Below are 53,233 nucleotides of genomic sequence, written 5' to 3' on the forward strand. Positions count from 1 at the left end.
TTCCCCAGGGCCCCTTACTTTTTTCAATCTTTACTAATGATATGCCACTGGCTTTGTGTGTCTATGTATGCGGATGACTCAACACTATACATGTCATCTACTACAGCGACTGAAATGACTGCAACACTCAACAAAAAGCTGCAGTTTCAGAGTGGTTGGCAAGGAATATGTTTGTCCTAAATATTTCTAAAACTAAACCCTTAACCTCAACTAAATATTCTAATAAATCATGTGGAAACTGAGCAAGTTGAGGTGACTAAACTGCTTTGAGTAACCCTGGATTGTAAACTGTCATGGTCTAAACATATTGATACAACAGTAGCTAAGATAGGGAGAAGTCTGTCCATAATAAAGTGTCACTTTACCTTCTTAACAGCACTATCAACAACTCTCCTGGCTGAAAGTGGAGGAGAGATTGACTTCATCACTACTTGTATTTATGAGCGGTATTGACAAGTTGAATGCACACCCATGCATACCCCACAAGAAAAGGCACAAGAGGTGTCTTCACAGTCCCCAAGTCCAGAGGTGCACAGTATTACATAGAGCCATGACTACATGGATCTCTATTCCACATTAAGTAACTGATGCAAGCAGTAAAACTAAATATTTTTTTTAAATATAAGAATACACCTTATGGAATAGTGGGGACTGTGATGCAACACAAACATAGGCACAGACACGTGCATACACACACACAATGTTGTACTGTAGATATGTGGTAGTGGTGGAGTAGGGGCCTGAGGGCACACAGTGTGTTGTGAAATCTGTGAATGTATTGTAATGTTTTAAAAAATGGTATAAACTGCCTTAATTTTGCTGGACCCCAGGAAGAGTAGCTGCTGCCTAATAAATACAAATACGAATGAAGTACACTCCTATGCTCACCTATGAACATAGAGTACTGTATATAGTCAGCATAACATATAGAGTACACGGAGGGACTCCAAACCATAAGAGCTATTGCAGTCTAACGTTCACATCCATGATAACAGGGCTAAACAGACATTAAGAAAAGAGATCCTTATCCAGGGTGAAGTCAGTTTTCACCAGAAACCCTCTGAACTCCGACAAACCTCTCATCAACAAACCACAATTGGACGGTACTGCACATTTCAACTGGTGCTGTGTGCTGTGTGTCTGTGTGCCTGCGTGCGTGCGTGCGTTTCGCTGCAAGCCACCTTTTCTATATAGCACAGGCACCAGAGAAAAACAACTGCTTTTCCCTGTAGGAGAAAGAACAGCAGTGGATTTATATTTCTTCCTCCTCCTCTTCTCTCTTCATCCCTTCAGCGCTAACATATTACTTTTATTGGGCTGGAAAGTCCTCACCGTGAAAAAGCTTTGTCACAAATGTTGGAAGCCTGTCTGCAGTAAGGCAGCCACACACATCGCCGAGGGGAGTCTACTCTCACTGTCAAGCCTCTTTTCCTCCTGCTAATATTAAAGAAGTGATGACTAAACTGTAAGTCCCAAATAGGACCCTATGCCCTATATAGTGCACTACCTTTGACCAGGGCCTCTAGGGCTTTGATAAAAAGTAGTGCACTATGTAGGGAATAGGAGACGCACTTGAGATGCACCCTAAATGGTGCTAGTAAAAAAACCCTCTGCATTGCATTAACTACAGTATTGCTGTTGTTTAAATAAAGTTTTGTAATTTGGCTGACATTTATTTTGTGTAAGGACAATTTTATGGGCTTATTCAAGTCTGAATTTAAAAGCTGCCAAGTACAAGGAAAAGCATTAGTACACAACATCAATCATCAAGTCATTCCGACATGGTCAAAACGAAACGGTGCACGAGGCAACTGATCAGACATGTTTTCATTAAAATAACATGACTCCATATTAAAACGAATTTCCTTTCCTCTAACAAGCTTTTTACAGCATTACAAATATGTAAATTAGGCCATAAAAACACACACTCGCACACAGAAATGTAACTTTGCACATCACTGAGGACCTGAAATGGTCCCATCACATCGACACCATGGAGAAACAACAGCGCCTCTTCGACCTCAGGCGGATTAAGAAATTCGGAGTGGCCCCTAAGACCCTCACACACTTCTACAGATGTACCATTAAGAGCATTCTGTTGGGCTGCATCACCTCCTGGCATGGCAACTGCACCATCCTCAACCTCATGGCTCTTTAGAGGGTGGTGTGGTCAGCACAACGCACCATCGGGGGCCTGCTGCCTGTCCTCCAGGACATTTACTGCACTCAGTGTCGAAGGAAGGCCAAGAAGATCATTAAGGACCTCAGCCACCCCGGCCATGGACAGTTCACTCTGCTGAAAACGTACACCCTAATACATAGCAAAATGTTTGATTGTTCATAGCTAGCTAGTTATCTTACATCTACAATGTTTCCACAAGTTTGAGGCAAAGTTTTTGTAGGCTGCCAGCTCCGCTATCCTGGGTAAGCAAAGCTTGCAATGCGTTGCCTCTCCTGTGCTTGAGAGAGAACTGGTCAAAGTCTCCTTTGTTTTCACACACACCGCATACATGTGATATTGACACTAGAAGGCTGCTGGTCTCTGATCCCATGTAGTCCTACTATCTCCTGCCGTTGTGCCCTTGATTAAGGCACTTAACCCCACACAAAGTAAAATAACTGCACTGTTAGGCTACTGTAAAAAACACGTGGTCAACATTCAAAAAAATATGAATGTTTCAGGGGAGATCTATGCATGTGTAACGGACATCTTACGTAGGCACAGCGGGTTGAGTGCTCATAGTGACTTTTATTGAACACAAACAAAACAAAATCGAACGAACAGGATTGCAGGCTACACACACACGGCTATGCAAACAACAACTTCCCACAAAGGGACAGGTGAAACACGGCTACCTAAGTGTGACTCTCAATCAGCAACAATGATGTACAGCTGTTCCTGTTTGAGAGCCATACCAGGCCAACACAAAGAAATACACAACATAGAAAACCATAGAAATACAAAACAAGAACATTACCCAAAAACCCCGGAACACATAAATCAAAAACCCCTCTTACATAAATACACATCCCATTTAACCCCGAACCACATAAAACAAATACCCCCTGCCACGTCCTGACCAAACTACAATAACCAATAACCCCTTATACTGGTCAGGACGTGACAACATGGCATGGAAGCTATTTGCCAATTACTGTAGGCTATTCTTAGAATTGTTTTACGTTATTTTGCAAATAAAGTCTACAGTAGTCTCAACAGCACTCTATAGGATAGCACCATGGTGTAGCCAGAGGACAGTTAGTTTCCATCCTCCTCTGGGTACATTGACTTCAATACAAAACCTAGGAGGCCTGTGGTTCTCATCTCCTTCCATAGACTTACACAGTAATTATGACAACTTCCAGAGGATGTCCTCCAACCTATCAGAGCTTTTGCAGCAGGAAGGTAGGTAGCCTAGCGGTTAAGAGCATTGGACAAACGGAACGAAACAGGGATAAACATACCTGAATTTGTCCAATAGAAACTATTGTATGTAACTGTTGGACTAATGATTACACCCTAGATGCAGGCAAGAGTGTGCAAGGCAGTATTGAATGTGTCAATGTCTGTCACCTTGATTATTCAAATTTCTCTCGACCTGTACATCTACGTTGTGAACTTCCATTCAGGCTAGGTTGTAGCAACCTCATGATGGGTTTAGGGGAAATTTGAGTATCACGTAGTAGCCTAAACCTATTGATGTTACGTTTAGCTGGGTGAATGACAGTCATCCAATATGCTGTCATATAAGTAAGGCCATGCTCATAAAAAAATGATTATCCCTCCATCATCATAAATGGCACTGACCGCCACTGGTGTGGGGCCATGGCATAGATGCTTTAACACTTCGGATCCACAATGTGATGTGATTGGTCAATAATCTAACACATCTAGGGTGTGTTGTATGGTTTTCAGCTTTTAACACATTAATTGCAGGAATTGACACAAAATGTGTTGAACATTTTACACAAATGATGTTGTGTTAACACAGTGATTGTGCTTAAAGTAACATGTTTCTTCCCTAACGAGACACACGGATGTGTTAAACAAATGACATAATAACATAGTAGTGTATACTGTGTGCAGTATGCAGTGTGGAACATAATTGTCTTGTTTGGGTAGAAACCTGGAGGCAAATGGAGGTGCTGTGTTTCATGAACTGTGATTGAACTTGTTCTAAATGAGTAGAAATGTTAGACAAATATGGTGTCTGAAACCATCAGAAACGTAGCTCTTCCCCTCCCTCCCTCCCTCCCTCCACACCACAACCCTTCATCCCCTGCCAGTCCTGTCCTGACATTTTCCGTGGCGGCCTGGCTGGGCCCTGGACAGGGGCTCTGTGAGAAGTCTATGACTCTGTCCCAAATGGAACCATAAGCCCCTTTAATATAGTGCACTACTTTTGGGCCCTGGTCAAAAGTTGTGCACTACATAGGGAATAGGGTGCCATTTGGGATGTGTTGATTTACTGTATGCTTAGCATTTCTCCTACTCTCCAGAGTTCCAACATTGGACAGCGCAAAGGTTATCAATGGGTGCCTAATGTGTGTGTGTGTTTTACATATCTTTCCCCTCTGACATTACATGCCTACTATAACAACCACACAGCTACAGTACTATGGTGTCAGTGACATAACAGTTTCCTGTGTAATTACTTATTAAGAAACAGTCAGAGATAGAGAGAGTAAGAGAAAGAGAGAGAACAGACATACAGAGACACAGAGAGAGAGTAAAAGAGAGAGAGAGACAAAGACAGAGAAAGAGAGATAGACAGAACAGACAGAGAGAGAGAGACAGAGAGATACAGAGAGAGAAAGAGACAGAGAGAGACAGAGAAAGAGAGAGAGAGATAGAGACAGGTAGACAGAGAGAGAGAGACAGAGATAGGTGGAAGTGAAGAGACAGTTGAGGTTGGAGTCGTTAGTGGTTACTAGAATATTACTGTAACACAGATGCCAGTCAGGTAGGTTATTTACCATACAGTACAGTACAGAGCTCCTCCCAGCTCCCACACAATGTGGTGGTGTAGTACTATAGCTAGGGCACAGTCCCAAAAGGTACCCTATTCCCTATGTAGCACACTACTTTTGACCAGAGTCATATTGCCTCTGGTAAAATGTAGTGCCTCATTAAGGGAATAGTGTGCCCTTTGGGACGCACTCTAAATGATTAGAGTGGCACAAGCCATCATCTCCACACCCTGTAGAGAGAAAGACATGAATAGCCTACTATAACCCTCCTTCTCTTCCCCTTTCCCACACACAGAGGCTGCTGACAAAGACAACAATTTTGTGCTTCAATGTTTAATTTGATAAGTGGCTTCACCTGAGTGACGGGACGCTTTTGTGAGGCACAGGAAAAATTCCCCTCAATCCGCCCAGGTCAATTATGTGTGCATCCCAAATGGCATTCTATAAAGTACTGCACTTTGTAGGGAACAGGTTGCCATTTAGGGTGCAGACTATGTTACAGAGGGAACTTCTGTAGGCCTGTGAGGGGTGGAGGTGGGAGGGACCCTGTTATTGTTCTGTGCTCAATTATGAGACAAAGGTGTGTCTCATCAGGGGAGATGAGTGTAGAGCAGCCCCGGGCTTCTCACAGTGGTGCATCACGTGAAATAGATGTGTGTTATAAACACAGAGTTAGTTGAACTTTGAAACTTTGAACTTTAGCCTCTGGATAAAGTGAGCGAGTTAGGGATGAGAGAGAGCGAGAGAGAAAGCGAGTATGAGGATTTAAAACTGTGTGAAACCCTACTGAACACACCATACACTTGTAGGAGTTTGTAATGAAATGTTATAATTTTCATATAGACATGAGATGACGTTACAAATAATTTAACACTTCAGTCTTCCAGCATACGCCCAAATGACACTGGATGTCAATAAGACTGTGTATCAATTACCCAAGCCCTGAACATAGTTTTTCTATTTTGTTTGGTAACACCTGAATGCCCTGAATTGATCTTGACAAAAGTGAGGAGAAAGAACCTGCGTCATCAGGTGGGGTGAAGACTTCCGAGCCTCATCCCAATGATCAGGAAAATTCCTGAGGACTCTGGCCGAGTGGGAGTGCGATTCATGGAGAAATTGGATCCATTCCTTTTGGCCGATCCCTTTGTGGTATCAGGCTAGGTAAAGAAGCAGTTGTGTTCTGTCAATTCGGTCAAAGTATCTAGAGGTGGACTTGTGTACGCTTTTTGTGTGTCTGCCGCTTAAAGAAGTGATAACTGGGACGGAGTTGAGTGTTAAGGTGGATCAACTAAAGTTGGGGAACCCCGGGGTCTGTGATGCACGCTGTTTGGTGCGACGCAGACCTGGTGATGAGCGCGAGACTGAGGAGACCTTGTCTGTTCTTTTGAGTTTTAATGTGGAGTGTATGCCGGAAAAGGATGAGGGAGCCTGAGAGGATCCCTGTGAGTAGCAGGCCAGTACAGTGATCTGAACAGCTTCTTGGTGTTTATTGCTATGGTTATTAATTGTACCGCACAGATGGAAAGGAAATCCCTGAAGATTGAATTGGTAGTAGCAGCAGCAGAGACGTTTTTAGGTATCAGAGATTTTAGTGCAGAAGAACTACAAGGGGTTTTGAGAGGAGGGGTTCCAGCCTCCCAGGCCGACGGCCTGGAGTAGGTTCTGTTGGGGTCAAAGTAGTGGGAAGGAGTGTTAGGGTGTGTTGTGTATATATAGGGTTAGATGTCAGTGCAATTTCCTTTTTTCCTCATTTCTCTTTTCCTTTTTTGTGAACAAATGTACTATGCAATTTCCAAACTTTGAAAGGCAACAATACACAGCATAGAAAGAAAAAGAGTTTAGACAGTGTCTTTGTTTCAAATGGCACCCTACTCCCTATATACTGCAGTGCAATGTTTCCCAACCCTGGTCCTCGAGTACCCCAACAGTACACATTTTTATTGTTACTCTGGACAATTACACCTGATTCAACTTGTAAACTAATCATCAAGCCCTCAATGGGTTGAATGAAGAATGTTTGTCCAGGGCTACAATGAAAATGTGTACTGTTGGGGGTACTCAAGGACCAGGGTTGGGAAACACTACTGTAGTGCACTTCTTTTGACCTGAGCCCTATTGACTTAATGCTGGATTAAAAACAGCCATACGCTAGGCAAATAGTGGACAGAACAGACATTGGGTTATTTTGACCCAGCCAGTTGGTTCACTTAGTTTTCTTTGAAGACTGGAGGCGTGGCTTAGTAGGGGCGTGGCTTACATATAGTTATTTTTGGCCACCTGTGAGACTAGATGTCATTCCGGTTAATCTGTTCTGTTGTATTTTGATGAAATGTTCATGTTGAGCAAAGACAATTTTGTGGATTTAAGAAGTGCCTACTCATATTACTTTGTGCTTGTAATGTTAGGGTAGCGGGATCAATTCCTGGGACCACCTATACATAAAATGTATGCATGACTAAGTCGCTTAGGATAAAAGCATCTGCTAAATGGCATATATTATTATGATTTACAAAATAATTTGGTTTTTAACTTCATATTAAATGATTTAATGTGCAAAATTATTGAGTGAAACTCTGCAGCGTACAAACTTAATAAGTTGAACAAGAATGACATTTACTGTCACGGGTGGGCAAAAAGCACTATCTGAAAGCTATGCCCACAATAGGCCATGCCTCCCCAAAATAACCTATAGATTATATTAAAATAGACCCAGCTGCTGCGTCAACCCAGCAAAAAAGTGAATTAATACCCAACTGAAGGCTAAATGAACCTGTGTTTCGGGAATTGGGTTCATTTCAGGAGGTGTGGCTTATTGGGGGTGTGGCTTTCAGATCATTATTTTTGGCAATTTGTGAGAGTAAATGTAATTCCTGTTAGGTTAGTAGACCGAGATGTTGTTTTTTGCAAATTACATATTCTAATATAACTCTACAAAAGTGTTAATGCTCAGCAAACAATACAACAGAACAGATGAACCAAAACAATATTTACACTGAAGGGTGGCCAAAAATAACTGTCTGAAAGCCATGCCCCCACTAAGCCACGCCTCCAGTCTTCTGATCTGACCTGGTGGGTATTAGCTCAATAACACAGGATCAATAACCCAACAAACCAACTGAGTGACCCAACTGTCTGGGTCAAAATAACCCAGCGTTTGGTTGTTTTTAACCCAGCATTTTTTAGAGTGTGATTCTTCTGTGAAATAACGGTATGTTATCTGTTATGTGTAAAATGGATTGATTGGGCTATATATAACACAAATATATATATTATTTGAAATTGGGGGAGTCCGTTATTATCTAAGATCAGATCACGTGTATAAGGACATTTTCACTGTGAATGACCTTATAATGTTACATACAATTTATTGCACAGTAATAACATGCAGTGGTGAATTATATTGTCTAAATTATATTGTCTAAGCGTGTTATCGGTGAGAGTTTAAGAGTGAATCATAACTCACTTTTAGGCCCAGCTCTGGTGCTACCTGCCTCTCTCTGCTTCTCTCCCTCTATTGCCTTCTCCTGTGTGTGTGTGTGTGTGTGTCCGTCCTTTGGGTTAGTCAAATATATGTTGATTAATTGCCACTGAACCCTCTCTGCTATAACTCAGTCAGCTGCCCAACGCTCGAGTGAGATTGGTCTGGGTACCCACCACAGAACACATAAAGACAACACATAAAGACCCAGTCTTCATCCCAATTGGCACCCTATTCCCTATATAGTGCACTACTTTTGAAGAAGAGCTCTACGGGCCCTGATCAAAAGTATTGCACTATGTAGGGAGTAGTGTGACATTTGCGAAGCATACACACAGATGCAGTAATGTTGATCTGGCCCTGCCCGACGCCTCGTACAGCACTACCACCCATACATTTGTCCCAAAGTAAACGACATAATTGGATTTTTTCCCCCCACATGACTTTTAAGAAATATGTATCAACTAAAGGGTAATAATGGAGGTGGTTATTGACAAAGTATTCATAGGGGAAGAGAAAAGAGAGCCACACCCTTTTCCTAAGCCTATTTTGAATAAATAAGTCCATTTAGGTTTTTCCACCGAGACAAACCACTGAATGTGTGGTATGTACATATTCAGGAGGGATGTGCATCTCCCGGTCCATGAACGATTGGATACGCATCTACATACATGGGCTCTGATACGATACAGAAACAATACGTTTTAGTCTGAAATGATTGGATGCGATTCAATATGATATGATTACACATTTGTTGCATGAACACATTTTTTTATTAATGTCCGCTGCTGATGGGATGACTTTTCTAAGATGAGTGGCCCTTTGTTAGAGCGTGTGTGTGTGTGTGTGTGTCAATGTCAGTGGTGTGTCTTGACACCTGAGCTGAGCCATAGGCCAGCTTGAGCATCTTCCACTCCACTATCATAGGGGTTGGGGGTTGGGGCAAGTTCTGATTTTTGTTCCACCACTTTTTATCTGAAATCATCTTAAACATTTTGAACTAGTACTATGTCAATATTTATCTTTAGGAATTAGCATGGCATTTAGCCAATTAATATAATGGAGCTTTGGATTTTACCCTGTCTCAAAGTGAACGGTTTAGAGAGAGCTTCTCCCGCTCTGCCCACTGAATTGCAGTGCAAATATGATTGCTGTCCTTTATGAAATGACCCTATTCATGTACAAATGACAAAATACACTGACTGATTAAAGCAAAACTACCAAAACAGTTTCTTATGGTGAACCTGAACAATCTAAATAAAGCTGAATGATTGAAAACCCCAATCAGCAGTTGGATGTTGTGAAGGGAGTTGCACTCTGGTAGACACTATTAAAAGCCCATTTAAAGCAGTACTGAGGGTGTGACACAATTGCGGAGCCTCCCGAGACATGTGGAGGCCAAATCTTGTTCTGTATTGTTGCAGTGCACTTCCCTAATTTTGTAACAATGCGCAGGGCTCCGTATAGCTCCGCATTGACATGATTGGTTGACGGTAGGTGCCGTCAACCAATCATTAACAACTCCCTTCACAACAGCTCTGTTCTGCTCAGCGAAGGGCAAGACGTATGAATGCTCTTACCTCTGCGGAGGCCACGTCACAGTAAATGCTGTACGGCCACTGCAGACGTCAGATTGAGCCTTTTATGCTTGACATTTATTAACAATGCGGAGGGCTCCGTATAGCTCCGCATTGAAATGATTGGTTGTATAAAGACAGCCATGAGGAAACAGTGCAGCGGTGTAAAAGTGGGGGAGTGTAGTGTAGTGTAGTGTAGTGTAGTATACTATACTATACTGTAGAGAATGCCTGTAGGGCAGCAGTACGCTGTCTTTCACTGGACTCTGACTGCTGTACTGTTAAGAACTCACTGATGAATCACAAATGTCCAGGCATCTCTCCAAGCCTCCCTGGCCACTGACTAAATGAGCAGGAACCAGGAACTCACACATTACCACAGCAGGACATGTGTGTGTACATGTATTACCACAGTGGGGCTGTCTTGCGGCCTTGCTTCCAGGCAGGAAGGGATAGGGGAGGAAGATGCTTTCCCACCTGCTCAGGTGTGTGTGTGGGGGATGCACAAAAAGGAAGGATGGAAGGTTGGATGGAAGGATGGATCAAGGCTCCCAGAAATCATACACAAGGGAGCTCCAATACAGTGCCAACTTCAATTAGCCTCCCTTACGCACCACAGGAAAACAGGAAAACAGCAACTGTGGAAAACAAAAGCTATCGGTTTTATGATGGAAATGTTATTTTTACTGCGGATAACACGTTTTTGGCGTTGTGTAAAGAGCTTCGTGATGAAGCTGCTATGTGGCTTTAGTCTTAGTAGAGCATGTAAGGGAATACTTTAGGAACTTTTTATGATCAAGCTTTAGAAAACCGTTGATAAACTATTAATACATTTGTTATTCATGAAAGTTATTTTAAGTTATATGTGTTATCACATGTAGTGGTAGTGCCATTTCATAGATAGAAGCTGGTTCTGGGCACCGTTTCACTCCCTCTCTGTATGTGCCCTCACTGGAATGTGTGTGGGTGTGTGTGCAGGGAGGAGAGGCTGCTGCTTGTTTTCCCAATCTCAGTCACTATGTGTGTGTGTGTGTGTGTGTTTGTGACTCCCTTATTCCCCTAGCCTCCCATCCTGTCAAGACGTGAACCCAGTCTTCTAGCCGACGCATATGCTAAATATTATCCTTCTCCCTTTACACAGCAAAAACAGCAGCGTCCCAGCTCTCTTGGAATGACAAGACAAGCAATTTTCTCATTTTACAAATTGGTTGGGTGCTGTGATCGGCTACTGTGGTAAATTAATGTTCCTCTCTCTCTGGGCTAATAAGGTCTGAACTAATGTCCCCGAGGAATGCCCTGGCTCTGCAGTCTTCATCTTGCGTCCCAAATGGCACCCTATCCCTATTTAGTGTCATGGGCCCTGGTTAAAGGTAGTGCACTGTGTAGGGAAAAGTGTGCCATTTGGGAAACAGGCTGAACTCTTTAGTCTTGATCCCAGGTTCCCGCCACATGGACCCTCCCCTCGCCACTGTGGCCCGGCGGGTTGGCACCAGTGCTGCCTTGGCATCCTCACAGGGGGGTGGGAAGGAGGGAGGGAAGGAAGGATGAAGGAGGGAGGGAGTAAGATGAATCAGCACAGCTTAAGTGTTTCAGCACAGAGCTCTCTCTCTTTTTCTCCCTCTTTCTCTCTCACCCTCTATCTCTCTCTCCCCCCCTCTTTCGCCATCTCTCTCTCTGTCTCTATCTCGCTTTCACTCTCTCCCCTCTCTCTACTTTCCCCCTCTCTCTCTTTCTTTCATTAATTCCCTTCCTTCTGCCTCCAGAATTGCAAACTGCCAGGCGTTTGTTTGCTCACTCTGTTCTACACTGTAAAAAAACTAACTTAACCAATTGCTTGATCAGAATTATTCTGTAAGTTGAGTGGACTTCAAATGGACACGAATTTGAGATAATGTGTTAATGTTTATTCACTCAAAAAACTATGTTCGAAGTGAGCTGAATTTGAAAAAGCTTGTTGAGTAAAACTGTATGTTGGTTCGGCTATATCCCCAAATGTTGCGCAAACTCACCATCCTATTGCAGCTTAGTTGCATTACAATTGTACGTTGAATAAACTTTTTTTTGTTTTACAGTGTACATAGAATTATGTACTGAGTAAGTGTGTGGTGGTAAACACTGGTCATCACAAATCTCTCTCCATCTTCCTCCGAGCCATACCAAATGGCAGCTGGGCCCTGGTCAAAAGTAGTGCAATATATACAGTACCAGTCTAAAGTTTGGGCACACCTACTCATTCAATAGTTTTTCTTTATTTTGACTATTTTCTACATTGTAGAATAATAGTGAACTATGAAATAACACATATGGAATCATGTAGTGACCAAAAAAGTGTTAATCAAAATATATTTTATATTGGAGATTACTTAAAGTAGCCACCCTTTGCCTTGATGACAGCTTTGCACACTCTTGGCATTCTCTCAACCAGCTTCATGAGGTAGTCACCTGGAATGGATTGCAATTAACAGGTGTGCCTTGTTGAAAGTTAATTTGTGGAATTTCTTTCCTTCTTAATGTGTTTGAGACAATCAGTTGTGTTGTGACAAGGTAGGGGTGGTATACAGAAGATAGCCCTATTTGGTGAAAGACCAAGTCCATATTGCGGCAAGAAGAGCTCACTTGAAAGTTTCTTCAAGCAACGTCGCAAAAACCATCAAGTGCTATGATGAAACTGGCTCTCATGAGGACCGCCACAGGAAAGAAAGGCCCAGCGTTCCCTCTACTACAGCGGATAAGTTCATTAGAGTTACCAACCTCAGAAATTGCAGCCCAAATAAATGCTTCGCAGAGTTCAAGTAACAGACACATCTCAGCATCAACTGTTTAGAGGAGACTGCGTGAATCGGGCCTTCATGGTCAAATTGCAAAGAAACCACTACTAAAGGACACCAATATTAAGAAGAGACTTGCTTGGGCCAAGAAACACAAGCAATGGACATTAGACCAGTAGAAATCTGTCCTTTGGTTTGATATATCCAAATGTAAGACTTTTGGTTCCAACTGCAGTGTCTTTGTGAGACACAGAGTATCAAATCAAAATCAAATCAAATCAAATTTATTTATATAGCCCTTCGTACATCAGCTGAAATCTCAAAGTGCTGTACAGAAACCCAGCCTAAAACCCCAAACAGCAAGCAATGCATGTGAAAGAAGCACAGTGGCTGGGAAAAACTCCCTAGGAAAAACTCCTGAGAAAGGCCAAAAACCTAGGAAGAAACCTAGAGAGGAACCAGGCTATGAGGGGTGGCCAGTCCTCTTCTGGCTGTGCCGGGTGGATATTATAACAGAACATGGTCAAGATGTTAAAATGTTCGTAAATGACCAGCATGGTCAAATAATAATAATCATAGTAATTGTCGAGGGTGCAACAAGCACGTCCGGTGAACAGGTCAGGGTTCCGTAGCCGCAGGCAGAACAGTTGAAACTGGAGCAGCAGCATGGCCAGGTGGACTGGGGACAGCAAGGAGTCATCATGCCAGGTAGTCCTGAGGCATGGTCCTAGGGCTCAGGTCCTCCGAGAGAAAGAAAGAAAGAGAGAAAGAGAGAATTAGAGAGAGCATATTTACATTCACACAGGACACCGGATAAGACAAGAGAATACTCCAGATGTAACAGACTGACCCTAGCCCCCCGACACATAAACTACTGCAGCATAAATACTGGAGGCTGAGACAGGAGGGATCAGAAGACACTGTGGCCCCATCCGATGATACCCCCGGACAGGGCCAAACAGGCAGGATATAACCCCACCCACTTTGCCAAAGCACAGCCCCCACACCACTAGAGGGATATCTACAACCACCAACTTACCGTCCGAAGACAAGGCCGAGTATAGCCCACAAAGATCTCCGCCACGGCACAACCCAAGGGGGGGCGCCAACCCAGACAGGAAGACCACGTCAGTGGCTCAACCTACTCAAGTGACGCACCCCTCCCATGGACGGCATGGAAGAACACCAGTAAGTCAGTGACTCAGCCCCTGTAAAAGGGTTAGAGGCAGAGAATCCCAGTGGGAAGAGGGGAACCGACAAGGCAGAGACAGCAAGGGCGGTTCGTTGCTCCAGCCTTTCCGTTCACCTTCACACTCCTGGGCCAGACTATACTTAATCATAGGACCTACTGAAGAGATAAGTCTTCAGTAAAGACTTAAAGGTTGAGACTGAGTCTGCGTCTCTCACATGGGTAGGCAGACCATTCCATAAAAATGGAGCTCTATAGGAGAAAGCCCTACCTCCAGCCGTTTGCTTAGAAATTCTAGGGACAATTAGGAGGCCTGCGTCTTGTGACCGTAGCGTACGTGTAGGTATGTACGGCAGGACCAAATCGGAAAGATAGGTAGGAGCAAGCCCATGTAATGCTTTGTAGGTTAGCAGTAAAACCTTGAAATCAGCCCTTGCCTTAACAGGAAGCCAGTGTAGGGAGGCTAGCACTGGAGTAATATGATCAAATTTTTTGGTTCTAGTCAGGATTCTAGCAGCCGTATTTAGCACTAACTGAAGTTTGTTTAGTGCTTTATCCGGGTAGCCGGAAAGTAGAGCATTGCAGTAGTCGAGCCTAGAAGTAACAAAAGCATGGATTAATTTTTCTGCGTCATTTTTGGACAGAAAGTTTCAGATTTTTGCAATGTTACGTAGATGGAAAAAAGCTGTCCTTGAAGCAGTCTTGATATGTTCTTCAAAAGAGAGATCAGGGTCCAGAGTAACGCCGAGGTCCTTCACAGTTTTATTTGAGACGACTGTACAACCATCCAGATTAATTGTCAGATTCAACAGAAGATCTCTTTGTTTCTTGGGACCTAGGACAAGCATCTCTGTTTTGTCCGAGTTTAAAAGTAGAACATTTGCAGCCATCCACTTCCTTATGTCTGAAACACAGGCTTCTAGCGAGGACAATTTTGGGGCTTCACCATGTTTCATTGAAATGTACAGCTGTGTGTCGTCCGCATAGCAGTGAAATTTAACATTATGTTTTCGAATGACATCCCCAAGAGGTAAAATATATAGTGAAAATAATAGTGGTCCTAGAACGGAACCTTGAGGAACACCGAAATTTACAATTGATTTGTCAGAGGACGAACCATTCACAGAGACAAACTGATATCTTTCCGACAGATAAGATCTAAACCAGGCCAGAACTTGTCCATGTAGACCAATTTGGGTTTCCAATCTCTCCAAAAGAATGTGGTGATCGATGGTATCAAAAGCGGCACTAAGATCTAGGAGCATGAGGACAGATGCAGAGCCTCGGTCTGACGTCATTAAAAGGTCATTTACCACCTTCACAAGTGCAGTCTCAGTGCTATGATGGGGTCTAAAACCAGACTGAAGCGTTTCGTATACATTGTTTGTCTTCAGGAAGGCAGTGAGTTGCTGCGCAACAACTTTTTCTAAAATTTTTGAGAGGAATGGAAGATTCGATATAGGCCGATAGTTTTTTATAATTTCTGGGTCAAGATTCGGCTTTTTCAAGAGAGGCTTTATTACTGCCACTTTTAGTGAGCTTGGTACACATCCGGTGGATAGAGAGCCGTTTATTATGTTCAACATAGGAGGGCCAAGCACAGGAAGCAGCTCTTTCAGTAGTTTAGTTGGAATAGGGTCCAGTATGCAGCTTGAGGGTTTGGAGGCCATGATTATTTTCATCATTATGTCAAGAGATATAGTACTAAAACACTTTAGTATCTCCCTTGATCCTAGGTCCTGGCAGAGTTGTGCAGACTCAGGACAATGGAGCCCTGGAGGAATACCCAGATTTAAAGAGGAGTCCGTAATTTGCTTTCTAATGATCATGATCTTTTCCTCAAAGAAGTTCATAAATTTATTACTGCTGAAGTGAAAGCCATCCTCCATTTGCGAATGCTGCTTTTTAGTTAGCTTTGCGACAGTGTCAAAAAGAAATTTCGGATTGTTCTTATTTTCCTCAATTAAGTTGGAAAAATAGGATGATCGTGCAGCAGTGAGGGCTCTTCGATACTGCACGGTACTGTCTTTCCAAGCTAGTCGGAAGACTTCCAGTTTAGTGTGGCGCCATTTCCGTTCTAATTTTCTGGAAGCTTGCTTCAGAGCTCGTGTATTTTCTGTATACCAGGGAGCTAGTTTCTTATGACAGATGTTTTTAATTTTTAGGGGTGCAACTGCATCTAGGGTATTGCGCAAGGTTAAATTGAGTTCCTCGGTTAGGTGGTTAACTGATTCTTGTCCTCTGACGTCCTTGGGTAGGCGAACGGATGATCTCCGTATGTGTGGTTCCCACCGTGAAGCATGGAGGAGGAGGTGTGATGGTATGGGGGTGCTTTGCTTGTGACACTGTCTGTGATTTATTTAGAATTCAAGGCAGACTTAACCAGCATGGCTACCACAGCATTCTGTAGCAATATGCCTTCCCATCTACTTTGCACTTAGTGGGACTATCATTTGTTTTTCAACAGTACAATGACCCAACACACCTCCAGGCTGCGTAAGGGCTATTTGACCAAAAAGGAGAGTGATGGAGTGCTGCATCAGATGACCTGGCCTCCACAATCACCCGACCTCAACCCAATTGAGATGGTTTGGGATGAGTTGGACCACAGAGTGAAGAAAAAGCAGCCAACAAGCTCAGCATATATGGGAAGTCATTCAAGCATTCCAGGTGAAGCTGGTTGAGAGAATGCCAAGAGTGTGCAAAGCTGTCATCAAGGCAAAGGGTGGCTACTTTGAAGAATCTAAAATATGAAATATATTTAGATTTGTTAAACACTTTTTTGGTCACTGCATGATTCCATATGTGTTATTTCATAGATGTGATGCCTTCACTATTATTCTACAATGTAGAAAATAGTAAAAATAAAGAAAAACCTTTGAATGAGTTGGTGTGTCCAAACTTTAGACTGGTACTGTACATGTATAGGGAATGGTATGCCATTTTGGAATTGAGACGCAGACTTAAAGACATCAGTATGGCTTGGAAGCCCTCTCTAGAATGTAGGGAATTATAGCCTTTGTGTCACTCAGTTTCCCCAGTTCTCCAGTCCGGAGAGTAGCTCCATTGTCTGTTGTTTCTTTAATGGATGCTTTGGTATTGGTGTGTGCGTGTGTGTGTGCTTAAATGCTCCTGTTTTACATTAGAATTTCCATTGCCTATTTCCTCTTCTCATAAAACAGGTTTATTCAGAAAAGGAGTGACATCTAACCCTGTTCCCGCACAAACACTTTGAGGGACATTTGCTGCACACACATTGAAACATTATGTTACGTTATGTTACACTGATAAAAGTGCAATCAACCATATTTAGGGGTAGAGGAAATGGGATATAACAAGGATTTATAAAGAACGAATCTCATTGGTTACAACAAATAAGAGAGAGATCCCTCTAAGTGATTGCAACATTTTTTTGAGCCACTGTAACTTGCTGCCTGGTTTTAGATTGTCTGTTTGACACCTGTCTAACTGCCAAAGCAAACAGTAACACAGCCCTGTACTGTATGCAGCGAGGGAGGCAGCGGTAGTGCCTTTGTGATTACTCTCTGCAAAAGAGTAAGTAGGGCTCCCATCCCAAAAACTATTCCCAGAACCAACACTTACTGTGTTATTAAATACATTTGTAAAAAATAAAATAAAAAAACAATATGTCCCAGGCCATCTCTCTCTCTCTCTCTCTCTCTCTCTCTCTCTCTCTCTCTCTCTCTCTCTCTCTCTCTCTCTCTCTGTGTGTGTGTTTTTTCTAATGAATGGACTGATAATGATTAAGCATATAGGGCCGGTGGATGATGAATGAAGGGTGGTCTGGACAAAACAGGAGATAACCCTAACCCCACAGCCAGCGGCAGGCCTCAGCCTGAAAGGGTCTGTAGGTTCTGTCTGCTCGCTAACTCTCTCTCTCTGGAACTTATCAGACCTAAACTGAGTCTGTATCTGTGTCTGCATAATGGCCCCCTCTAACTGAACCTAGACAGGAGAAGGAGAGAGGAGGAGGAGGCTGATAAGATCAAACTGCACAGCCACAATCATGACATATGCTTTACATGAATTACACATATTAGATTAAATCGTATATTTCACTTTATAAGACACAAATTGTATCTTTTTGGGATGTGAAATGTATACCCCCTGAATTGGTCTGCATCCGAAATGACTCCATATATATAGGGAATAGGGTGTCATTTCAGACACAATATTGCACTATTAAAAGCCTGTGCAGTTGTCAGGCACAGTATCCCGTCCATGCTGCTGATAGACTGCATGTTCCATGGACAGACGTGACAGACGAGGCTCTCTGTTTCAGCTTATGTAAAACATTAGCAATATCCCAAGTCAACAGTCTCACTCTCCGTTTGTTTGGATATAGAACTTTCCTGGCAACTGGATATATAGTCCCAGGCTACATTCTATCTCTCAGGAAGGCAGCTGCCACACTTCCTCGCAAATTGGCGAACCGAAACCAGTCGCCGGCGGAGCCTGAAAGTTAATTTGACACGTAGGTAAATAAATTACAGGCACCAGGAGGAAACCTAGAGCTGTTATTGTTTGCGTTTAGCCTAGCCTCACGGCTGGTAGTGGCAGAGAGCCAGGGACTGAGTGCAACGATAGATATAGACATGCATAGGATGCAGACAGGTAGGCAGGCACTCACTCACACACACCTCCACCAAACCCACCACTCAGATCTGTAGCAAGGGAGGAACAGTCTAAAGTGGGCTACAAAAACCTATCATAAATCAAATTCCTCCTATACCAATTGTCAGGGATCAGTATCTTTATCTTCTCAGCAAAAAAAGTGAAGAAGAAAAACAAAGAGAAGCTTTTTTGCTTAAAAGGCTCCGAGGCACATTCGTTTTTCACCTCCTAAGACATTTTAATGGCTTAACAGGGCTCGGTCACACTTTGTTTGGACTGTCCAGATTTCCCATATGGTAGATGCTCTACAGATGGTCATGCTATCAACAAACTATCTGTTGATAAGCAAATGCTTGCTAAGGTTACTGTTAGGTTTAGGTTAAGAATAAGGGTTAAGGTTAGGATTAGGGCTAAGGGTTAGGGTAAGGGTTAAGTTTAGGGTTACGTTTAGGGTTAGGATAAGGGTTAAAGTTAGAGTTAGAGCTAGGGTTAGTTGATAGTTAGTTGAAATGTAGAGCATCTACAGATGGACTATCCAAATAAAGTGTTACCCAGGGCTCTCACATCTGTGCCCACTAAGTAATGTGGAGTAGAACCCTACTATACTGTACCAACAAATATTTAGAGCCAAAAACTTCCCCTGCAGAAACGTGGCCTTGCTACAGTGTGACGCAATCATTCAGTTCTATGTATGTGAATAAGGAAGGTAGGGGACTGAGCCAATCAGGGAGGTCTTGGTTAAATGTTTACCCAACAATTTATCTTGGCTTCATCCCAAATAGCCTGGCGGGTAGGAGCGTTGAGCCAGTAACCAAAATACTGAATTGAATCCCCGAGTTGACAAGGTCAAAATCTGTCGATCTGCCCCTGAGCAAGGCAGTTAACCCACCGTTCCCCGGGCGCCAATGACGTGGATGTCAATTGAGGCGCCCCCCCCCCCCCCCCCGCACCTCTCTGATTCAGAGGGGTTGGGTTAAATGCGGAAGACACATTTCAGTTGAATGCATTCAGTTGTACAACTGACTAGGTATCCCCCTTTCCCAAATGGCACCCTATTTAGTGCACTAGCTCTTGGTTAACCATATACAACTTTTGCATCATGAGGTAATACATCTTGCGGGGAGATTATTGAGAAATGTTTCCCTAACTCATTACCGGTAATCAGATCAAATGATCTAACTTCTTACTCCGCAATCCAAGAAAAGCAGTGCAAGTCATTGGCATTTGGATTAAATCGTCTTTAATTCCCAAAACTGAAATGAGACCTGATTATACTCAGAATGCCTTCTTAATGGAACTGTAAACATTACTGTAACTTAACTGATGCATAGCACACAAACTCAGATATGGTCATACGCTACATTGCTTCTTCTATGCAATTTCCCCATTTCGATTTTCACCATGTATTTTCTCCCAGTCCATTACCATGAGTTTCAACATTGATTCTTTGGCTTAGTAGTTAGCTAATTCATTTAGTCGTTCTGATATGTATCAGCATCCATGTGTAGAGCTGAATACATTATGAGGCAATGGTTTAGTAGATTATTTCATCTGTTTTTCATTCCATCAATACCCTCTCAGGGTTGATTGGCAGCACGAAGACCCCTGATATTCTTCACCATAGCAATGTGGCCCTGTGGTAAAGGCCCTGTAGTACGGGCTCTGGGACTCTGAGGAGAGCTAGAGGCTAGACGCTTGTAGCTAAAAGTTAGAAGGTGGAAAGTAGAAGGTAGAAATTCGATGCTAGAATCTATGTGCTATAAAATGGAATTTAGAAGCTACAGGCAACAGGCTAGACACAAACATGTAAATGTAACTTGAAGGGAAAACCTAGTCAGTTGCTCAACTGAATACATTTAACCAAAATGTGTCTTGTGCATTTAACCCAACCCCTCTGAAAAAGAGAGGTGCCCCCCTTAATCGACGTCCATGTCATCGGCAATCGGGGAGCAGTTATTGGCCCAACGCTCTTAACCGCTAGGCTACCTGCTCCCCCAAATGTTCAATAATTTAAATGTTCGACACTACAGGCTATAAGCAAACCGTTAGAAGCTACACTGTAAACCCCACACTGTAAACACCAAGGCAAACTTCTAGTAAGTTGAACTCAAAGTCAATGAAAAATCATTGATACTTAAAATGTTTATGTGGTACTGACTCAAAACTAAATGAGACGTCACATCAACACATTTTTAAAAAGTTATGATAACAAATTAACTTTTTTCCCATGCTCTACTGCAGGTATATTTTTGGGACTTGTTTTAATATTGGTGTTTTTGCATGTACATTGATTGATTGATCGGAAAATTCCTAGAAATCCTTCAAGCAGGACTTTTTTTGGGAAACTAGGAATTTTTCAACACTACTTGTAGGCCTGATGTGGACAGTAAACCATGAGTTCCAGGCCACTGAGTTAGGGTAAAGCTAGGCCCTCAAAATAAGGCCTTATAAGATATGTAACGTAGTCTTATAAAGAGTTTAATTATCTGTTAACACTCACCTAGGAACTCACTTGGTGAAGGTCCCAGGACAGAAAATGAACGAATTCAACAACCATGTCTCTGTCACTGATAAATACAGTCAGCGTAACTCTGCAATTGACTCAAAAAGGCAAGGCACGCTTGGAAATTATATTGGAGGCGTTACTCAAAATGTTCAAATTGATACAACTGAAATCTGGACCCCTTCCACGGTAACAGTGACTCTATTGGTTTGAGTAATGACTACAAAATCACTTTAAGTAACTGTACTCAGACATAGTAGGTGCTACAGGTTTCCTCAAAAGTTTAGAGTGATGACATCACACTGAGTATTACAGGTTTAAAGTGCTGTCATTAATCAAAACTTTTGAGAAACGCCATTGAACTTAAACCATAGCAGTCATCCTGAACACAAGTTGCGGGTGATAAAATCTTCCAATAATAATTACAAAGTTGCCTATAACCAACAACAAAAAACCTTTCAGCTATAATTAGTCCTTATAAAATGAATAATATATGGTTACAAAGGGTTTACTTGTACATTAGTTGTTGAATGTAACATTCATGTCTTTGTCACTAACAAACACAGTCATGGGTGCATATCTGTCATATTCACTTGAAAGGCAAATACAGCTTTACACCCGACAGTGTTAACAACACCCCCAGTGTTTTGTGTTAAAAATCAAACACCTTCTGCTGAATAAATGTGTTCATGTGTTTAAAAAGTGTTTCGACGTATAAACATGTTCTGGTGTTTACAATCGAAACAAATTATAAACGCCTTGACGAGTTTAAAAAGTGTTACAGAAAAGTGTTCAGATCCTAAACAATTGCTTTTACAGTGTAGCAACTAAAACTTCATATAGAAGCATGAGGCTATAAGGTAGTGGCTAGAAGCTACACTCTGGACACAGGAAGCGCTTCTATTAACTCAGTGGAGCCACATCTATCAGAGATTCCAGACACCCTGCAGCATTCAGGTTGTGTGACTTTAGGAGGTGCTGAGAGATGGCACTCTGTAAACACATGGTGTTCAAAGTTTCCTCCTCATCTCTCGTTCTCGGGCCTCGTTCGGCGCCCCTGCACTCTTAGAACAGATGTGTTATTTTATATCACATCCAATTGTCTGGTTATGGACGACACTTGCTGTGTTACTTTTAACACAATCCCTCTGTTGGTACAACATGATTTGTGTAAATCTTTCAACACGTTTTGTGTCAATTCCTGCTATTAATGTGTTGAAAGCTGAAAGCCAAACAAAACACACCCTAGATGTGTTAAATTATTAACCAATCACATTGCGTATATCCAAAATCTTCATGCATCTACAGTATGCCGCAGTATGCTCCGAAAAGTGAAGTGACAACTGACCAGTGGCGGTCGGTGCAGTTTACGATGAGGGAGGATGATACATTTATTTATGAGCATGGCCTTATTTCTATTGCAGCATATTGGATGACGTTCATATTCCATTCACCCAGCTCAATGTAACATCGATAGGTTTAGGTATGATACTTGCATTTTTGAGTAATCAAGAGAAATTAGAGAAAATCAAGGTGACAGACAGTGACACATTCGATAGAGCCTTGCACAATTTTGCTTGCATCTAGCTGATCTAGGGTGTAATCCTTAGTGCAACAGTTGCAAACGAGTGTTTCTATTGGACAAATTCAGGTGCGTTTATCCCCATTTCATTTCGGTTGCTTCTGTTTAAGACATGTTTTTCAACAGAATTGGCAAAATGAATACACCCCTGATCACACACAAACACAGTTCACTTTCATAGCAGCCACATACAATCCACTTCCACATACATATTTGTACAAAACTGTTGAACTATTGTCGTTCTCTCTCTTTGAGTCAACTACTCACCACATTTTATGCACTGCAGTGCTAGTTAGCTGTAACTTATGCTTTCAGTACTAGATTCATTCTCTGATACTTTGATTGGGTGGACAACATGTCAGTTTAGGCAGCAAGAGCTCTGATGGGTTGGAGGACATCCTCTGAAAGTTGTCATAATTACTGTGTAAGTCTATGGAAGGGGGTGAGGAACCACAAGCCTCATATGTTTTGTGTTGAAGTCAATCTATCCAGAGGAGGACAGAAACTAGCTGTCCTCTGGCTACACCATGGTGCTACCCTACAGAGTGCTGTTGAGGCTACTGTAGGCCTTCATTGCAAAACAGTGTGTTGTCATACATTATTTGGTGACGTGAATATACTTAGTATAGTTTTATCTAAAAATTACCACTTTTTTAGTGTTTCACTATTAAAAAATTTGGGAAATCCACGAAGGACTATGGTCCTCCCTTTCCTCCTCTGAGGAGCCTCCACTGCAACTGACAGCCTGGAGTGAGCCTCAGCTAGCCAGCAGGAGGAACACAAAACAAGAAACTAGGTAAATGTCCTCTTTATCTGAATGAGGTGACGTTTTGAGGCAAATGTGGAGCAGCCACCGCAACATTTTAGCCCTAAATTATAAACATCATGTGTCTCAGCAAAGTTTTCATGAAGTTAGGCAAGTTAGGCACATTTTTTACCATCATCATCATTATCATATTTCCCAGCATGCTCTACTGCAGGTAGGTGTTGTAATGTAAAGACCAAGGCGCAGCGTGCTCATCATAATTTATTTATACGAAAACACGGGAAAAACCAAGAACGACAGGAACAGTTTTGCAGGCTAACTAAAAGCAGTGAAAAACACAACTACCCACAATGAGACAGGTGAAAACAAGCTCCCTAAGTATGACTCCCAATCAGGAACAACGATGTACAGCTGTTCCTGATTGAGAGCCACACCAGGCCAACAAAGAAATACAAAACCTAGAAAACCTAGAAACCCAAAACAAGAACATACACCAAAAACCCCGGAACTCATAAATACAATACCCCTCTACATACACATAACCCCCAAACCATATAAAACAAATACCCCCTGCCACGTCCTGACCAAACTATAATAACAAATAACCCCTATTACTGGTCAGGACGTGACAGTAGGTTTGATTTTAGTATAGTTTATGATCATGTCAGTCTATGTTTTTGCATTGATTGGTCTTATTCTACACAAAGATAAATAACATACATTTATCTAAACTAATACAATCAGTTACTTCAATTTTTAGCACCTGTTTACTGAAATGGTTGTTCCAGTTTAAATACCTTATGAAGTCTCCCCATAAATTCTCCAACCCTAACAGTCATTCCAAATGCATGTTGTGGGTGAATAAACATTTGTACTTTAGGTTATTCTAACACTGGCTGGATTCATATAGGCTGTATGATTTACTTTGTGTGGGGTGTGGCTTTCAGTTATCTATTTTTGGCAATGTGGATGTGTTATTCCAGTTTAACTGGTCTATGGTAGAGGTACATTTTAGCCTCTGACAAGGAATAAATGGCAACCGTACCAGAAATGGCTACCAGTCCGGTCTCCTGTATCTCTGGTCCAAAATTGGTTTCCCTGGACTGAATATCTAACTAGCACTAACACATTTGAAATCTTTCAAGAATAATATTTTGCATGTACAGAATTTGTTTCATGTAAGATATTGTATATAAATAAATGGCACAAGTGGAATTACAACACAATATGTTAGGGATGACACTTTGTTACTTTTAACATAGTCACTGTGTTAATAAATGTGCCAACACAGTGATTGTGTAGATGCGTGATGACTTCAGATCTGCATTGTGATTGGTCAATAATCTAACACATTTAGGGTGCGTTGTATGGTTTTCAGCTTTTAACACATTAATTGCAGGAATTGACACAAAATGTGTTGTAATATTTACACAAATCATGTTGTGCCAACACAGTGATTGTTTTAAAAGTAACACAACATGTGTCGATCCTAACTAAACATGCAGATTGTGTCAAAAAGAACACATATTTCCTACGAGTGTGCGTCTCTGGGAACGCTACAATGACATCAGCCAAGGGTTGGGCCTTCTCTAAATGCCAACACCTCCACAGCGGAAAACCTCTGACAGGCATCTTTGTGGAGTTGGGTAGAGGAGCCCCTGACTGCAGTGTGCAGTTCGGGGCCGGGCTCAATGTGGGCGGAGTCAAATGCGTTTAACCCGAACCCTTCCCATCTCCTTCAAGGTTACCCAAGTTGAGGTTCACGTCGAAGGTGTCAACAAAAGCGAATATTATTCGAACCTAACCTACATGGATAAAAATATAAACCATGGAATTAAGTGAGACTGTCATTATGCATAATGTACTTTGTAAAGTTCAAGTTATACCAGTGCAGTGGTATATTTTTATATTACCAACTACCACACCGATGTTAGCATAGCGTTAATTAGCACCCATTTGCACTTGAGCTAGCTAATTAGCAATAGCACCCTTTTGCATGTGAGCTAGCTAATTGCTTACAATGAGGAATCTTATTTGGACAAATTTGCCTACTTGAGCAGTAAGCCTAAGTTTACATGTACAGTTATGTAATCGATTTGATCGTTGATTTTCTGTGTTGCTTCAATGTATGCCTTGTTGTGTATGGCTGGATCTAAATGTGTATCGTTGATGCCGACGACCATTCCCTAAGTTACACATAGCGAGTCTACACAGCCTACATATAGGCTGCAGTCCAAACATTTATAAGACACAGCCTATCCCATCAGCTCTTAAATTCAGTGAACACTTCTAATGACGTCTGACGAGTATACACTTGCAGGGCAAGGGGCAAGGGAGGGAGGAATGATTTTTAAATGGACTACTCTTGGCCGGAAATGTGTCACTCGTTCATCCCGTGATGATTGTGTTTCAGCCACTGGTAACTTGTGGGTGCTTTATATGCGCTACAGTCAATTCTGAGTGCATGTCTACTTATATTAAATATATAATTATTCATATACGTCTACTGTATGATAGCTAGCAAATTAATTAGCTAACTAGCGTTAGCCTGCCTAGCTTGACCTTCTGAAGAAGGAAAATGTTTTATTTCTACAATTTCCAAAAGATAACCAAACAAAAACATATTTCATTTTTACGTAGTAGCAAAATGTCAAACTTATTTGCATTTCTTTTTACTTACACTTGTATGTTGACTTCTCCATTGATGTTGTTTTTAAGTTTTTGCAGATGTACAATCATTGCGAATTGAATTATGGGGAGTTTCAGGTCCCAGAGTGAACATAATTGTACACTAGCAAAGTCGACTAAAAACGAGGGCTGAGGAGCTTACGTTACAAACTTCCCTTGCTTGGCTAATCATTTGGACCACCCTCCAAGATGGCGACGGGGATTCCCCCAAAGGCATAAGGTGAGGGTAAGTGGACGAGGGTGTCTTTTAAGTGTTTGGACCTCAGCCATAGTATATACAATAATGAAATCACCTGGTCCCATTATACATGGCAAGTCAAGAAAAGTCATTGTAACTTGTCCACACTGTAAACTGAAGTTAAATAAGAACAACTTCAAAACACATTTAGAAGAAAGCATAAACATTGCTTTGAAACAGTGTCCAAGGAAAGATTTTGGCCTGTGAGTGCATTGATATTAGAGAAATGGTGTGTTTGCAGTCGAAAATAAGTTTTCTGGTCCAGCAACACCCATACATGTTGTGAAAAATACTTGGGCTAATTCAGTTCCAACTGTGTTCAAACCTGTTATGCATGCTGGAGTATTAAAAGCTGTTGAATTGTACTTTTTCTTTACTTTCACATACACTGTGTTCACAGAAACATTGCTCAGATCTTGTCCCCTGGAACTTGGAGGACTTTTGGTGTGGATGATGTTCAGGTTAGATATTCCTTTAAATGATTCCACTGAACTGTACCATTTGATTGTCATTCCTTTATTGAAAGGTGTACCTTGTTCCCACCACAGGGCCTACCAAAGCAAGGTTTTCTTGGGGTGTTTGTTTTGATGGTAAGATGCTGGCTATTCAGTATATTATATTAGTCCTGTTTTCTGTTATAACATATGAAAAGTTATTATTATGCTTGCAGCATTCAAAGCACACTATTATTATTGCTCATACTTTTTCTTGTTTATTATTCTTGACACGTTTTGGGACGTATTTACTACAGTTTTTGCACTACATACACAATTCATACATCAAACTCCTGCAGAGCTGGACGCTGATGTGACATGCTGTGGCTTCTTATGATTTACTATTATCATTATTGTTGTTATCATAACTATCAAACTTCCTGACTGATGTCTTGAGATGTCGCTTCAATATATCCACATCATTTGCCTTCCTCATGAAGACGTCTATTTTGTGAAGTGCACCAGTCCCTCCTGCAGCAAAACACCCCCACAACATGATGCTGCCACCCCCGTGCTTCACGGTTGGGATGGTGTTCTTCGGCTTGCAAGCCTCCCCCTTTTTCCTCCAAACATAACGATGGTCATTATGGCCAAACAGTTCTATTTTTGTTTCATCAGACCGGAGGACATTTCTCCAAAAAGTACGATCTTTGTCCCCATGTGCAGTTGTGTAACCGATGTGAAATGGCTAGCTAGTTAGCGGGGTGCGCGCTAATAGCGTATCAATCGGTGACGTCACTCGCTCTGAGACCTTCAAGTAGTTGTTCCCCTTGCTCTGCAAGGGCACAGCTTTTGTGGAGCGATGGGTAACGATGCATGGTGGGAGGCAGTTGTAAGATGTGTGCAGAGGGTCCCTGGTTCGAGCCCAGGTAGGGTTGAGAAGAGGGACGGAAGCTATACTGTTACAGTTGCAAACCATAGTCTGGATTTTATGGCAGTTATGGAGCAGTGGCTTCTTCCTTGCTGAGCGGCCTTTCAGGTTATGTTGATATAGGACTCGTTTTACTGTGGATATAGATTATTTTGTACCTGTTTCCTCCCGCATCTTCACACAGTCCTTTGCTGTTGTTTTGAGATTGATTTGCACTTTTCGCACCAAAGTACATTGATCTCTAGGAGTCAGAACGCGTCTCCTTCCTGAGCGGTATGGCGGCTGCGTGGTCCCATGGTGTTTATACTTGTGTACTATTGTTTGTACAGATGAACGTGGTACCTTCAGGCATTTTGGAAATTGCTCCCAAGGATGAACCTTGTACTCCCGGCCGTACATCAGCTAGGGCAAATTTAGAGGAATTTGTTCCTATTTAGCAATACTCAATACTGATCTACTTACGTTGTAATTACACATTGAGTGGTGTGTATACTAATAAAGAGGATTCACAATGTTGAATAAACCCTGTGTTGCAATTTTTACTAAATAAAGTGTAAATGTGCAATATTTGTGAATGGAACAAAGTGTATTGAAATCTGAAATCATCTGGTGGTTTTGAGAGAATTGTTGTCATGTGTTCAAACACATGGAAATCTTCCCAACGGACGCAGACGTTTAAACCAGGACACTCACGTTGTTCGCTCACACACACACTTACACAGAGAGAGAGGGAAAGAGAGACATACCCCAGAGCCCAGACAGAGACAGTATCATCTGTCTTCATAATGTCCCAGGCGGTATATGAAAACAGTGATTCAGTGAATTATTTTTATGACGTAATGGTATCGAGAAGTCGAACACAGCTTTTCATTCAACATTGAATGGTTGTCTCTTATGAGAGAGCTTTTTTATTTGTCTTTTTAAAAAAAAAATTTTTGCCGCAAGCTTACAATAAACACTTTAATGACTAGTTCAAACAGCACAGTCACTCTTTGTTAGCTAGAGAAAATGCCACTCATTCCACAACTGAATGCTTTGCCTCTTTTTATATACAGCATGTCTTCTACCAGTTGTGACCAGTGGCTGAGCACTGCAGTATCGTATTTCCTGCTTGTTATTGTACAGATGAAACCATCTCCCTAGAGCTAAATTCCAAATGGCATCCTATTCCCTTTATAGTGCACTAGTTTTAACCGAGGCCCATGGGGCTCTGTAGTGCACTTCTAAAGAAAAAAGTGTGGCATTTGGGACGTAAACATAGTCTATAAAGAGCATGCATTTATCCAGATGCAAACATTTTAATCATTTCGGAGTTTGTTGGTTGGAAATATATGGGCTGGTGAGTGTACTCCCTCCTGCTTCCCCTAAAGAAGAAATGTAATGTGACCTTGATTTGACTAGCCGGGCCGGCAGAGTAGAGTGGCAATGCGGTTGGGTTCTATGTGGGCCCTGCCTGGTGTTACATATATGTGGAGACAACCGTGGCCCCAAATTGTCTCCATGTGGATCTGATTATGTACAGTAGATGAGAGAGAGAGAGAGAGAGAGAGAGAGAGAGAGAGAGAGAGAGAGAGAGAGAGAGAGAGAGAAAGAGAAAGACACAAAGAAAGAGAGAGAGAGTAATGGGGAGAGAGGGAGAGAAAGATAGAGAGAGCCCTGAGCCTATGGCAGCAGTCCCAGAGAGGAGGACCCTGGCTGCCGTCAGGCCCCGGAGAGAGAGAGGAGAGACAGGGACATGAGGGTGGCACCAGGGTCTGGGACCATCCCCATCATGGTAAGGTACATGTAGGCTACCCACACAGAACAAAATTAAGGTTCTTAAATTATTCTTCCTCTGCTCTTAATGTTCCTAGGAGAACTCTTGCCTGAAAAATAACCTTTGAGTTAATTGTGGGATTCTTGATGTGGCATCTACGGTTCTTCAGAATTCTAAAGGTTTTTGAAATGTATGGAAACCTGCAGATGTGTCCCTTTCATAGCACACAGAAAATTGTCCAGTGTTAACAAGTGTTGAATTCTCAATGTAACATTTCAAGTCTTGAGTCAAGAGTAAAATTAACACTCAGTGGTGTAAAAGAGTTAATAACCAGAGTTGAACCAAAGCCACACCCATCACTATCATACTTCCCAGCATGCTCTATTGCAGGTAGATTTTTTTTAATAGTTTGTTTCAACATCTATGTTTTTGATTGATTCATCTTATGCTACTTAGATATAAATAGCATACATTTTCCTAAACTATTCCAATCTGTTACTTGGACTTAATGCACCCGTTTTACTTAAACGGTTGTTCCAGTTTAAATGTTTAAGATAGTCTCATATATTAGTCTTCCCAACCCTGGCAGTCATTTTGAATGCAGGTTGCGGATGAATAAAAATTCTAATGTTGGATAGCCCCGCTCTGGCTGGATTCCAATATGAATTACACTTCACTTTGCAAGCCAGAATAATGTGACTTGCATTCCTGATGTGGCCTGTAAACAATGAGTTTCAGGCCACTGTATAAGGGTTAAACAAGGCCCTTAAAATAAGGCCTTATGAAATATGTATTTTCTTAAAGACTGCAATTTTAATGACAACATATTCATTAGGATATCACTTGTTGAAGGCCACAGGACTGAAAATGAATGAATGCAGCACATCGCACACTGGGAAATATGCTTAATCCCTACAGCAAGGCTATTCAATTCTGGTCCTGGAGGCCCTAAACATTTCTTCTTTGGATTTTTGTATAGTTCTTCTTCTTCTTCTTCTTCTTCTTCTTCTTCTTCTTCTTCTTCTTCTTCTTCTTCTTCTTCTTCTTTGGTATTATGGCGGTCCATAAACAAATGTTATAGGTTCATGCCGCCACCTACTGCATTGGCTGTGTATTGGCAGTGTTCTTCAGTGACACTAAAATGGTTCCCCTACTGCATCGCTCTCAAGAACCTGATTTGGTTCCAATGTGCACCTTTATTTTCAAGAGTGAACAGTACAGTTCTCAAAGTGAAGTTGAAACACCATTTTCACTCAAGGTGTAAAAAAATATGAACTTACAGAGCCAAAAGTTTTACGAATGCTTATCTGAAAAGGCTTTCCTCTCAAAAGTTCCATTGCATTTCCCTAATCATTAAAGTCTGTCAAGTAGTAACCAACACAATAATTTATTTGACTTAAAGCAGCTAGAATTTAAGTAACTAATCTCTTTGTACTTTGGGGAGAAGGGAGAAACCAGGCTGACCCATGGCGTGACAGTGGTCTATAAATAATCGATTGTTGTTCTTCTCTTGGAGGACTGTGTGGGATTCCTCAACATGCCATCACACTCGGCAGTGGGATTAGACACATTTGACGTAGAGTAAAGTTATGTTTTTACCTGGGATGTGCCAGACATCAGAGCGAGAGATCTCTTTGATGGGGGCTGAGACTGATAAAAAAGTGTTTTCTGTCTGTCACTGTTCTCTTCTCTCTATGTTGGTCTGATGGTTCCCTGATCCGTGGAGGGAGAGAGAGAGAGAGGGAGAGAGAGAGAGAGAGAGGGAGAGAGAGAGAGAATCCTTAGCTGCTTGTTTCGGATGCAGAAGGAGTGTGTCACGCCCTGACCTGAGAGAGACGTTTTTCTCTGTTTAGTTAGGTCAGGGTGTGACATGGATACATTCTATGTATTGTATTTCTTTGTTTTGGCCGAGTATGGTTCCTAAACAGAGGCAGCTGTCTATCGTTGTCTCTGATTGGGAATCATACTTAGGCAGCCTTTTCCCACCTGTGTTTGTGGGTAGTTGTTTTCCGTTTAGTTTTTTGTTGCCTGATGGAACTGCTTTCGTTTTGTTTCTTTGTTTAAGTGTTTTGTTATAGTAATAAATATGAGCACTTACCACGCTGCGTTTTGGTCCCCTTCTTATTACGATGAAAGCTATTACAGAGTGTCAATTTCTGCAATGAATTCGTGACAGGGAGGGCGAGAGAGGACAGGACAGGACGTGGGGGAGAGAAGAATGTGTGTCGGCTAAACGTCTTGATAAATATTGTGCTGGTGTTTGTGTTGTACCAGATACAATCAGACGAGGGGACTGGGGTGGCTGCCAAGCTGCCTGCCATATCACTGAGATAGAAAATCAGCAGCCTATGAGACTCACTAGATTAGAAGCTGCTAAAAGAGCAGAAAACATCTCAGAAATGTAATGTAGACACGTACAGTCCTGGACAATACTGAGAAATGCCATGTATGTCCCAAATGGCATCATATTCCCTATTTAGCGCACTACGTTTGACCAGAGCCCTATAGGTAATGCACTAAATAGGAAATAGGGTGCCATTTGGGACACATTCTACGTACAGACCAGAAATGAAAGAGAAGCAAGAATAAAGAAAACATCTTCCTGCAAATTACTGTTCTGCTTCCTGTCTCCATTAATGTGACAAGTTATTACCATATAGTGGTAAAAAAAGTCTTCCATACTTTTCAAGAACCTTTTAGAATTCTGAAGAACCGTAGATGCCACATCAAGAACCCTACTCTAAACTCAAAGGTATTTTTCAGGCAAGAGTTCAGATTAAGAGCTGAGAAAGAACCATTTAAGAAGTTTAATTTACTTCAGTGTAGGTAACCTACCTGATCATCCTGGAGATGGACCTAGATCCTGGTGCCACCCTCATGTCTCTCTCCGGGTGCAGGTACTGGTGAGGTCACCCTATCTAATTTTAATACACCAATTGTAACATGATATTCTCTTATCTAATTTAAATAAATACCACCAACAACAGAGAAGGCGTGTTTGCAGAGGGGCTAGATAGCTACTCTACTGGTGCCAAAATGTGACTGTAGGGTGTCAGAAAATGTTATTAAAAGTTTACCTTATTTATCTATGGCAAAGATACTTACACGTTTCTCCTTTCATCTGTGTCTGGTGTAGAGGTCGGCCAATTAATTAGCATGGCTGATTAATTAGGGCTGATTTCAAGTTTTCATAACAATCGATAATCGATCTTTTTGGACATCGACATGTACGATTACATTGCATCAAAGGGACCTTGTGGCTGCAAGGAGCCAAGGTAAGTTGCTAGCTAGCATTAAACTTATCTTATAAAAAACAATCAATCTTCACATAATAACTATCATCAACACATGGTTGATGATATTTCTAGGTTAACTAGCTTGTCCTGCGTTGCATATAATCAATGCGGTGCCTGTTAATTTATCATCGACTCACAACTTCGCCAAACGGGTGATGATGTAACAAAAGCGCATTCGTGAAAAAAAGCACAATCGTTGCACAAATGTACCTAACCATAAACATCAATGCCTTTTTTTAAATCAATACACAGAAGTATGTTTTCTTAATCCTGCATATTTAGTTCAAATAAATGCATGTTAGCAGACAGTACAAAAAAATGTAATTTTTTTTTTTAAATGTATGAAATGTATACATTCACTACTGTAAGTCGCTCTGGATAAGAGCATCTGCTAAATGACTCAAATGCAAATGTAAATGTAAGCAGACAATATTAACTAGGGAAATTGTGTCACTTCTCTTGCGTTCAGTGCAAGCAGATTCAGGGTATATGCATTATGATATAACATTGAAGGTTGTGCAATGTAACAGCAATATTTAGACTTAGGGATGCCACCCGTTAGATAAAATACAGAACGGTTCCGTATTTCACTGAAAGAATAAACGTTTTGTTTTCGAAATGATGGTTTCCGGATTTGACCATATTAATGACCAAAGGCTCGTATTTGTGTGTTCATTACATTATAAGTCTATGATTTGATATTTTATAGAGCAGTCTGACTGAGCGGTGGTAGAAGAGCAGCAGGCTCGTAAGCATTCATTCGAACAGCATTTTACTGCGTTTGCCAGCAGCTCTTAGCAATGCTGGATGCACATTGCTGTTTATGCCTATCAACTCCCGAGAAAAGACTGGCAATACTAAAGTGCCTATAAGAACATCCAATCGTCAAAAGTATATGAAATACAAATGGTATAGAGAGAAATAGTCGACACATCATAATTCCTATAATAACTACAACCTAAAACTTCTTACCTGGGAATATTGAAGACTCATGTTAAAAGGAACCACCAGCTTTCATATGTTCTCATGTTCTCAGCAAGGAACTTAAACATTAGCTTTCTACCATGGCACATAATGCCCTTTTACTTTCTTCTCCAACACTTTGTTTTTGCATTATTTAAACCAAATTGAACATGTTCCATTATTTATTTGAGGCTACATTGATAGTATTTATGTATTATATTAAGTTAAAATAAGTGTTCATTGTTCATTCAGTATTGTTGTAATTGTCATTATTACAAATATATATTAAAATTGTTATTATTTGGTCCTCCAATAATCGGTATCGGTATTGAAGTTGAAAAATCATAATCGGTCGACCTCTAGTCTGGTGTTAGCTAGTTACTGTCACGGTTGTCGTCGGTTAAGGAGGACCAAAACACAGCAGGTATGTGCAGGCTCATCTTGATGTTTATTTAACTTTCCAAAATGAACGTACAAAAATAACAAAGAATGAACTACGACAAAAACAGTCTGGTAAGGCACAAGGCTTACACAGAACAATCACCCACAAATAACAAACACACCCTAATATATGGGACTCTCAATCAAAGGCAGATAGACAACACCTGCCTTCAACTGAGAGTCCCAACCCCAATCAACACAACATAGAAACACACTCACCAGACTACACATAGAAATACATAAACATAGACCATCAACCAAAAACCCGGAAATACTAAATCAAACACCCTTAAAACAAACACACCACCCTGAACCACATAAAACAAATACCCTCTGCCACGTCCTGACCAAACTACAATACTAATTAACCCTTATACTGGCCAGGACGTGACAGTTACTGGCTAGCTAGGTCATCAGCCAGCATGGAACAAAAGGGGGGAAGGGTCGTTCAAAACTCTGATGCAGTTGTCAAGTCAACACATCAGTCAGTGAAACTGTGGACTGCATCACAAGAGATATGCCAAATGGGAGTTGAATAAAACATTTTTGATATCAGTAACCACATTTCCATCTGCAGTTTTAATGTGAGTAAAGTCCTATAATGAAAAAAAATCATGCAGCTGTGATGGGAACAGGAAGTTTTGGTACAATTTTAAAAAATGCTGACGGGTGATTTTTGTGTCTAAAACGGATTATGCGAGAAATGGTGGTTTATGAGCAAATATTAATATAGTAACCATCATATCAAAGTACACTTGGGTTCAAGTGATGACATGGTGTGTGGTCCACCCACTATGACTCAGGAAGCCATGCAGTTTATTGGTCTACAGATGAAATAAATAATGATGAACTTCACAGGGCCGTGATGCTTCTTTTATTATGGTAACATGATGATCAATGCTTGACTGCCGTTTGACAAATAGTCTGAACACAGTGTTGTGTTTGAGACTACCTAAAGCGAGACCGATTCAAGAACAAGACCGGAGCAAATCTAGTCTGAGTCAAGACCAAGACCGGAGGGTGGGGGCAAGACCGAAACCGGGAGGGGGACAAGTGTTCCGAAACCGAGTCAAGTCCAGAAAAATGCAATTCAATGATTGTAATTTTGTCAAATCACCACCATAATAAGAGTTTGAAATGTCCAGTATTTCTGGGTTCATATTTCAAAACAACATATGGATTCTTTAGACACTCAGAATAGTGAAAAAATGCATGTTGAGGGAAAATAGAGCCACTCTACAAATTATTACTAACCCAAACATAGTAGGGAACAATGGGCCTTCTACGGCTTCAGAGAATGGCTAAGGATTTATAAAATAATGATTATAATAATAAGAATAATGATCATTATATTGTTATTTTCTATGATCTTCTGATTAAATTTTGTCAGTTTTTGTTGGAAAGGGTTAACACTAAAGTGAAAAAAGTATCCAATCAGGATTTTTCTTTGTTAGCTAAATCAGCCATTGGCTAGGCCATCAGAAGCTAGATAAAGGCATCTGCCATTCAATTGTATTAGGGCAAAATTTTGAAGTGACAGTGAAATCAATCAATCACATTTTGACTTAACGGGTGGGACAGTTTTTACAAAAACGTATGGAAACTTCTGCCTTCAAATCCAACAGGTCACTGCGCAATTGCGAGCAGTAGTTCCCCACGGTCTAGCTAGCTAGCTTTAGTTGTCAGCTAGTTTGCAGCGGCCGGTGCAGATGTTAACAAAGAGAATGGTGTTGCACATTTTTCAACATCTGGTGAGTGGAACTGTGTTTTTTATTACTGCGTGCTTGTCTCTGAAAAGAACTTAGGTGTGAAACATTCTTTCATTTAAAGTGTAATTGACAGCATTTTAGCAGCATGACATGTAATTAAAATCTGATCATATACACTCCCAGAAAAAATATTACACTTTTTAAAATATTTAAAAGTATACTTACACTTTTAAAAATATTTTTTGACAAGCAACCACTTAAATATGGTCATTTTCATAAATTCTTAGTGTTTGGGAATTACGTATACTAAGGCATTTGTGAAAATTCTATAGCAATATAGTAGCAAAGCGGCCATGCGTTTGGACAATTAATAGACACTGCAGTAAATAAAGCAGAATATAAACATCTATCTTGTCCAGGACCGGAGTATACACAGACCGGTGCACTATAGCCAATCAGAACTATAGTAGGTCTTCATACAAACCAGCCATTCGCCACACGGGGCTGCCATCGTTCACTTTGAACTGGACTGTGTGTTAACAGGCAGTTGCAACAGTGCAACTTTAGATCATTAGAACGCGTTCGCCAAAAGCCACAAAATACACCTGAATGGATTTCTGCAAGTACAGTTGAAGTCGGAAGATTACATACACCTTCAACAAATACATTTAAGCTCAGTTTTTCACAATTCCTGACATTTTAATCCTAGTAAAAATTCCCTGTCTTAGGTCAGTTAAGATCACCACTTTATTTTAAGAATGTGAAATGTCAGAATAATAGTAGAGAGAATGATTTATTTCAGCTTTTATTTCTTTCATCACATTCCCAGTGGGTCAGAAGTTTACATACACTCAATTAGTATTTGGTAGCATTGCCTTTAAATTGTTTAACTTGGGTCAAACATTTTGGGTAGCCTTCCACAAGCTTCCCACAAGCTGGGTGAATGTTGGCCCATTCCTCCTGACAGAGCTGGTGTAACGGAATCAGGTTTGTAGGCCTCCTTGCTCGCACACACTTTTTCAGTTCTGCCCAATAATTTTCTATAGGATTGAGGTCAGGGCTTTGTGATGACCAGTCCAATACCTTGACTTTGTTGTCCTTAAGCCATTTTGCTACAACTTTGGAAGTATGCTTGGGGTCATTGTCCATTTGGAAGACCCATTTCCGACCAAGCTTTAACTTCCTGACTGATGCCTTGAAATGTTGCTTCAATATATCCACAAAATTTTTCCTTCCTCATGATGCCATCTATTTTGTGAAGTGCACCAGTCCCTCCTGCAGCCAAGCACCCCCACAACATGATGCTGCCACCCCCGTGCTTCACGGTTGGGATGGTGTTCGTCGGCTTGCAAGCATCCTCCATTTTCCTTCCAAACACAACAATGGTCATTATTGTGAAACAGTTTTATTTTTGTTTCAGTAAACTGGAGGACATTTCTCCAAAAGTACAATCTTTGTCCCTATGTGCAGTTGCAAACCGTAGTCTGGCTTTTTATGGCAGTTTTGGAGCAGTGGCTTCTTCCTTGCTGAGCGGCCTTTCAGGTTATGTCGATACAGGACTCGTTTTACTGTGGATATAGATACTTTTGTACCTGTTTCCTCCAGCATCTTCACAAGGTCCTTTGCTGTTGTTTTGGGATTGATTTGCACTTTTCACACCAAAGTACATTCATCTCTAGGAGACAGAACACGTCTCCTTCCTGAGCGGTATGACGGCTGTGTGGTCCCATGGTGTTTATACTTGCATACTACTGTTTGTACAGATGAACGTGGTACCTTCAGGCATTTGGAAATTGCTCCCAAGGATGAACCATGCTTGTGGAGGTCTTGGCTGATCTCTTTTGATTTTCCCATGATGTCACGCAAAGAGGCACTGAGATTAAAGGTAGGCCTTGAAATACATCCACAAGTACACCTCCAATTGACTCAAATGATGTCAATTCGCCTATCAGAAGCTTCTAAAGCCATGACATCATTTTCAGGAATTTTCCAAGATGTTTAAAGGCACAGTCAATTTAGTGTATGTAAACTTCTGACCCACTGGAATTGTAAACAGTGAATTAATTATAAGTGAAATAATATGTCTGTAAACAATTGTTGGAAAAGTTACTTTTGTCGTGCGCCAAGTAGATTTCCTAACTAACTTTCCAAAACTATAGTTTGTTGACAAGAAATTTGTGGAGTGGTTGAAAAACAAGTTTTAATGACTCCAACCTAAGTGTATGTAAACTTCCGACTTCAACTGTATGTAAACGACACGGGAGTCCTCTTTCATTTGGAAACTTTACAATCCTATTGATCAAACAACTATTAAAAGGTAGACTCTCTCTCCCTCAGTTATGCACTTCAACAACAACAAGATCAACAACTAATGCTAGTCAGAGCAAGATGAGCTAAAATCTAACGAAAGGACATTAGATAATCACTCTCTAACGTTTTCAGCTAGTTGGCCGTCAAATTTGCACTGATAAACAATGGGGAATAGTAGCCTCCTCGTCCTTCTTCAGCTTGCCTGCCAATGCATGTTTGTCCCAACCAAGCATCCAATCAAACTGTCTAAAGTTGGCTAGCTTGCTAGCTAGCTACTTCCAGACACAAATGAGAAAACACCTCACTCTGACCATTTTACTCACCGTAGCAGAGCTGATTAGGCTGTTTACATGTTATCTAGAGCATTCTTGACAAATTATTACACTTTTTTTACTGACACCGGTCATTTTCAATAGGTGTTGTATGTTCGTAAATTCATCAGTTGTTTGCGCTCTGGCACACTCAGATGAGAGTGCTCTGAAATCGGAGTAGATAGCCAGAGTGAATTTGCAAATGCAAGGGATATGCTAACTGGATAACAGTCATTCAAATTCTTGCTAGCGGTTCAAATGACACCTGCATCTCTAGCTGTGTATAGCCACCAAAAAATGATATGAGGGGAAAAGTCAGTCACTGACCCACTCCTCCGTAGGCATGACATCCTCTTAGCAGCTAGCTAGCTATCTAGCTATCGTTAGAATTCGTTTTTTTTAGCTTGCTACATAAATATATATGTTAGCCTATTAGCCACGTTATGAGTGACTTGTGACCAATGCCCTTGCTAGTTTAAGTGTATTGACATTCCCAGCCTTAGTTAGTTTAGTCTGTTTTTGTCCAGAATATTGAGTCATTGAAACTGAAATAGTGCATCCTGAATAGAGGCAGCAAACAATGTACCAGGACAGCTGTGATTTACAACCTGATAGCAATATTTTTTTGGACTAAGAAATGTATTGGTGAATTATATTGATCATGCATTGATCTGCATCCATCTATTCTGCCAACAATGGTTTAGTGTACATTATGGAACCTATTTTTACAACTTCTTATAAAGTTGGTTTTGTAGCATAAACTGGGAGTGAGATATTTTTGACTGATATCATGATTGTCTGTTTGTTTCACATCTGCAAAGTAGTTAAAACGCTGTCAGTTCCACTGTAAACTCTAGGTCACCTGTTACTTTGTATGCTTAATGTGAAATGTTTTTTGCAATGGGAAGTAATAGTTGTACATTTTGATTGGGAAATGCCTAATGGTTGTATGCTTGTATTCTTGTGATTGGGACTTACTGGCTTACATTACAACGGAACGACTTGATTAGTGTAGTGTTGTGTTAGTTAGCTAGCATTTTCGTCATTTTAGTCAATAAGATTTTCGCAACGTAAGCTTAACTTTCTGAACATTCGAGACGTGTAGTCCACTTGTCATTCCAATCTCCTTTGCATTAGCGTAGCCTCTTCTGTAGCTTGTCAACTATGTGTCTGTCTATCCCTGTTCTCTCCCCTCTGCACAGGCCATTCAAACGCTTCACACCGCGTGGCCGCTGCCACTCTAACCTGGTGGTCCCAGCGCGCACGACCCACGTGGAGTTCCAGGTCTCCGGCAGCCTCTGGAACTGCCGGTCTGCGGCCAACAAGGCTGAGTTCATCTCAGCCTATGCTACCCTCCAGTCCCTAGACTTCCTGGCGCTGACGGAAACATGGATTACCACAGATAACACTGCTACTCCTACTGCTCTCTCCTCGTCTGCCTACGTGTTCTCGCATACCCCTAGAGCATCGAGCCAGCGGGGTGGTGGCACTGGAATCCTCATCTCTCCCAAGTGGACATTCTCTCTTTCTCCCCTGACCCATCTGTCTATCTCCTCATTTGAATTCCATGCTGTCACAGTTACCAGCCCTTTCAAGCTTAACATCCTTATCATGCTTAACATTCAAGCTTAACATCCTTTTCAAGCTTAACATCCTTACCCTCCAGGTACCCTTGGAGAGTTCATCAATGAGCTTGATGCCTTGATAAGATCCTTCCCTGAGGATGGCTCACCTCTCACAGTTCTGGGTGACTTTAACCTCCCCACGTCTACCTTTGACTCATTCCTCTCTGCCTCCTTCTTTCCACTCCTCTCCTCTTTTGACCTCACCCTCTCACCTTCCCCCCTACTCACAAGGCAGGCAATACGCTTGACCTCATCTTTACTAGATGCTGTTCTTCCACTAATCTCATTGCAACTCCCCTCCAAGTCTCCGACCACTACCTTGTATCCTTTTCCCTCTCGCTCTCATCCAACACTTCTCACTCTGCCCCTACTCGGATGGAATTGCGCCGTCCCAACCTTCGCTCTCTCTCTCCCGCTACTCTCTCCTCTTCCATCCTATCATCTCTTCCCTCTGCTCAAACCTTCTCCAACCTATCTCCTGACTCTGCCTCCTCAACCCTCCTCTCCTCCCTTTCTGCATCCTTCGATTTTCTCTGTCCCTTATCCTCCAGGCCGGCTCGGTCCTCCACTCCTGCGCCGTGGCTTGACGACTCACTGCGAGCTCACAGAACAGGGCTCCGGGCAGCCGAGCGGAAATGGAGGAAAACTCGCCTCCCTGCGGACCTGGCATCCTTTCACGCCCTCCTCTCTACATTTTCCTCTTCTGTCTCTGCTGCTAAAGCCACTTTCTACCACTCTAAATTCCAAGCATCTGCCTCTAACCCTAGGAAGCTCTTTGCTACCTTCTCCTCCCTCCTGAATCCTCCTCCCCCTCCCCCCCCCCTCCTCTCTCTCTGCGGATGACTTCGTCAACCATTTTGAAAAGAAGGCTGATGACATCCGATCCTCGTTTGCTAAGCCAAACGACACCGCTGGTCCTGCTCACACTGCCCTACCCTGTGCTTTGACCTCTTTCTCCCCTCTCTCTCCAGATGAAATCTCGCGTCTCGTGACGGCCGGCCGCCCAACAACCTGCCCACTTGACCCTATCCCCTCCTCTCTTCTCCAGACCATTTCCGGAGACCTTCTCCCCTACCTTACCTCGCTCATCAACTCATCCTTGACCGCTGGCTACGTCCCTTCCGTCTTCAAGAGAGCGAGAGTTGCACCCCTTCTGAAAAAACCTACACTCGATCCCTTCGATATCAACAACTACAGACCAGTATCCCTTCTTTCTTTTCTCTCCAAAACTCTTGAACGTGCCGTCCTTGGCCAGCTCTCCTGCTATCTCTCTCAGAATGACCTTCTTGATCCTAATCAGTCAGGTTTCAAGACTGGGCATTCAACTGGGACTGCTCTTCTCTGTGTCACGGAGGCTCTCCGCACTGCTAAAGCTAACTCTCTCTCCTCTGCTCTCATCCTTCTAGACCTATCTGCTGCCTTTGATACTGTGAACCATCAGATCCTCCTCTCCACCCTCTCCAAGCTGGGCATCTCCGGCGCGGCCCACGCTTGGATTGCGTCCTACCTGACAGGTCGCTCCTACCAGGTGGCGTGGCGAGAATCTGTCTCCGCACCACGTGCTCTCACCACTGGTGTCCCCCAGGGCTCTGTTCTAGGCCCTCTCCTATTCTCACTATACACCAAGTCACTTGGCTCGGTCATATCCTCACATGGTCTCTCCTATCATTGCTACGCAGACGACACACAATTAATCTTCTCCTTTCCCCCTTCTGATAACCAGGTGGCGAATCGCATCTCTGCATGTCTGGCAGACATATCAGTGTGGATGACGGCTCACCACCTCAAGCTGAACCTCGGCAAGACGGAGCTGCTCTTCCTCCCGGGGAAGGACTGCCCGTTCCATGATCTCACCATCACGGTTGACAACTCCTTTGTGTCCTCCTCCCAGAGTGCTAAGAACCTTGGCGTGACCCTGGACAACACCCTGTCGTTCTCCACTAACATCAAGGTGGTGACCCGATCCTGTAGGTTCATGCTCTACAACATTCGCAGAGTACGACCCTGCCTCACACAGGAAGCGGCGCAGGTCCTAGTCCAGGCACTTGTCATCTCCCGTCTGGATTACTGCAACTCGCTGTTGGCTGGGCTCCCTGCCTGTGCCATTAAACCCTACAACTCATCCAGAACGCCGCAGCCCGTCTGGTGTTCGACCTTCCCAAGTTCTCTCACGTCACCCCGCTCCTCCGCTCTCTCCACTGGCTTCCAGTTGAAGCTTGCATCCGCTACAAGTCCATGGTGCTTGCCTACGGAGCTGTGAGGGGAACGGCACCTTCGTACCTTCAGGCTCTGATCAGGCCCTACACCCAAACAAGGGCACTGCGTTCATCCACCTCTGGCCTGCTCGCCTCCCTACCTCTGAGGAAGCACAGTTCCCGTTCAGCCCAGTCAAAACTGTTTGCTGCTCTGGCACCCCAATGGTGGAACAAGCTCCCTCACGACGCCAGGACAGCGGAGTCAATCACCACCTTCCGGAGACACCTGAAACCCCACCTCTTTAAGGAATACCTGGGATAGGATAAAGTAATCCTTCTACCCCCCCCCCCAAAAGATTTAGATGCACTATTGTAAAGTGGTTGTTCCACTGGATATCTTAAGGTGAATGCACCAATTTGTAAGTCGCTCTGGATAAGAGCGTCTGCTGAATGACTTAAATGTAAATGTAAATGTTAATATGTCCGAGTTTATGGAATGCTTACCCTTTAACATCATGCTGTGTGTGACTGCTGTCTTTCCACCGGCCATGTGCAGTCGTGTAGTGGTGCTTGGAGAAGTGGGTATACTCTAATTTAGCCAAAAAGTTCCCAAACGGCCCACCCAGAGAAGGAAAGGCACCCTGTGTTAAAAATCCTTGTGTTTTCCTATATTTTTTATGTTTTCCTGTAGATTTTTCATATTTTCACTCTCAAAATCACACTTTTTTTAATAGAAAAAAATGTGATGGTCTAAGTCCACAACAATGCTTAAACCACATCAATCTGATTGGGTGGGCCTGTCAGGGCCTGGCTCCCCAGTGGGTGGGCCTCTGTCCACCCAGGCCCATCCATGTCTACGCCCCTGATGGAAACAGCTCATGACTACAATTGTGCATCACAAATAGCCTACTAACCAACACTACGGCCTAAACATTTTCAATCCCTGGCTTGCATACCCATTGTTGCCTTAGACAGCATTTACTGGTAGATATAAGTTAAAACGTCTTTCCTATGTCATTCTTCTGTGAGCTGCTCCATGCCAAACCCAGTTGAGAGCTGCACACTTGCTGCCTGCAGATGATATGCGGCGCTTATGTGAATATATTTCAAGTGCTTTGCGATTGTGTTGGTTACTTTGTGCATGATATCTCTATTGTACCACATAATTGATAAGTCGTATAACTCCACTAAACTACTTTGATACGTATCAATACGGATTAAGAAGTGAGTATAGGCAATGCCCACTGATAAAAAGTGGGTATACACTTATACCTGCGTATACCCTCCACTACACCACTGGACCTTTGTGTTTTACAAAAAGTGCTCTCTCCCACGTGAGTGCACTAGTACTACTGTTCCTGTCCTTTAAGAATCACAAACCTGTCACACACTGAAGACCTATACTGTAGGTTCACCACTGTGCAAACCTGTCTATAATAGATATGAATGCTCTTATGATACTGAATTAATGTTTCAAGAAAGGAGTGTATGTATTTGGCACGGCGAAGCGGTTTTATGCGCTGACTGGATGAAAGCTGATAATTCTGAGTTTTTTCTCAGGAAGAAATGATGAGTCCTCACTGTTCAAGACCGAGTCAAGACTGACTAGACATTTTTACAACACCTAGACAAGACCAGGGGTCGATAGGTCTCTGGTCAAAAGTAGTGCACTATGTTGGGAATAGGGTGCCATGTGGGATGCACACTCAGCCTTCTCTTCCTGATTTCATGTTCATTAATTGCACCAGACATAATGAAGTAATGAGAGTAGCAGCCAAAGCAAATGACAGGCTAAAGCTGCTGCTGTTCTGGATCAGTTCAGTATGGAGTTGGGTTTAAACAGGGCCAGACTGGGTGCTCTTTCTGTTCTCTCTCAATTAATTCATTAATTGTATTTTATTTAACCTATATTTAACTAGGCAAGTCAGTTAAGAACTAATTCTTATTTACAATGACGGCCTACCAAAGGCCTCCTGCGGGGACGGGGGCTGGGATTAAAATGTAAAAAAAAAACAACCTTGATTCATCTGATGTCCATAAGACCACATAGGCATACCACAAGAAATGTTGGTAAATATATCCATATGGGTACTTTACCCTGTACACTTTAGGCTGTTTAGCTGCCCTCAGGGCTTAGTGAATAATATGCTTAAAGGGGATAGAAATGCAAAATAACTTTTTCTCTCATGGCTAACTACCAGGAAGTTTGAAAAGACAGGTCGAGTGGGCAGGGAGCTTATATTCATGAGCTCGCCTTGACTGACAGCTCTTTGAAACGCCTATGTCAAGCAACTTGGATGCAGTTAGCAGTGTTGCAGTGAAATCATCTCAAGCAAATTTGGTGAGACACAAAGCAACTCAAACAACATTGAAATTGCATCAATAGCTAGGTTTCCATTCAACTGGCAACAGATTTTCATGCGAATATTCTAAAATCCGGATTAGAAAATATGCGCAAATTTACCACTCGTGGTATGTTTCTACTAAACGGACTTTGACACAAAAACTGTTGTGTTAAATAGCAAATGTGCCTACTCTGGTCTTGGCACATGCGCTCTAGTGAACAGTTTGCAGATACAGTGAGAGTAGGCTAGTCAACATGATGAGATTATTATGGATAAGAGTGAGAATATGTTTAGCCAGTGTTGTAGTACTCAGGGATGGTCCTTGGACTGGTCGCAGTCTCTAGTCCGGTCTCATGCGGCCTGGTCAAAAATAGTGTATTACATGGGGAATAGCTATTTGGGACTCAAACTGAGACTGAGGTTGGGTCCCAACAACATTCACATCAGAAATGTTGACATATTTTTTTAAAGGGTGTTTTAATGTCATCCTAATGTGTTTGTACAACGTTCCTAAAAACAAACAGAATAGCCCAGTCATTGTCTCCTTTCTATAGAGTAGCACCATGTCTCAACCTATGATGTATATACTGTATGTAGTATGTCTATGGTCTGTCAACTTCACACTGTAAAACACCCAGCGTCAACAAATAGAATGCTGACTTGATGTGTGTCTGTGTGTGATGTCTGTGTGGTGTACATTTAGTCCCTCATGTTACATACAGCGGGCACTATTTTCGGCTGCGCTAGTGTCAAAAGTGCGCTCTTTGGCAATTTTGACTTGTGAAAGCCAGCACTCTGCTATTTTCCAACCCCTGTCTTATATCAGCTTGCTTGCGCTGAGGTGGGAGGAGTGTAAATATTTGCGGTGTGCCCTTAAAAACATTTCCCAAAGTACCAATTTCAAGCAATGCTGCTGATGATATTTAAGACTCACCAAATGCTAGTCTTAGTGTATACGCAAATTATTATGGCATTGATTTTACCAGCGGAGGTGCACAGTAGCCTAATCAGTAGCCTATAACCATTTTTTATTAAAATATCATGAGCAGCATAACAGTCAACAGACATTCCCATTTTTTCTTTATATTGGACATTATTTTTGTTCATGCAGCTTCTGTGAAAAGTTTGGACTCATTAGGCCTACAGTTGAAGTCGGAAGTTTACATACACAGGCCATATCAGGCGATGGTACTGTAGGCTAATTTTATTATAACTCTTTGGGAAATGTCTTATTGGCTCCTGTGTCATCCCCAGCACAGCCTGGTAGAGTGGGGCGACAGGTAGTCTAGTGGTTCGAGCGTTGGGTTAGTAACCAAAATGTTGCTAGATCGAATCCCTGAGCTGACAAGGTAATAATCTGACGTTTTACCCCTGAACAAGGCAGTTAATCCATTGTTCCTAGGCCATCATTGTAAATAAGAATTTGTTCTTAACTGACTTGCCTAGTTATATATATATTTTTTTTATTTAAAGAGTCAGGCATGGCCAGGCACCTGCAGGTCTGCCTGCAGAGCATAACTGTAACTTCTCTTAACCATGAAAAGTGACACTGCAGTTCAAAGTAACTTCTTGCTTTGAAATCTTTTTTTTCCTCTGTGCCTCTCTCTCTCTCTCTCTCTCTCTCGCTCTCTCTCTCTCTCTGTCTCTCTCTCTCCATATTTTCCTCCCTCTTTCCCTCTCTCTCCCTGGGGGTTATTATTGTTAATCATCTTATTATAGTTGTTTCCCAGAGTGGATGGTGGATCCAGGTTGGAGGCCCGGGCGGGGCAAGCGGGCTGGGCAGATGAAAGGTCATCTCCTGGGCCCTGTAGACAAAGAGTATGCATCCCAAATAGCACCCTATTCACTGTACAATGCACTACCTTGGTTAAATGTAGTACACTTTATAGGGAATAGGGGGCCATTTGGGACGCAGGCAGAGAGACACAGAGCAGTCAACAGATCAAAGAAGATGCTGATGATTAGCCAGCATGATATCTCTTTGATATTATCAGACACACAAAGCATCAGCCTTGACTGGCCGGATAGATGACAAAGTTTGATCATCACATTGATACCTTTTCAAAGCCATACTTTTTGAGTCCATAATGCATCATTTTATTCTATGGATTTTATTTTGTACTGTGTATTAGTTTACACTTGCTGTCCCTTGAAAATTGGAAGGGAAAATCAGTAATAATGCATGTCATACAACAAAGCCTATTAGGAGACATTTCCCTGCCGGGAAGCTACACTCTTAAAAAAAAGGTTCCAAAAGTGTTCTTTGCCGAGGGACAGGGTTCTACCAAGAACCGTTTTGATTAGGAGAACTCTTTTTGGAAAACAAGGGTTCTTTGTAAGGCGACGGGTGCTACCTAGAACCTTTAACATTGTAAGAATTGTATTTGAAAGAGTTATTTGATGATTATTTGGAAGGCAAGAAGGGTTCTACATAGAACCATGTATAATATTTCCCAGCATGCTCCATTACAGATAGATGTTCAAAATGTTTGTTTTACTGTAATATCTGTGTTTTTGCATGTACATTGATTGGTTGATTAATGTTATGCTACAATAAGATAAATAACATACAGTTTTCTAAACTAATCCAATCTGTTAGTAATTGGATTTATTGCACCCGTTACTGAGATAGTTGTTCCAGTTTAGATGATTGAGCTAGTCTCAGTATTCAATTTACCCTACCCTGGCAGTCTTTCTGAATACAGATTGTGGGTGCTTAACAACTCCAATTGTTGGATATCCTAACTCTGTCTGGATTCCAGTAGGAATTACACATTACTTTGCAAACCAGCATATTTGTAAAGCCCCTGCATTAGGGTATAACTCAGCCCTCAAAGAAAGGCATTATGATATGTATTGTCTGAAATAATTACATTTTAAAGGCTAATAAGGCTGGTGGAACTCTTCTTGCAGGGTTCTAGGAAGAACCTTTAGCTGATAAAATGGTTATTGGTAGAACCCTTCATAGAGGGTTCTAGGTAGAACCATATACAGGGGGTTCCTGGAAGAATCCTACATAGAGGAGACAAGTTGAGGAGACTAAATTACTTGGCATTACCTTAGATTGTAAACTGTCATGGTCAAAACATATAGAATCAATGGTTGTAATGATGGGGAGAGGTCTGGCCGTAATAAAGAGATGCTCTGCTTTTTTGACACCACACTCCAAAAAGCAAGTCCTGCAAGTCCTAGTTTTGTCTTATCTTGATTATTGTCCAGTTGTGTGGTCGAGTGCTGCAAGGAAAGACCTAGTTAAACTGCAGCTGGTCCAGAACAGAGCGGCACGTTTTGCTCTTCATTGTAATCAGAGGGCTGATATAAATACTATGCATGCCAGTCTCTCTTGGCTGCATCACTTGTTTTTTATAAGAAACATTAATGTGTTGAAAATCCCAAATTGTTTGCATAGTCAACTTATACACAGCTCTGACACACACTTATCCCACCAGACATGCCACCAGGGGTCTTTTCACAGTCCCCAAATCCAGAACAAATTCAAGAAAGTGTACAGTATTATATAGAGCCATTATTGCATAGAACTCCATTCCATCTCATGAACAACAAACCTGGTTTAAAAAAACAGATAAAGCAACATCTCACGGCACAACGCCTCTCGCCTATTTGACATAGATAGTTTGTGTGTATGTATTGATATGTAGGCTACGTGTGCCTTTAAAAAAAAAGTTTGATGTAGTTCTGTCCTTGAGCTGTTCTTGTCTATTGATGTTCTGTATTATGTCATGTTTCATGTGTGGATCCCAGGAAGAGCAGCTGCTGCTTTTGCAACAGCTAATGGGGATCCTAATAAAATACCAAAAAATAGCAAAAAGTGTTCCCCTATTGCGACAAACCGAAGAACTGTATATGTTTCTACTTAGCACCTTTTTTTCTACGAGTGTACGTGAGGTGTGAATGCGTTTCTGTTGAAACCTTTGACCCTTTCCTGTCCCAGGATCTTAGGTTCAAAGTTAATCTGCTCCTGATAACCCCCCTCAACACTCAGTCTGGTCAGGAGGAGATTAACCAGCCTGTGATCCATTACCAAGGTCTGGACTGGGAGGAAGGAGATAATCCGGATCGATTACCAAGGTCTTGGAAGAGAAAAGTGATACGATTTAAACAACTGTGTTCATATAGTCCTGTACACATTCTACCACTGGTCTTAAATGTCCTGAACAGTCATTCTGAAATAACTTTTTTTGGGGGGAAAGGAGATTATACTCATGAGCTCGCCTTGACTGACAGCTCTTTGGCACACCTGTCAAGCAACTTGGATGCAGTGTTGCAGTACAATCATCTGATGCTAATTTGGTGATCCACGAAGCAACTCAAACAGCATTTTGTATTATCTCACATTTGGGATGTATCTCACATTTGTAATGGGATTCGCAGCAGCAGTGATGCATGTGTTGACATGACAACTGCGTCAGAGTTTTAAATGACCCTTCCTTCCCTTTTGTTCAATATTGGCTGAAGACCTAGCTAGCCAGTAACTCACTAACACCAGACACATCTTTTCCATAGATGAATAGGGTACATTCTTTGTTATATTTGCTGACACACTACAGTCAAATTTTGGCACCGGTAGAGTACCTATCTAGCTATACAAACCACGTCCCTCTGCAAACACGCCTTCTCCGATGTTTGTTACAAGGCGGTACTTATTTAAATGAGTCAAGATAATATAATGTTACCATTGTTGTATTAAAATGAGCTTTAAGGTCACCTTGTCCCCTTAATAATGTATCCAAGTGTTTGACATGGGGGAGGGGACCAGTAACTTTATGATCAAACTTTATCAGTGTAGAAGCAACCATCATTTTTCATACTTTGATCTGGTTTCCTTCAAATACCATCACATTTCATGAAAAACATCATTTTGACAGTTCATGACCTTTAAGTCTTGAACCCCAAAAAGAGAATATATCCAATACTCATCTTTAGCCACTACAACCAATCTGATTCAAGGAGGAGCATACGTTAATATCCTTCCGTCTAAAAGTGTTCAAGTGTTGTTGTACCATCTTCTTGGTACTGAGTAATTGTTTATCAATTGGGTGTGGTATATACACATGCTCTATTAGATACAGTATGAAACAGTGACAGTCCTAGACTTGTAGACAGTAGGCACTCCAACATGTATGCTCATGACTGCCACCCTCAGGGCATAGAGTGGAAGTGCATCTGTTTCTGACTTCCCATTGAAAGGGAATACTTTAGCTTAGTTGTCTTCAGTGTCCAGTGGCAAAAAAACGAGCATCGGCAGAATTTTGACCAAATGTCTCCAGAAAACATTTTCAGTCATTAGAATAAACTAATCATATGATCACATTAAGTTAACTTTCTTAAAGTTATGAACATGACCGTTTAAAACAGGCACACAGTTGGAAGCAGTTGTGTTTGAAATAGGTTTCAGTACGATAAGTTTGTTTGGGGAGACTAAAGTCTAAAGCATTACCTCATTGGGCCAGTCACATTTGTGCTTTTATCTAACTGACCTTGGAACACAACAGGCTTTTAGGTCCAACTGTGACCGTGTGTGTGGGTGTGTGTACATATCCCGGTCACACTAGCCCCAAGGAGAGGGATAGGCAGAACACTGTCTCTGTCTCTGTCTCTTTGTCTAAATACACACGCAAGCACGCAAACACACACTAATACACACAGGCAGAAGACTCAGTGTCCCAGAGAGAGATAGAGAATGAGAAAGAGACAGGAAATCGGGTCAGTGGGAAAGGATCATTTTGTGTAAATCTGCTCAACAAAACAACACATGCAAACCCACACTGCTATTATCTGCAGGCCCAGCAGTAACTAATAACATCAGCAGATCTCCATGACCCCAGCAGGAGACTAGTGATTCTCGTTAGTCAGGCCTCCAGTTACCAGACCCTAGCAGGCTGTCCTGTCAGCCCCACACCAGCTACCCCACAGGGGGTCTGTAGAGTGGGATGCCCCCTAAAGGCGTCTGCATACTAGGTTCAGTTTGCTCCTAGCAGAACTCGGTTGGGCAAAGTGAACATCTGTGCCTCTCATACTCCCTTAAAAGTTTTTCACTTGAAAAACCAGAATAAAGCTGCAATAGTACTGTTTGTCCATCTTGAGACGCTATAGCCAGTATACACTTAATCAAAATAGTCTGAAATAATCTAAGATAACTCAAGAAATCGGTCATCAATTTTGAATTTTTTTCTGAGGAAATCTTAGACTCGCAATTTCAAATCTAACAGATGTTTTGTGCAGTGTTTCTCAAGTGAACAATTTTGCATGAAAACAAGTAATCTCTTGTTGAATGACAACAAACAGTTAATTAAGAATCCCTACTGTTGACCAATCACCACTGAAAGGGCGTAGACTTCAACTACCGAACTTTGGATTGCTTCGGGAAAGAATTTGAGCAGCCGAAAAAACCCTTGCCGAAGACCAAAACGAACAGAAATGTTCCAAATGTAGTCATAATATATGCACAAACTGTTTCGGATAAGAAGCATGCGGATGCCTTTGGGTCCCTCCTACTCTTGTACCCCTGTATCCATGTCCTGACGTAGCAGGGACTATCATATCAGCACTCCCTTAATTCCCTAGAACCGCCCTTGAGTCTCATGTCTAAAGGCATGCTTTGGTTCGACTGGCCCCTAGCCGAACTCGTCTGTGCTCGCATACTCCCTTAAAAGAAGTTCCCTTGAAAAACCAAGAAAGGGGGGGGAAAGCGGAACTATTACCCCCCCGAGCTGGTAATAGCCTTCTACAGTCAAACAAAATAAGTGACAACACACCCAAACAAGGAAGAGACGCGCGGGAGAATAAAAATAGTGTACAGAATAAAATAGTGTACACAGAGAGACACTTCACTGCCGAGAAAATTGAAGTGCGAATTCCTAGAGATGGGTAAACAAAGCTTCCAATTGTGTCGAAAATAGGTTCATTACTCAAAGCTTTGATCAACACAGTGTACACTAGTGGCCTGTGCTGGTCAAAAGAAGCTTTGGATGTCATTGATCACGGGCTTCTGATAAAGTGATACAGGCATCGGCACACTGCTTCGAAGTACACTGCTTAGCGATTTCGACGCATGCCTTGGAGCTCCGGCATCAAACATAACATCATTACCAATTGCCCAGGATCTACTAGATTTGCTTTACCTAGCAACACATATAGTGTAATAGGGAGAAACGGAGAAGACGGTCAGCGTGACCACTCAACAGAGAAAGCGCAACAGATAGTGAGTATGCAATGCTGGTCCAACAAATCACCATTGATGAGGAGCAGCATTTTGTGAACTTCAGGATGTCTGCTTGCTGTTTCGATGATCTTGTGTGTCGCATTGCCCCTTTCAATCAATCATGCCCCCTGGAAGCGTGCCATGGCAGGAAGTTAGGAGTGGAAAACTCAACCCTAGGCCAGCAATCATGGAGAATAGGCATTTGTTTGGACCTGTCACGCACACACACCACTTGATGCACACACACACACAGTTTGCACTGTGAACAAAATGTGGAGTTTGAATCTTGTTAATACAATTAAACTTGATTATATGATGTCTCGGTGTGCATTAATTAAGATTAGACTGAACTACACCATACAAGTTGAAGAAAGTCCGTAAAGTCTGTGACACACAGAATTTACAGAATGCATTGAAACACTATGTATTGAGATGAAGAAATGCCAACAAACACACCTTTTCAGCACACAAAAATAAACCTTTATTCTGGCATCTGGGCTCTGAAAGTAAACCACAATAAAATACAAAGGTGTCTGCTTAGGACAAACATGTACATAACACCTGTCAATAAAAGTGTCAGTGTAAATACAAATATTTCTGAACAATAGTACAAATGTGTCTGCGTAAAACAGACATGTAAACAATAAAAGTGTCAATGGAATAAAATGAAAGTGTCTATCCCCTGATTCCTCAACCTGGTCTCAGAGCATTTCATATTATTCTGTATGTAAATCTGACACACTCCATTTAGTATGGTATGTTAAGTTTCATATGGTATGTTCGCTAAAAGTGTTAAGGTTAGGGGAAGGGTTAGTTAACGTACTAAGTAGTTGCAAAGTATCAAAAAGTAGGAAGTAGATGAAAAGTTGCTTATTAGCTAAAATGCAAAGTTGTCCATGATGACATTCAAACTCACAATTTCTAGATGTAAAATGACATATCATACACATTTTAGTGACCCGGATTAACATTTACTATGTTACGTCTAGTCTATGAGACCAGGCTGGACTCCTGAGATATCTGAACAACAACAGAACACGTTCATTTCACTGTGTTCCCAGTCGTTTGGTCCATGTCCTCTTCTTGAAGTCATGCACAAACTCATGCAGCTGGTGATAGTTTTGGCGATAGGTCATCCATGAGATCAGCTATAGGTGTCTGGGCCTTGTGGAAAGGAGAAGGGGGGGGGATTAGAGAAGAGTCTGTGGAGAGCAGTGAACTGGCCTTTACATGCTAGAATCGTACTCTAAAAAGTAAAGGTTCCTGCAGGATACTTTAGGGGTTCTTCAAATTGAAA

The 53,233-nt window shown here is 41.9% G+C and overlaps 1 long non-coding RNA gene across 1 annotated transcript; it reads right to left on the reverse strand.

Annotated features, from left to right (window-relative positions):
- Positions 1-13,503: 13,503 nt before the first annotated feature.
- On the reverse strand, positions 13,504-31,852 carry LOC115153834 (uncharacterized). The gene is made up of 3 exons (XR_003867771.1): positions 31,618-31,852; positions 31,119-31,232; positions 13,504-13,538 (listed from the first exon to the last, which is right to left on the reverse strand). It is a non-coding gene; the product is annotated as an uncharacterized LOC115153834 (long non-coding RNA).
- Between the last annotated feature and the right edge of the window lie 21,381 nt (positions 31,853-53,233).

The sequence above is a fragment of the Salmo trutta genome, chromosome 2 (genome assembly GCF_901001165.1).
Source record: "Salmo trutta chromosome 2, fSalTru1.1, whole genome shotgun sequence".
NCBI lineage: Eukaryota > Metazoa > Chordata > Actinopteri > Salmoniformes > Salmonidae > Salmo > Salmo trutta.